This window comes from Lepisosteus oculatus, chromosome 27 (assembly GCF_040954835.1).
Source record: "Lepisosteus oculatus isolate fLepOcu1 chromosome 27, fLepOcu1.hap2, whole genome shotgun sequence".
NCBI lineage: Eukaryota > Metazoa > Chordata > Actinopteri > Semionotiformes > Lepisosteidae > Lepisosteus > Lepisosteus oculatus.
In genome coordinates this window covers 1,941,252-2,003,661 of record NC_090722.1, presented here as the reverse complement: position 1 = coordinate 2,003,661, position 62,410 = coordinate 1,941,252, and the positions used below count along the sequence as shown (strand labels likewise).

The 62,410-nt window shown below is 45.4% G+C and overlaps 2 protein-coding genes, 1 long non-coding RNA gene and 1 pseudogene across 11 annotated transcripts; 2 read left to right on the top strand and 2 right to left on the bottom strand.

Annotated features, from left to right (window-relative positions):
- Positions 1–7,107: 7,107 nt before the first annotated feature.
- On the bottom strand, positions 7,108–17,861 carry LOC138225319 (uncharacterized). Of its 7 annotated transcripts, none has more exons than XM_069185145.1 (20): positions 16,930–17,860; positions 16,420–16,517; positions 15,359–15,501; positions 14,876–15,010; positions 14,500–14,662; positions 14,177–14,275; positions 13,886–14,013; positions 13,436–13,582; positions 12,934–13,026; positions 12,521–12,643; positions 12,284–12,409; positions 11,802–11,924; positions 11,298–11,446; positions 11,023–11,143; positions 10,163–10,351; positions 9,777–9,926; positions 9,400–9,471; positions 8,980–9,076; positions 8,409–8,474; positions 7,108–7,329 (listed from the first exon to the last, which is right to left on the bottom strand). In XM_069185145.1, the coding sequence occupies exons 2-20, from the start codon at positions 16,508–16,510 to the stop codon at positions 7,247–7,249; spliced, it is 2,298 nt and encodes a 765-aa protein (XP_069041246.1). In that variant the 5' UTR covers positions 16,511–16,517; positions 16,930–17,860; the 3' UTR covers positions 7,108–7,246. The 7 variants fall into 7 exon arrangements, with proteins under 7 accessions (XP_069041246.1, XP_069041247.1, XP_069041248.1 ...); XM_069185146.1 differs by having other exon boundaries at positions 7,240–7,329; positions 8,912–9,076; positions 16,930–17,861; XM_069185147.1 differs by lacking the exon at positions 7,108–7,329 and adding an exon at positions 7,355–7,532 and having other exon boundaries at positions 8,912–9,076; positions 16,930–17,861.
- Positions 17,862–23,281: 5,420 nt separating this feature from the next.
- On the top strand, positions 23,282–27,282 carry LOC138225276 (maestro heat-like repeat-containing protein family member 1). Of its 3 annotated transcripts, XR_011183817.1 has the most exons (5): positions 23,282–23,806; positions 24,043–24,150; positions 25,826–25,945; positions 26,675–26,845; positions 27,077–27,281. XR_011183817.1 is itself a non-coding variant. In XM_069184932.1 (4 exons), the coding sequence occupies exons 1-4, from the start codon at positions 25,602–25,604 to the stop codon at positions 27,224–27,226; spliced, it is 414 nt and encodes a 137-aa protein (XP_069041033.1). In that variant the 5' UTR covers positions 25,496–25,601; the 3' UTR covers positions 27,227–27,282. The 3 variants fall into 3 exon arrangements, 2 of the variants coding, with proteins under 2 accessions (XP_069041033.1, XP_069041032.1); XM_069184932.1 differs by lacking the exons at positions 23,282–23,806; positions 24,043–24,150 and adding an exon at positions 25,496–25,622 and having other exon boundaries at positions 26,723–26,845; positions 27,077–27,282; XM_069184931.1 differs by lacking the exons at positions 23,282–23,806; positions 24,043–24,150 and adding an exon at positions 25,496–25,622 and having other exon boundaries at positions 27,077–27,280.
- Positions 27,283–27,958: 676 nt separating this feature from the next.
- On the bottom strand, positions 27,959–32,599 carry LOC138225406 (E3 SUMO-protein ligase KIAA1586-like; annotated as a pseudogene).
- A 26,189-nt stretch (positions 32,600–58,788) lies between these two features.
- LOC138225286 (uncharacterized) lies at positions 58,789–60,373 on the top strand. Its single transcript, XR_011183828.1, has 4 exons — positions 58,789–58,887; positions 59,256–59,501; positions 59,679–60,008; positions 60,096–60,373. It is a non-coding gene; the product is annotated as an uncharacterized lncRNA (long non-coding RNA).
- Positions 60,374–62,410: the final 2,037 nt, after the last annotated feature.

The following is a 62,410-nucleotide window of genomic DNA, read 5'->3' as shown; positions in this document are numbered from 1 at the left end:
CCCTTCAGGATTTTCAGTACATAAATTGGGCCCCTGAACAGTGCAGGACAATCACGTGAACCTGAGAATGTATCTGGTCACTCATCACAGTTTGGGCTGATTCCAGAAGAAAAAACTTTGTTGCAACTGACAGCAAATTTGAAATGAAGCATTACTAGTGGTACAGTTTTTGTATAGCATCTCCTTATTTAAATGTTACACTTAACTATGTATCCTAACAATATTTGCTTTATAATTTTTCCCACATTATCCCTCATCTCGTTATAGTCCTACCCGTCTGTGCTCAGCTTTCTGACCACTAGGTGGCACTGCTGCTTGGCTGACTGGCCTCTGGATTGACTTCTCTTGGATCTTCAAAAAAGCTTTGATATTTTTAATGAGAAACATGAAAAACAGACAATAATTAAAAATCCTCAAATTTGCTGCTGCCTTTTTAACAGTTTTCTTGTTAAGTCAAAATTTGCAACAGCCATAATCACACAACAACAACAAAGTTCTATGTTTTTAAATATATTGAGGAAAAGGGCCCCAGATCTCATGGCATGGCACCAGATTGCTTGTGCTATAGAAGCAATTTTGTTCAGCCACAATTATTCCAAACGCCAGTGCTGATGGTTAATGTGAACATTGTCGCTGAACAACCAGAGAGTGCTAATTCAGGGTCTGGGGTATATTCTTCCCAAATACCTTTGACTACCACTGAAATATTTCTACCTAAAGTTTATATAACTTGGGGCACAGCCTTCAGAAGATCTGCACCTGTCACATAAAGGAGAAACAGATATATCTTCAATTTAATTTGAGATTTTAGTCAAATTAGTTTTAAAATAATGCAGTCGACCTACGATCTTCTATTGCAATATCTGGTGTCTAACATTATTAGAGCACCAGTGGATATTGTTCTAATCCTCGTTAGTTCCTGACATCAGGTGTCCTTCATGTGATTAACAGACAGCTCTGTGTGCCTATAAAAGCAGGAAACAAACTCTGATATTAGTTGTCTAGAGATGTGAGGTCATTGCACAAGATTGTAAAACAGATCAACTCTTGTAAATTGAACATAGAACTGCTCAAATTTTCAAATTGAGACCATCTTGCTTAACAATGTGTCTGACCTGTAAATAAAAACGCATGTTTGTGAGAGGTCAACACTGTGGGATATTCTGCCTGAACCTCAGCAGTGAGTTAGTGAAGTCTCTGTTGATCCCATGTGAGAGCTGGTCCACAGTTCTGCTGGACTGATGTCAGGAGAAAAGGTCTTGTCTCATCCCAGCAGCTCCCCAAATAAGCTCACAAATATAGACTTGACTGTGGCTTTGAACTGCATATAGAACTAATGGTGGCTTACAATGAGCTGAACAGCTGTACAAGTCACTGACCAAGTTACTGAAAGGAAATATCTTCAGTAAATAATACTACAATATTTATGTTTTAATAAATATTTTGCTTTCTTGTTCCATGTTAACAGACAACAATATGTGAAAATGTTACTGCAACGGAAAAAAAATGCAGATCAAAGGGAATTTCAAGCTTTTCAAGAACAATGGACAGCGCTTTGTGAAGAGTGGCAAATCTCTGTGTCCTTTGTGAGAACACTCTTACTGAAAGAGTGCAATGTTAAAAGCTTTTGCATGTGTAAAGTATAGACAGTGTCTCTGTATGTTGACTTTTTCTTTTGCAATACTTTAAATTGGATTATTATATGGTATTGTAGCCTATAAAATAACTTGTCCTACAGTATATATATCCAACAATGTATGTACAAGACTCTTGTAAAACACATTGTGCGAAAGAATTAATTGATATTGATACTCTCCATGGTTACACAAACAAAAGGTGGTGTCAGAGGTTATATCAGTCTGAATGGAAAGAGCCTCTCTGGAGTATGTATCAGTAAGACACTGAGTTCAAGCAGCAGCCAGGTAAGACTACAGCAGATGTGTATCATTCAGCAGCTGAGCATAAAGCATGTTAGATGAGTGACACCTGCAGGAAAAGGAAACCTGTTTGCAAGAGGGAGTTCTTTTCCTTCCACCAAGAAGGCGCCCTGGAAGACATACTATTCTGTACAGTTGTTGAACACATTCCATTCTGAAGCACAGATGAGCTGTGTATTGGGCAAAGTGTAGTTTAGTTTCTGCCATAAACCCTCAGATGGAGGAGGTGGATAGAAATGCCCAAGCTACAACACCCAGCTCTACTTGGGAGCCTCGTTGACTAACTCCTGAGTAACAGGGCTCTATGCAGCTGATGTTTGAAAAAAATGCTCCTTTGCTACTTGTTATGATCCCCGCTTCCCTGTTGCGTAGACCACGCTGAATTAGGCAACCTACCGGATCACTAATTCACCACCACACCACCATCTCATTATACACTGAAGCACAGTCTTCCCTGACCTCCTCGCTCGGAGTCCATGTGAGCTTTATTATTGCTTTTCGCTTGTTCTCGTTTACACCTCTTCGGCTTGGAACTGCTTGTCCCTGTTGGACCTGCGGTCTCTGGATTGCGGAAAGTACACTCCTCGGTTTCAGACTCCTGGCTTTCTGCTTTGAACGACGGCTCCTGGATCCCGGCTTTGATTTAGGATTTCTGGTGTAGTTTTTTTCGAATTGCGGAAAAGATCGGTTGCAAGATTCTTTTTCAGCTCCCGCGTTTATATTTTGTAATCTAAAATATATTGTAGGGCCCTCGCCCGGTGGTGAGGAGGAAGCACACCTAGGCACTCAGGGTACCGCGAAGCAGGCTGAGAGTTGTAGCCGGGGGGAGTCTGAGGGTCAGCACAATGACCAGCAGCTGACCCTGCTGATGTAAATAGTGTTATAGTAGCTTTAGTGTCCTGTGTAGCTTTATAAGTCTATAGCCTGTAGTTAACGAGTTACCACCCTAAACTGTGTACGTTTTCCGTCGGTCTCCTCATGTGTGCATATATTTTGTGTGGTTTCGATAGCAGAATAAAGCAGTCGCTTTCTCTTCAGTCAAACTTCCTCCTACTGTAAATACTGTAAAAAGGCGCAGTCCTTTGGATGAGACGTAAAGTGAGATCCTGACACTCTGTGGTCATTCTAAATCCCAGGGCATTTCTTGAAAAGAGTAGAGGTGTTACCCCAGTGTCCTGACCAAATTTCCCCCTGGCCCTTACCAATCATGGTCTTCTAATAATTCCCATCTTAGAACTGGCTTTATCACTCTGCTCTCCTCCCAACTGAGACCTGGTATGTGAGGAGTGTACTGGTGCATCATCTAGGTGGGGCTGCACACTGGTGGTTGTGTAGGGGATCCCCATTACTTGTAAAGCACTTTGAGTGAAGTGTCCAGAAATATATTTTTTTATTTATAAGTGTAAGCAAATAGGCTAGGATTTGAATACTGAGATTGACTCGGCATCCTGAATATAGGGTGAGAGACTGTTCCATAAGATAGGGGTCCTGTAACCAAAGGCTTTACAGCCAACTGTTATTTTATTAATTCATAGAATATGAAGATGACCTGCATTCTGTGAACTAAGCAGGCGACTTGGGTGGTATACATTAATAAGTGCCATTAGAAAGACAGGTGTCTGACCTCTGAGAGCCTTGTAAGTACTGTGTAGAAGGATTTTGAAGTCCGCCCTGTACCTGACAGGAAGCCAATGAAGAGAGCTAAGTATGGGGGTTATATGGTTGTACTTTCAGCTCCTAGTAACGATTCTAGCTCCTGCATTCTGAATTCGCTGTAAGGTGTTGAAAGTGCGATATGTGCTCCCTGATAGTAGGGCATTGCAGTAGTCTAACCTGCTGTTACAAGAGCATGTATGAATTTCTCTCTGTCTTGAGTGGAGAGGAACTGCCTTAGTTTTGTGATATTTCTTAACTATAGTAAGCATGTTTTAGATACTGTTTTAACATGAGAGTTAAATGAGAGCCTTGTGTCTAATATGACGCCTAGGTTACGTGCAGAGTCTTTGAGGCAAATTTTTAAATCCTCTGAGTTAAGTTCTGAAGTTATAGTAGTCCTGTCAGTATTGTTGCCTCCAAACAATAGAACGTCAGTTGAGTAACACGTTTTCACACATCCTAATCTTTACTTCATTAATGCAATTAACTAAAGTGATAAGAGAAGAGTTGTCATTTGGTGTAAACAAAATGTATATTTGAGTGTCACCAGAATATGAATGAAAGTTAATATTATGTTTTCATGTTTTCCTTCTCTCGCGGCAGCATGTAAAGAGAGAACAATATTGATCTAACAACCGCTACCTTAAATTGATCAGGTACAATGCCTGATGCAAGGGATGTGTTCATCATACTAATTATAGGTCCTGCCAGTACTTCGAGGGAATCTTTGACTAGCTGAGTGGGGATGGGATCTACCGGGGGGTCTGTACACTAAAAGAATGTATGTAGATGATTCGGGAGCTATTTTAAGGAGCATTGCTTCAAATGTGTGAAAGTCATTAATAGTTTTTAATTCAATTCTCAGAGACTCACTGAAGATGGCTGCTAGGCCACCTCCATGCCCTGAACAAAGAGCTTTCTGTAAAAAACCATTAGGTGAGACTTCAACTAAAGGAATAGTGTCAGTGGGTCGAAACCAGGTTTCTGTTAGTAGGCAGAGGTCAGAGTTGGTGTCAAGAACCATATCATTAACCAGAACTGATTTGTTGCCTAGTGAGCAAACATTTAACAGTGAGCATTTTATGGTAGTTTCATGTTTTAACTGATTTAGGTTTACCTTCCTTTAGGTTTAATTTCCAGTGGAATGGAAATTAAATTGTCAACACAGTAGCCCCTAAAGAAACGTCTGAATTCTAATCTAGGTCTAGTGATAGTTGCAATACTCTGTCTATTCACACTCATAGCTGGTTTTGGATAGTAATGTGATTGATGGGATGCCGTGTGGTAGAGAACCTGGGTCGGTACAGGAGGTGAACTAGAGCTGGGAGTACAGACAGCACGCGATTTAAGATCACATGGCTGAGGCCTGGTTGGTGCTCTTAGTAGTCAAGCAAGCAGCTTCTCTGTTATATTTTGGGATAGAATTAATGATCCCCTCTGGTTAAGGTGGAGACCGTCCCATTTATAAAAGCCATTCCCAAAAAATGTCCCAATTATTAATAAAGGTTATTCTATTGTATGCAACCAGCGATTTAGGGAGTATAGCCTACTATAGGGTATGTCCCCTCTGTATAGGATTGGTAAGGCACCAGACACAACTAAATTCCGAAATGTTTCTTTGTGCTCTTTTGCACATTTATATCATTTGTTCCAGCGTGAACAACCAAGGTGGAAGATTCATTACTGGAAAATGTGTCTAGTTTCGCCTCAATGTCAGAAACTCAGGCCCCAGGAAGGCATTTTACAGAGACCACTGCTTTGTGATGGTTAGGATTTCTAACATTCCTGATTATCAAGTCGCCAATTATGAGCACCTTTTCTGCATCAACAGACGCACTGCCTAAAGCAGAGAACCTATTGTTGAGTCTGACTGGTGACTGGTGTGCAGGGGGTCTAGTCCTTGAGCTCTTAGACCCCTGTCTGCGACCCAGGGCTCACGTGTGGTTGCTGCTGGTGCCGGCGCTGACCTGGAGACAGCTGGGCCAGGAGGGACTGCAGCCACTTCTGAAATGACTGAGTGTTCTGACTGAGCTGAATCTATCCATCCCTCAACCTGGTTAATATCTAATAGTGTGCTAATGCACCCCTCCAAAACGGAATTCTGTCCTACAACTCTACTATAACTAAACGTTTCTGGCATTTAAAATTATCAACACAGTGAAGACGTGAGCTGGACATGCCTTCACGCTCGTGACAAGTCAACGTATTGCTCACAGGCCAGCAGCAACACTCACTAGGTACCACAGAACTCTCTTTTACCAACTTCTTGTACTGGAATACAATCCACCTCTGCTAACTGGCAGAATGGGGAAATGAAAGACGCAAGGAAGTCCTGCACTTCATGAACAGAAGCGACAATTCATTTCTCCTGAGATCTGCACTCTGTACATAGTCTTCTAGTGAATACACAACACCCATAAGTTAAGAGGCTTGAACTCCTTCCTGCTCAGAGTCATGTTCACACAGTAATAACTCGATCTGCCCAGGAGACACAACACTAGAACAATCCGATCTGTGTGACCGAGCCTCAGCACGTCCCTGCCTAGTCCAGTACACAGCTATGACTCTTGAATCCGCAGTGGAAAAAGAAGCTCAGAAGGTGAGATTTTTTCTTCGCTTCGTACTTGAGCTCTTTAAGTCAGTAAAATTGGAACGCGCTCCTGACTGCCGAATGTTACGTCACAATCCTGCTGCCACTACGTGACACATGCGCATAATCAGTGATTACAATCATTAATATTATTAATTGATTGAAAGTTATTATACAACTTAGTATTCTTCCTGCTCTCCCCACAAGCAAATGGTTCTCTTATTTCCAGTGTCAGTTGGAAAGTGTGTGAAGACACAGAGCAGCGCTTCTTCTTTATGACATGACCTCAGACATGCGTCTCCCCACGATCACTTCAGACTGCAGCTTCCTCCCACTTTCCACAGACCTGCTGCTTTGTCTTTCACGCTACACCATCACCGTGGCTTTTCCTGATCATAAAAATCTCCAACCAAACCAAACCAAGACAATTCATGTTCATTTGCTGCACCGATTGTATGAAAGAATGATCTAGATTTGCAACAGACAGATCTGTCTGCTATACAGTGCATTATAATGTTCCTACTTGATTCCCTCACACAGAGACCTCGTGCTCTCAACAATCTGTAAAAGCAAATCGCACTTTCAGAGCAGCTCGACTCCCAGCACACTGCAGCAGGGCGGCGGTGTGAGAAATCCCTGTGGGCCAGGAGAGCCAGAGACCTGCCGCTGTGCCACAGGAGGTCAGCGGACTGATGGGTGGACAGACTCGTCGGTTTGGGCTGAAGCTGAATCACCTGAGCTCTCCTGCGCCCCTCTGTCTCTCTCCTGCACTTCACTGCTCTGTATTCTGTACTTCTGTGTGAAACAGCTTGTTTCCAGCTTCTCCTGTCTGAACACTTGCAGACTGAAGACAGAAAAGCGCTTCATACACTTCAGTGTTGGTTCAGCACCATTCATACATTCTGGAATGAAAACCAGCTTCTGTACACGTTGTGTAATTTATTTAAACACAAAGTTGTGTGTGGAGGAGAGAGAGAGGTGTGCTGTCTGGTCCAGAATGAGCTGGGGCGCCCAGGTGTCTCTGCAGTGGCTGGGGAGGGGCGCCCCGACTCCAGAGTGCTGCTCAGGGCCGGGTGAAGAGCCCCATGGCTTCAGCAGCCCTCTCCCGCACCTGCGGCTCTGGGTCCTTCAGCAGGACCCTCAGATCTGCGGGAGGAAAGAGACGAGGCTGTTACTCGGGGTCCTGCAGCCCTGCTCAGCTCCTGACACACAGCTGCAGTGCTGATCCAGCTCTTGCCCAGCAGGTGTGAGTTAGGAGACACTGTGCAGAGCAGCAGGTCTGGACCTCATGCAGTGGGGTTAAAGAAGGAGTGTGAGATCCTTTCTGTGTGACATCTGTGTTCTCTTCACTGTCAGAAGGAACAGTAGTCAAAAATGTCAAACTATGAAGCTGGAAGAAACGGCCACACTGTAATTCACAGACCGCACAAGTCTCTAAAAAGAATAAAATAAAGCAGAGCTACTACAGATGTGCAATTCCACAAAAACCTGCTAAACAGGCCAACTATACATTTTTCATCTCCATGCTCTGAACTTCTCAAAACTTTGTACACTGGGTATCTATGGTGTGAGAGGCTACAGCCAGAATTTCTGGTTAAACAGACTCTAAAATACTAAATACTAACCCACTGAAGCTAAGCAGGTGTGAGCCTGGCCAGTAACTGGATGGGAGACCTCCTGGGAAAAACTAAGGTTGCTGCTGGAAGAGGTGTTAGTGGGGCCAGCAGGGGGCGCTCACCCTGAGGTCCATGTAGGTCCTAATGCCCCAGTATAGTGACGGGGACACTATACTGTAAACAGGTGCCGTCCTTAAGATGAGACGTCAAACCGAGGTCCTGACTCTCTGTGGTCATAAAAAAAACCAGGGTGTTTCTCGAAAAGAGTAGGGGTGTAACCCCAGCGCCCTGGCCAAATTTCCCATTGGCCCTTACCAATCGTGGCCTCCTAATAATCCCCATCTATGAATTGGCTTTATCACCCTGCTCTCCTCCCCACTGATAGCTGATGTGTGGTGAGCGTTCTGGCGCACTATGGCTGCCGTCGCATCATCCAGGTGGGGCTGCACATTGGTGGTGGTGGAGGGGATCCCCATTACCTGTAAAGCGCTTTCAGTGGAGTGTCCAGAAAAGTGCTATATAAGTGTAAGCAATTATTATTATTAATTATTATATACTGTACAAGAACAACTGGTCAACATACTGGACACAAAACACAAGCATCGTTACCTCGCTGAGCTCTTCTCAGAGCGAAACAAGAGCAGAGTCTCCTCTGCAGCTGCTGCACTTGGAGGCCTGAAACACAGAGGGGTTGAACAGCAGAGCTCCTGCACACACAGCACCACACAGGATACTGCACCAGCGCACACTGCCAACACTCTGAATGGAGAGCAGCTCATGGAAATGTGTTTCCTGGTGACATTGGTAAGTCTGATTAACCTGCCTCATTACTGACAGAAAAATGCATTTCAAACACTAGACAGAAAAAGGCTGAAAGTGGTGCCCAGTGTCCTGCTGCCGAAATGAGACTACTGTAGCTAGACATACTAGAGCCTTCTTACTAGAGGCCTTTTACTAGTGTGACATATCAGAGCCTGAGTCCTTTGAGAAAACCCCAGTGATCAAACACCTTCAGACTCAAACCTGTTTCAAGGGAAACCTACAGAGTAGCGTTTTAATGCTTGAATTCCCATCCCGGCAATACCCTCATCACTAACCACAGCACAACTCACTTTTACCAGTGGAGCATCATCTCTACACTGAGCCTCAATCACTCTTCTCATTGTCACTGAGCTCTTACCAATGAAGATGGCAGCACTTTCCCGAACCCAGGCCCTTCTGCTCTGTGCACCCTGGAGTGCAAGCCTCTGGGCCAGGCTGAACTGCCCACTCGTTATCTGGACACAGGGAATATTGCAGGGCAGTGTGAGACAGCACACTACTACTGTACAGGAGCCCCCATGTGAGAGACAGCCCTCCATTACACATAAACACCTCTAATCCATCTAATGAGAGTGTATGAACTCATCAGCACTACTGTGATTATAATCTGGATATAAACTGCTACTCACTGTAATTAGTGCTCAGTGTAAGCCTGGTTTAGCACAAATATATTTCCTAAATCTGACACAAGTCTTTGTGTGTTTGTGTCCCAAAAGCAGGGTGTGCTCCCCTCTCTCACCAGCAGCCCAGAAGCCAGCCCCAGGAGAACCTCACTCACCAGGATCCTGCACATCTCCTTCATGGACAGCACACATTCCAGGGTGAAGTGCTGTAGGACTGTCCAGCAGGCCTGGGGAAATCCACATTGTCAAAACCAGTTTATCTTGAAACAGAGCCCAAATTAAACAGAAACTACACAAATGTCACAAAATAGAAGCCAGCCCTGAAACCCTTTGACACATCCTTGATAGTAACCCTCTGAATGTTTAGATTTACAGGCTACAAGTTCGTACTGACTGTAGGGTTTTTTTTCTTCGCCAATTGCAAAGCTGGTCAAACACTGGATAGGTGACAAGTATCAATATCAAAGAAGGACGTGAGAAGACCCATAGTCCCACAGGCTCAGCCCAGCCAGCGGCAGCTCTGTGTCTTTACCTGGATGACCTCTGGGCTGGGGTCAGTCAGGTTCAGCAGCACGCTGACCAGGGAGCTGTGGACCTCTTTGTTGAGCCGGGCTTTCTCAGAGCCCAGCCTGACCAGCTGCCCCAGCAGAACCACTGTGACTCTGCGGACCTCCGGGCTCTCCTGTAACACAGACACAGGACAAGAGGGAAACTTTACACACAGACACGCACAAACTGTCACCACTTATTTTCTCCTCTCAGGGCTGGAGTCTGACCCCACTGTAGCTCAGTAGCTCAAAGAACAAACACTGTAATCATGGATATCCAATTGATTACAATTACAAACGTTATATTTAAATTTAATAGACAAAAACAAATGACACAATATTTGAATAAAGAACATCTTAAAAAACTTACACTTTCCAAGCAGGGCCTGGCTCTACAGTACACAAAGGGCACCAGTGCTTTGGCTTGACTCTTGTCCGCGATGGACAGGACAGTGATCAAGCCCAGTAGAGCCCGCAGAACAACTGGCTCAGCTGGGGTCTCCTGCTCTGTCAGGGCTGAGCTCTGAGCTGCCAGCTGCTCCTCTGTGTGTCTGTGGATCTGAAGACAGGAGGACACCAGTCGGCCTTCATTCCCAGTACTGCTGGGACAAGGGTTACACTGAGGGAGGGTCATGCTGGTCGCTGCTGGTCAGCAGAAGGGACAGCTAAAATTGACGTGCTAGCCAGCCACATCTGAAGATAATTGTCCACCACGCCTGCCTCAGGAGGTTCAAGCTACACAAGCCCTTGGTCTGGCAGCGCTCAGGAACTCGGCCAAAAGTCTCAAGCTTCTCCCTGTCTTCCGACTTTGCTCCTCGGATACTGGCCCCTAGCTTCACCCTGCCTTTGTTGTCTAGATCACCCTCTTGTGCTTGTGTGCTGTGTCTGTCTGTTTACAGACTGTGCTTATTACCATCAGCTCTGAGTTTGGAGTTTGCTGTGTGCTGAGCCTCTGTGTTCACCCAGCTTTGATCTGGCCTGTTCTGGACGTGGCTTTGGGCTGCTGGTCTGCACCACGCTTTTCTGTGCTCACCAGCCTGTCCCTGTGCTGCAAACAGGGAGCTGTTTGTTCACACAGCCGCTTGCCTGTTTGCTGGTGTCTCTCTGCCTGCTCTTGGGCAGCGACATATTACAGGGAGACAGTACCTCCGTGCTGTAGCTGTCAGCTGTCTGACTATCTGTCCTCTGCTCAGTTAGAAACACCAGCAGATTGGCTCTATAGTCACTTACATCCAGTTCTGGATCATCCACCTTCATCTCCCTCATCAGGCCGAGATGATCAGCCAGGTCCTTCACGGTCTCCGAGACCACCTGGCTGGTACTGAGGACCTGCCACACCTCCGAGAGTGAGCTGTAAAATACATCCCCAGCTGTCAGTGCAGGGCTCTGCATTCAAACTCATTCTCAGAGCTAAAATACACAAACACTGACGCCACAACACAGTGCTGTTGTTGTGATGCTTTTATCATTGCAAAGAGCTTCTCACTGTTAGAATTGTGCTCTACCTCTCAGAGGGAGAAATGAGGGTCACTAGGGACTGGATGGTCTGTCTGAGGTCCTGTGCAGCCAGATATAATATCCCCTCCCTCAAACTCTCTTCCAAGCTGTCATCCAGAGTATAACTACTGCCGAAGAATTGCAGCAGGTCAAGAGCCTACAGGGAACAAGAACAGCAGGTCAATCTCAGACAGATCACATGAGCTCTGTTACACTGACTGTTGAAGTTGTCCACTACTGCCCCTTTGTTGCAGTTCTCAGTGCTGTCTTCAGAGACAGGACACAGGATCATGTCACTAGGTGTGAACAAAGGAGTCATTTTTCTGAATACTTCTGGAGCAGTGTTTCCAAAAAGCTAAAAACACAACTGTATTGATCAATAGCAAAACAGTTTCCCGTCCAATCACTTCTCAAAAACTATCTGTTCTCCGATTCACAGTGACAGGATACAGCTTGTCCAGAGCATCCGTGTGGGAAAACAGCAGACAGGCGACTGCGTCAGACACACTGACCATCATTGTCGCCAGGAGCTCGGCCTTGGCAGGGAAGCTGGGAGCTCCGGAGGGACTGGCGCTGCGCACTGCCTGTGCCATCATGCCCACACTGCGGCACAGGCTCAGTCTGACATTGGGCTCCTGCAGGGGGACACACAGCAGCTCACTCACTGACAGCCCAGACGCCACCTCACCTCCACCAGCCCTGGACTCTGATGGACACTCACAGCCTGGACAGCCTTGGACACTGTATCCCTGTGTCCTCCTCCCCAGAACAATCCAATCAGGTTGAAGTATAATTAACAATGTCTACCCAGACACTGCAGGAAAGTAGCAGAACAAATAAGGAAGAACTTTTGCCTGAGAGTTGATACGAATACCTCCCTGCGTTAGAGAAGCACATTAAAGAATGTATCAGTGGTTGAATACACTCTTCAGACAGGAGCTGTGAGGTTCACTCTGTCAGGTCTCTTGTTCTTAAAGGAGGACATGTTGCCTACCTTCGTGGTGACATGGTGTCTCAGTCTCTCCATAAAGTCAGTGTCCATTCTCTGCAGTAGATCCTCTGCAGGTGCTTTAAGTGCAACGTGCCCATAGCACAGAATCAGGGCACAGGTGAAATCACTCTGCAGTAACAAGCATGACAATCCAGATCAAGGTGCTGAAACTTGTAGGTAGAAGCTGACATTAAGAGCAGCTTCTGTTTGTCTGTCAGGACTCTGATGCAGTACACCTACCCTAGAGCCCTGCTCATTGCAGGGGAAGGCTGGGTCAGTCAGCTGGGTCTCCAGTCTCTTCAGCACAGACAGCACCACATCCAGGTGCACACTGGCACACAGCCCCATCAGCACTGCCAGATCCTGGGACACCAGACAGGCATCAGAGCACTCTTACAACACCCACAAGGGCATCATGCACACTCTCTCATGGACTGCTGTTCTAATGCCATGATAAAATGAGCCGAGTCATCAATATCTTTCAACTGAATGAATAATGGCTTCAGCAGTCAGATACACGGCACTTCTGTGTTGCCATGAGCTGTGGAGAGGGGTAGATCACAGCACTGAGCTGCTGTCATTGATGAGGCTCCTGAGGGCTTCACTACTGTAACGTCTCTCTGTGCAGGTGAGCGGGCTGCTGTCCCCATTACCTGGGCGTGGACCATGGTCAGCAGCTGCTCCAGCTGGGATTCCAGCACTGGTCTGGCCTTCGGCACTGCTGCCCCCACAAGCACACTCAGACTCTGAAAGAAGAGCACGTTGGAGTCAATCTGGAGAGGCACTGCTGCTTCATCAAGAGGCCTCACTCTCTCAGTGTATGCAATAACACATTAGCATTAGGATTTTGGTAGTTTGATCACACACAAAAATCTGACAGAGCAGGATAACGCCTCCCCTGGACTCTACCCCTGGCAGATCCATCTTGTTCACACCCTTCCACAATCACATGGGGCACCACAGACCATAATCCTCTTCTGCACTGGGCCTCACCAGCACATCACTGGAGCTTGTGGACAAAGGGACACTGGGAAAGTGCTACTAGTGATTGTTTCGATCTACAATTTAAGGAATCAAAATCCATTTTCTAAAAGAAACGGACCTCGCAATCCACAACCTGTACACCTAAAGGCCCATTGTCGGTCACAGCCCTACCTTGTTGATTCTGGAGTAGCTGATGTCCAGCTCAGCTGCATACAGTGGCTGGAAGGCCTGTAAAACTGCTGGCAGCTCACTCTGAAACTTCTCCTCAGGGAGCAGGCAGCACATAGCTGCCAGGGCCAAGACAATGGCCTCCGTCACCTTCAGACAAAACACAAACACCATCATCCTCAAGGAAAGGATACAGTCACAGGAAAGCAAACTTGTCTAAAACCGCAGACAGTTAGAACAGCTTTAAGCAATGAATAAAACCTGCTTCATAAGTACACCCTATTCAACTTTGCTTACTGTGATCTGAACCCTAGACCCTGATACCCTTCCCTAATACCTGCATGGACACATCTTTTCTTGGCATTCAAGTCCATTCTTTCCTCCAGAACATCTGAGAATTCAGGATGATTAATAAGATGTCAAATAACCTACACTGGATTAAAGATCCCATACCTTTGGCTCAGAAGATGGCAGCCATCTGTGCACTACATCAAAACTTATGATGACCTGGCTTGAACAGTCCTGAACACACTGCCCGGGACCCTGGAATTTTGCCCAGCTCTCATACAGGCCTTCCAATGCTGACAACACAAGAGAGGAACAGCCTGCTACACTCCTCAGCTACATCAAAGCAGTCCTGTAGCTCAGTGGGAAGCGGTCTGAACAGGCCTTATCAGTGGATTGCCAGTGGAACCAAGCATTGATAACAACTGTCCCCCTAAATGAGACAGCTTGCACACTTACCAAAAGCCATCATTGCCTTCATTTTATTAGTCACAGCAAGGGGAAGAACAGGCACCAGCAGGTCCAGCAGTCTCACTATATCCCTTGCTATGTCACGACCTTCAAAGAAAACACATTTCACACTGGGTAGGGACCAAGGCTCATGATAACACTAGAGAGTCAGAAGCGGCATGAGTAACAAACACTGAGCCTTCATAATAAGCTCATGTATCAGGGCTTGAATGGACAGATACGAGCAGTATCATGAAGTTTGAAATACAACACAGTAAAAAATCTGGAATATATCTGTGCAGATCACACCCCATTAGCAGCACAGAACTTACTGCAGTTGCGGGAGATATCTCCTACAGCATTCAGCAGCGTGTGGTGAGGGAGCACTCCGGGCTGGAAGAAGGACAGTACCATATCCATGGTACTGTCGTAGTGGTCTCTCACCACACAAATGACTATGTTGCTGGCTGGCTGTTGCCAGTCAGGCAGCCATTTCTGAAACAACAGTAAAAAGAGATCAGAGCGACTTGGGAGTCGATAGTATTGGAGTTGAAGCTGCAGCTTGGATCAAGCCAATGAGCACACAAGTTAACATACAACGATTTGTTACCATTAGATGTAACAATGTGTGCTACAGGCAAGGAAACAGACCACAGCACTGCAGCAAGACAACAGTTCGATAGATTGAAATTAAAGGGATTTACATACCGGTGACATCGTCATCTCATTCAAGGCCATCGAGACGGTGCTCTTGGCCAAGGACTCATCCAGATGCTGCGCAGATGTTTTGCGCAGCAGCTTCTCCACTGCCTGGAGGACAGCAGAGCGATGGGCAGTTGTCACCTAGAGCAGGGAAGAACCAAAGCCAGGGGTGAGACTGCTGCTCTCATCACAGCACCAAGAGTGTCTGTTCAAAGGCTTCTCCTTCAGGGCCAGTCAGCCTGGCCAACGGGCACTGAGGGTGAAACAGCAGAACCACCCCAGCTCACCACACGAGGGAGTGGAAACACACAGAGAAACCCCAGCCTTCCACTCAAGCACATCTGTCAAGATGACAACACGTTAGGGCTTACATTCTGACTTATAGTTGTAAGAAAAAGCAGAGACAGTATCTTGGAGCACACTGGGCTCCTGATTAGTGCGTTTGCAACGACTATGTCAGGAGGTGTGTAGGGAGCTCCTTCATGTTACCTGGGGGCTCTCGAGGAATCCCAGGATAACTGGCAGTGTCCCCTTGGTGTTCCTCTGCAGGAGGGAGAGCAGCTCTTCTATCAGGAGCTTCCCAGATTCCTCATCAGAGCTGCTCATTCCCTCCAGAACAGCCAGGACCTCATCTACAGCAGACAAACAGACAGGGGAAACACTGGTGTCGCCGCAGCACAGACTTCTAGGGAGAAAACTCTTAAACTGACCTGTTGTCTGAGGGACCTAAAACCCTGCTGACACATGTCTGAGAATTATAGAGATCAAAATGATTTTTGATGCACAGCCCGTAAAAGCTGGGACTCTTTCACCCCAGAGAGGAATACAGATCTGCTCTAAGGGCAGGAGGCTTCAGAGTGCAGGGTTTTGTTTTCGTGGTCCTGAATAACAGCTGCAGCCACTGACACTTCTGAACCCTGAAGAGCCCACAAACAGAGCTGCTCTGTGGGTCACATCAGTCCTGTTAGCAGCTGCTCCTCCGCAAACAGAGGATCTCAGTGTTGAAGAAGAATCAGGCAGCAGCTCTGCTCCCAGGTGGAGAACCTCCTTCTGCTGCTCTAAGGGGATTAGAGCCTCTAATTCAGCGTCTCTCACACCCAGTCAAAAGGACTTGGACAGATCTTCATCAATATACATTTGCTTTTCCCAAAGTTACAATTAAATGTAAATGAAAGAATAATTGCAGTACATCACTCAGACACAGCTCATTTCATAACCACTGTGAGTTACTCATTTTCAACACTTTCAATGGTTTCATACCTTACATGGATGTTAGTCTTCTTAAAAATACTCTCATACTAAATTATTTTATATCTTATTATTTTAGCTTATATCTTGTTTATTTTTGCTCAAATCATTATTAGTTGAAAAGATGAGGAGACTGCTGTTGCTTTCCCTGCCTCGAGCTGAGGAGACCTGCAGGGTGACATCGAAGAGCCCCTCAGGTCAGTCAGCCCAGGGATGGAGTCCCAGTGGAAAGGGAAGCCAGGAGTCAGTGTGTGGGGGGACTGGCTTCAGGGGGCACTGGTCTAGATCCAGCTGTGTCATACCTGGCCCGGGGCACTGGCAGCCTGTGCGCTGCACACAGGAGGAGAGCCACTTCACCCTGCTGGGCTCACAGCTGCACTCCTTCGGGCTCATCTTGGACCTGTCAGTCAGCCAGTAGAACAGCACAGTGAAGCAGGGAGCTGGGTGGCTCTTTTCACACACTGGGAGTCAAGGTACTGCTGACAGGACAACAGCAGACCCACTAGACACCACAGAACTCTCTCTAACCAGCTGGTCCTACTGGAATACAACCCAACAGGCTGAAGGGCAGACACAGGATATTGAGAACACAAGCAAATTCTTCACATCAGTGAAAGCAGAGACAGGAACAGAAGCAGCAATGAATTCCTGTTCAGATCTGCACTCTGGGCTTTAATAAAACTCCAGCAGGTTAAGAGCTTTTAACCCCCTCTCACTGAACACCGTGTTAACACAATAACCGCTCGATCTGCCCAGGAGAAACAGGTCAAGAACAATCGGATCCGCGATACGGAGCCTCGGCAGGTCCCTACCTCGTCCGTAAACCACCAGGATCTTCAGTGAAAAGACAGAGAATATTGACAAGCCGTGTCGAGCTGAAGTGTTTTCTTCGCTACGAGCATCAGCGCTGAGCGACTCAGCAGCACCGGAGCGCTTTCCCGGACCGCAATTGTTGCGTCACAATCCCGATGTGTCGACGTCACGCTCACGTTTAATAAGTCATTATAATCACTATATTTAATTATAAAATTACAATTTTATATGCTTTCTGATTTTTCCCAACTCTACCAACAGAAGCACTAATTGTCTGATTTCCAAAGTGTCAGCCGGAAAGTTTCAGAAAACACGGAGCGGAGCGTCTTGCTCACGATATGACGTCAGACACCCCTTCCTCCCTCCATCCAGACTCGCCTCTCCCTCCTCTCTCACACGACTCGCTCATCAGGGCTTCTACTGTCACTCCAGTCTCCTGCCAGACCTCTCCCAGACACAGCCTGCTCATTAGTCCTCCTGTGACCCAGACTCGCCCTGCAGATCTGCTCTCCGGCTCCTCCTCATGGTCACTCCGCTCGCTCACGCACAGACCTTGTGCTCTAACCAGTCCGCAGCGACACATCTGGTCTTGAAGCAGCTCGTCTTGCAGCGCCCTGCAGCAGCGCCACGGTGTGTGAAGCCCTGCGGCCGGGAGCAGCAGAGACCCGTCGCTGGGCCGCAGGAGGTCCGAGACTGACGGTCCTGCAGACCCGCTGGTTCTCATAGCGGCGGAGCGGGGCTGCAGGTCTGCCCTCGGCTCTTCTCCGCAGTGACAGGAGGCAGAGAGAGCCGCGCCTCAGGAGCCCCACACGCCTCCACAGGGATCAGCCGCAGGGAGACGATCGCTCCTCCGACACACAGCCGCTCACAAATAACGGCTGCGCTCCTCTCGCGCCCTCAGCGGAGCGGGCAGCCGCGAGCCGGAGCCGGAGGAGGCGGAGACGCCGAGCGCGCGGCCCTGCGACTCAGCCAATCAGAAGCCGTGATAAGCAGGGGGCGGGGCCTGAATGAAGAACATGAATACAGTAGGAATATGTTAGATTATTAATATAATAATAAAACAGATGGATATGAAAATAGTTGTCAGATACACCATGAGCTGGAGCCATTTCTGTGTGAAACAGCTTGTTTCCTGTCTTCATGACAACTTGTCCACGACATTCTGGATGAAATGAAAAAGAACTGAAGTTGAAACGGTTTTTTCCTCATTTGACTGAAACCCAAATGGCTGGAGGTTTAACAGCAGGATATGCAACATGTGTTTCTTCCAAGTGGTCATTTTCCTTCTGCTTCTAAAACCAACTGAACTCTGAGAATTTTTGTTTTCAGTACATTCATTTCACCAGAAGAGTAGTATCAAAAAGCAGCTGCACATAAAATAAGCACTTCTGTCAGAACTCGTCAGTTTCATCTACTGCTGAACAGGTAAAGTAAGCTTTCCTGCAGGCAGTCACTTTCAAGATTCAAGATGTTTTATTGGCCATATACAACAAGTGTGTTGGAATGCCTACTCGTTCAGCTGTACCCAGTAACAGTGGAGGAAAAAGAAATAACAAACAGACATGGACAATACATTTAGACAATAGACATTATAACACACCCAAGACAGGACATAGTGCAAACAGTGCAGTACCTTAAAGTGCAGGTGCTAATTTGAGCTGTTTATGATGCGGACTGCCCTGGGGAAAAAAATGTTTTTGAATCTATTGGTCAGTGTTCTGACACTGCGATACCTCCTACCAGAACCCAGGGGTGAAACCAGATCGTGGCCAGTTTAGGTCCCAGTTTCTGTGAGACACCCCCAGACTGTCCTGATTTGAGTATCCTGTGGGACGGGTGGTGACTCGAGTTTGGCAGCAGAGCAGCTGTGTGCTGGGCTGATTCCTTACCTTGGCCTCGGTCTGGCTCAGAGCCCTCAAGCCCAGAACAGACACACTGACGGTCACACGCAGCTGGAGATCCGCAAACACTATCAGACCGATATCCAGTCCCTGCAAAAGCATCTGGAGACAAAGCGAAGGAGACCGTGAGTGAAGCTGAGGCCAGCCTCACACTGTGAGCTGCAGGTGAGGCTCTCCAGGCCTGCTTCTGGTGGGCCCTGCTGTAGCTCAGCCCCAGTTCTGCTCCTGGATACCCAGGGCGTCGGTGAGGTTTCCAGGGGTCTTCGAAGCAGCAACTCCTGAAGAGCTGGAAGAAGCTGTAAAACTGGTCCAATTAAGCCAATATTGAGCTAATTGAGGTCACTGAAAGTCCAGCTGGACTGAAATCCTGCAGACACACAGGAGTGGGGACCCTGGTCACAGGCTTTCATTCCTGCTGAGCTCTTAGTGTATCGATGGAGCCGTTTGCTGAGCTGATCAGCTGAGACTCCAAGTTAGCTCTTCGATCGAACATCTACAGCCCTTTAAGCACCTGAAAAGGGGAGTAAAACACCAAACGGAAGAACAAAGACAGACAGAGAGAAGCAGCGAAAGGGAGGTGGATTTTGTCCTGATCGGTTTTGGGGACCAGATTCTGGCTGAGAAACTTGATCGTTTGTTATATCAATGTTGTAAGAGAGCTTGCAGTTCCGTTATTTTAGGAAACTCTGATTATGGAAACATCTGTCCATTTTCACTTTATCCAAATTAGGGTCACAGGGAGCTTGAACCTGTCCCAGCAAGCAAGACGCTTGTCAGGATACACCCTGGACAGGACACTAGTCCACTGCAGGGCAGACTCACACAAACACAAACACAGACACGCACACTGGTGGTAGATTTCAGGAGGAACAAGGTCAAACCTACTCCTGTCTACATCCATGGGAGTGGCGTGGAGATGGTGGACTCGTACAAGTACCTGGGATGATAGACTGGAATGGTCTAAAAACATCCAGGCCCTCTATAAGAAGGGCCAGAGCCGACTTTACTTCTTGAGGAGGCTCAGGTCCTTCAATGTACCATTTTTTGTGCAATATATGCCAGGTACCCGTGCAATACATTTATATTAATATCTATATTTACATCTATAATTATATTCATATATGTGTTCATATATGTTTTATATGATTTGTCTGGGTCCTGTTCTGTTCTAGTTTGTTCTTTGTGTGTCCGCACTGTGAGTAACTCTTTTAGTGCACCTTCACTGTACTGATTGTATTGTACGTATTGTATTATTATTATTGTATCATTCGTTACACTGTGGCTGTGTAAAGCTGCTGTTGCACTGCAATTTCCCTCATGGGATCAATAAAGTATCTATCAATCACACGCTCAAACACACTCACAAACACACACACTCAAACACACTCACAGACACACACAAACACAGACACGGACACACACACACTCAAACACACACTCACAGACACACACACGCTCAAACACATAATCACAGACACACACACTCTCACACACACTCACAGACACACAGAGACACGCACACACTCAAACATGTCACAGAGAATGACCCTACCTGTACATTTTAGGACTGTGGGGGGGTGGGGGGTGGGAATGGACCACCTTGAGGAAACCCACACAAACACTGGGAGAACATGCAAACTCCACACAGACCACAGCTCCAGAGTTGAACCCAGGGCCCCAGCACTGTGAGGCAACAAAGCTGTATTTAATTTAAAATCATTTCAGCATTTTGAACAGTAAAGGTGAATATACATCCACACCCACGCACACAGTACTCACTTGTATCTCTATCCAGGGAGCTGTGCTGCAGACAGTATTTACAGTCTTTCCTCACAGCTAACGAGACATGAGACACATTAATGTTTAGTGCACATGCCAGAAACAGATTAATGTCAATGATGAGCTCTTGAAACATCAATCTGAGCTATCTGGGATCAGATTTAGTGACAATCCAATGTGTTTTATACAACCAAACTGACCTAATCATTGAATTAACAGCTCAAATTCCAGGGCTGTTTGACACGGGTCCGAGAGAGGAAACACTCTGGTGGAGAAGCTGTCCTCACCTCCAGATATAATGAACATCCTCAGCTGAGACATCAAGCTGAGACACTGGCTGTGTGGGTGTGGAAACTCTCACTGGCACTGATTGCAAGGGTGGGCGCGTTCCCCTTGGTGCCCCTGTTTGGCTGCTGTGTGTCTCTCAGGCTGGTCTCCAGTCCCTGGTGGCAGCACTGGGCCCCACCCTTCCTGTGAAGCGCTTGCTGAAAATGTGAGGCAGCTGAAAAGAGCTCTTCCCATTCACACGATTCTTATCATTTGTGCACCAATAACACACAGAGGGACAGGAGCTGTGCTGCACCAGATTCTTCCAGGAGGAAAACACTCAGCCAAGGTATTGTACCGGTCAGAGGGACTGAACTGCTCGCCCTGCTAGTTCCGTCATTCTCACCAGGATCTACTCCTGGGGACTGCTCACCCACACGCTGCCTGACACTCTTCCACTGGGGCTGGGGGTCCTAACAATGTCAATGTAGTTTACAGGCATGTTCTTGCAGGTGAGAACCCCTCCATCACCTCATGCATCAGGTCACCTGTGTCTTAAGCAAGACATCCCAGTGATTCTCTCAACGTTAGCATGCCAGTCCAGATTTAAGAGACGAGTGCCTGAGGTTCAATCTGGAGCTGATACAGGACTGTGCCAGGATTTACTGATCTGAGTAGATCTCACAGATCTCGATTTACCGATCTGGCCTCACTTGTGAGTTTCGGCTCAGTGCTGTAGGGGTTCAGGCAAAGACCTTCAAGCTTGTGGTGGTGGAACGTCTGTTCCAGTGTGGGCTGACCATGAAAGACCTGCTTTGATATGACTGGAGACATAAGACTTCAAATCAGCTTTCTAGATGAAGTGAAAAACAACTGAGCCGCCTTGCAGTGAATGGAACCTTTCTGAGCTGCTGTACATATCAGAAAGCACTCTGGATCCTTCTGGATTCTCTCAGAGGTTGACAGCTCAGGGGCTTCATTTTGTGTTGAACACTGTTGAAGAAAAGTTTAGAAATTGTAGAAGAAATGTCTTCACACAGGTTAGGTGTGGTCAAGCAGAGTCCTTTATTCATGTGCATGGGGAGAATATAACCATGCAGATCTGAGAGCAGCCTCTCACACAGATCTGTGAGTAACCTCTCCACCGAGATGATAAATGCTATGAGTTTTATTCAGCAGATTCACACAGGAAAGCGCATTCTAAGTTTCCATATTAGGAGTTGTTTTATCTCTTCAAACACTCACATTCTTCTTAAGCAGCAATTTTACCTTGTATACAGACAAAAGGAAGTATATTGTAACGCTTACGGCTGACAAGCACTGTGTGTAAGAGCCGGCGTACCAGAGCGGGTGACGTCACCGCCCTTCCCTGTGATAGCAGGACCACAGCTACTGGGCTGTGGAGAGATCTCTCTCTAGCTCACGGGGCTAGGTCACTGCAGAGAGACGCGGAAGTCCCGGGTTCGAGCCTTTACAATATAAATAAAAGGTGTAAATGAGCTAGACATTCTGCTATTGTAGCATTAATATCAAAAAGTCAAATAATATGCTTGCAATTGTTCTTTCATACTGTTGCTGGGTAAAAGGCATTTTTCAAAGCCAACTAGTCACTATCTTTTAAACTTTAGAAAAGGTAAATGCTAAAATTCTTCCTCAATGCAGAGTTAGCCTTCTCCACAGCCTTCTCATAATGACCTGATTCTATACCTGATTTCAAATCACAGTGATTGATTGCACACGGGGTAATAAACTGCCTACCATTTATTTTAATTATGGTGCTCGTTTTCCAATAAAACCAAAAAAATAATCAATGAACAAAACATCTGATTCAGCATAATCATGTCCGATTTAATAAAGTTTATGAAGTGTTAACATCAATAGAGATGAGGCAAGAATATTTCAAATAGGATCCTGAACAGTGCTCCCAGGAGAAACAAATACAATTCAAATCTCCCTGAATGGGACAAGCCTTTCACTACAAACATGAATTGCCGGCGTGTTAAAAATGGAAAGGAAGATACAGGAGTCTCTCAAGAAACTGTCCCAGTACATGGAAATGTTATTGTTGGAGTGTGGAACAAGCTGCCCAACAGTGGCGTCTTTCAGGAAACAGCTGGACATGACTCACCAGTCAGGACAGGAGTGAGTTCTTTACACAAAGTATTGTAGGAGTGTGGAACAAGCTACCCAGCCATGTTACTGAAACCTCTTTTAAGGAAAGGAAGGATGCTGAACTGAGGTGTATCTGACAAGCATTTTCACTGGCGCCTGTGTTATCACTGTGTGAATAATTAATCTCAAATATTCCTACTGTACTATTGTTTATCATTCAGGCCCCGCCCCCTGCTGATCGCGGCTTCTGATTGGCTGAGTCGCAGCTCCGCGCGCTCGGCGTCTCCGCCTCCTCCGGCTCGCGGCTGCCCGCTCCGCTGAGGGCGCGAGAGGAGCGCAGCCGTTATTTGTGAGCGGCTGTGTGTCGGAGGAGCGATCGTCTCCCTGCGGCTGATCCCTGTGGAGGCGTGTGGGGCTCCTGAGGCGCGGCTCTCTCTGCCTCCTGTCACTGCGGAGAAGAGCCGAGGGCAGACCTGCAGCCCCGCTCCGCGACGGGTCTCTGCTGCTCCCGGCCGCAGGTATTTCCAGCAGCAGTGTGTCAGTCTCACACACTGACAGCGAAGCTCTCAAGAGAGGTTTTGCCTTCAGACTCAGCGAGTCCGGGTTGCAGCGGCGATGGGCTTCAGTTCCCGCAAAGCACTCTGGGAGAGTTTGCTCCGGCCCGCAGCAGTGACGTCACGGAGGAAGGAGCGTTCCGGCGTGTCTGCTCCTGAGAGGGTGTGCTGGCTCTCCTGAAGCGTGTGGAGTGGGGATTGATAACACACACAGTGAGAAGGAGGGGGCACAGTCAGGGAAAGTGATCTTCTTCCTCTATTAGGTAATGTCATGTCATTCAAATGCAGTGACAGCTGTCTTGTGCTTCCTCTCTTGGGTTGCTGTGGATTCAAGAGAATAATCTCTCTTCTCTTGTTGAGGTGGTCCTGTCATGCTGTAGTGTGAGAGAATCGTTGTCAGTCCTCATAGCTGTGCAGTAATTTCAGCTGCCCAGTGTGGTGTGTGGGTGTGTTTGCTCATTCTGCTGTGGACCTGATTGCCTCCCCTGTGTGTCTGCAGCTGCTCTCCAACACACTGAGCGCAGTGGTGGATGAGGTGTGAGCCTGTAGGCTCACTCAGGACACAGTCAGAGTGCTCTGCCCTCTCAGCTCCACCTCTGAGGAGAAGGTGAGTCTCACAGAAGGCTGAGCTACATGAGAAGCTGGGACTTTTACTCTCTAAAAGTCTTATTCCTCACCTAGTGTTGTGACGTAGTGGCATAGCAGGTGTGTCTGTAATTTGCTGTGTATTAGATGTTGTAAGGTGTGTGTCTGTTCAGGCTAGGTTCATACGTGTGTGCTGTTGTGTTGATGTGAGCTGTGAGCAGTGTTTGATTGTGCAGTAGAGGGGAGAGCCCCTTCAGGGTTCTGCGCTCTGTGCTCTGCTTCAGTGTGTCGTCTCCACAGCTAGGGATGCTCCCATCAGGCTGTTGAGGGCTGATTCCCTGTCATTAGAATCGGAGGCTTTTTTCTGTTAAAATCATTACAATAAGCCCTGTACACGCCTCATGTCCCATGGCTAAGTGTTACCCTGGTTATTTTTTCCAATAATAAAATAAACAAGACCACAGGAATAAATTGTTTATTTTTTATTAACACAGTGAAATGTAGTGGGCTTATTGTTCAATTATCATAAAATAATTTAACTTGACTAAAATAAGTAAAACAATGACTTAAAATAAAGACTTTTTACTCATCAAACGTGCACACAAAACCTTTATAAATATTACATACTGTATACATTTGGCACATATATAGCAATAACAAAAAAACAGCTAAAACAACATTAAAGGCTTGTCTTAACCACAACCCATAATTCTAATAAAATAAATAAAATGTTCAATAAGATGTTTAACAAGCAGATTGCAAACGACTACAACCAAAAGGAAACAAGTCAGAATAATTTGGCTCTTTAGCTACTGAGCCTCTTGTTTACTAATCATCGAGGGCAGATTCTTGTTTATGAAGAGGAGCAGCTGTGCGTGTGTTGAAGGCAATACAGTATGTTCCTCTTCTCATGCAAAATGTGAGCTGCTGTACTGAATAGACGCTCGCTGTCCACACTCATACAAGGAGCGCCAAGGCAGACCTGAGCTGCTTCAGCCAAGGCAGGGAAACGGCTTGGATTGCTCTTCCAGAAAGCCATTGGCTCTGCGCTTCTTGGGATGAGTTGCTGACTGAGGTGGAGATTAATCTCTGATGCTGTTGAGTCATTCCTGTCCCGACCATCGGTTTTATCTTCATTCAGAATCTCCTCACATGTCGCCTGCAGAGATCCTGCCCGTAGTTCTTTCGGCTGTCTTGCAGTGCCTGCTGTAAGGCTCCAGTGTTTTAAGTGTTGCCGTTATTGATGGCTGAGCGAGAGTCGGTTTGCGAGTCGCTGCAGCTCTTGCACTTGCTAATTGTTCACACTCTGCGTATTCTTTTTGGTGTTGAGTTCTCAAATCTCTGATGAGGTTCATGGTGTTGAACGTTTTAGCTGGTGATCCCCCACGAGTGACTTCTTTTGCACATGTATTGCAAACTGCAAATTTTTCGTCTTTTGTAGAAGTGTGGAAAAACTGCCAGACCGGCGAGGACATGTTGCTACTGTATGTTCAGGTAATGTCGGAAATGTAGTCATTGCAAAATTGTTTCAGTTTAGAAAACACCAATCGAGTCATTTGGAGTGAAAATTGGCTGATATCTATCGGCGGCCGATCGATTGGAGCATCCCTGTCCACGGCTAACATGTCCTCTCAGTGCAGCTGTACAGAGCAGCCTCCTGAGCTCAGTGCTCACTGTCCTCTTCTCCGGTGTCACAGGCCTTCCTGTACCAGTGTGTCGGTGCGGCTGCCCAGCACCTCTCTCAGCAGGAGACTGTGAAACAAGCGCTTCAGGACAGTGTGAAAGAAGCAGGGTTTGAGAATCCTGTGCAGAGAGAGGTGAGGTGATCTGTTCCCACTCCTCACACAGACTCAGGACTTCTACTGCTGTTGACGACAGCCATGAAAACTGTAATCTCAGCGATTCCTTTCTACACGACAGATGGACAGACGGTGAGCAAGTATGAGGACAGATGGCCAGATTTTCAAAGCACTTTTCCCTAGAGAAGCATTTTCCACCTTCTTCAGAAAGTCACTGACTGTAGAGATATGTCATCCTAGAAACGGACAACATATGAATGGAAAGTAAACGTTAAACCAGTGTTCTAACTGCTTTATCCAGTGCAGGTCATGTACTGCCTGAGCCTATCCCAGCAAGCAACAGCACAAGGCGGGGTACACCCCGGGCGGGACGCTAGTCCTTCACAGGGCACACAGACACTCACACCAGGCTATTGTTACCACAGGCCAGTTAACCTACCAGTATGTCGCTGGACTGTGGGAGTAAACTGGAGCACCTGGAGGAAACCCAGGGAGAACACGCAAACTCCACACAGCAATCAACCCAGGACTTGAGCTAAACTAGTTTTACTGGTCATTTGACCACAAGAGAGGAAGGAAATTTAAAGATCACAGTTAAGGTTTTGTGTTTAAATTTGTTATTAAGAACAGAAGAGCTCATAGTGTGAGCCTCACAACTGCTTTCTGCAGACTTGACTAACCTGCTGGTACATTCTGTAAGGTGTGTGCAACCAGGATTTATTTCAGTGAGTTTTACACTCCTTGCAGGGCCTGCCTGGGCTGTCAGTGAGTGAGCTGCTGTGTGTCCCCCTGCAGGAGCCCAGTGTCAGACTGAGCCTGTGCCGCAGTGTGGGCATGATGGCACAGGCAGTGCGCAGCGCCAGTCCCTCCGGAGCTCCCAGCTTCCCTGCCAAGGCCGAGCTCCTGGCGACAATGATGGTCAGTGTGTCTGACGCAGCCGCCTGTCTGCTGTTTTCCCACACGGATGCTCTGACAGTCCTTACTGTCAGTAGAAATCAGAGGGGAGAGAGGTGCCCTCGCTCTCTTCCTCGCTGCAGCTGCACACAGTCTCTGGACTCTCAGCTGTGCCTGTAGATGAGCACAGGCCCTGCCCTGGTGTCTTTTGATGGAGGGAAGTGGGGTTTACATTTCTCTCCCATCTCTTCACAGGCGTTTGTTAAAAAGCAGCCCAGTGATGCCCTGAGCCGAGCTGTCTGTCTGCAGGCCCTGCGCGCCTGTTCCACACTGAGCTACTGTTTCCTGATGAAACTGCCTTCACTGCTTCCATTTCTTCACAATTACATTTTTAAGTGTGCTTGAGGCAGATGGGCATTATGTTTGATGCAATAAGATAGATAGATTAGACTTTATTGATCCTGAATGGAAAATGATGTGTTACAGCAGACCAAGAGAAGCAAAACAAAAACAGACATTAGGTGGACGAGAAATTAGTTATAAATAAATATAAAAAAAATAAATAAAAATAAATACATAGGTGTGTGCAAAATATGATTATAGTCACTGTAAAAACAATAAAATATGTGCAAAATGTGCATAGGTATATACAGATTGAGTGTCCAAAAAGTACAATGGAGCAACATGCTGTCCATAGACGAGCAAATGAAGGGCTAACAGTCCTAGCCTAGGGCAGCGTTATACACCCTGACAGCCGCCGAGAGGAAAGACCTGCGGAAATGTTCCCTTGAACACCGTAGCTGGAGCAGTCTGTTGCTAAAAGTGCTCTGCTGCCCAGTAACAGTCCCATGAAGCGGATGAGAGGCGTTGTTCATGATGGCTGTGAGCTTGGTCAGCATTCTCCTCTCAGCCACCAGCTCCAGGGTGACATCCCCAACACAGAGCCAGCCTTCTTGATGAGTTTATTGAGCCTATTTGCATCTCTTGTCATGATGCTGCTACCCCACCATACAACAGCGTAGAAGATGGCCGCTGCCACCACTGATTCATAAAAAACGTGTAACAGTGTTCCACACACACCAAAGGACCTGAGAGTCAGCTCTGGCCTTTCTTGTACAGGGCGTCAGTGTTACCAGACTACTCCAGCTTATTATCCAGGTGTACCCCTAAGTACTTGTAGGACTGCACCCCTTCTATGGCCTCACCCTGGATGGAAACAGGGTTCAGCAGAGACTTATTCCTCGAAAGTCCAGGACCATTTCTTTGGTCTTGCTGGTGTTTAGCTGGAGATGGTTAAGATGACACCACTCCACAAAGTTGGTAATCAAGCTCCTATATTCCTCCTCCCTACCCTCTCTAATACACCCCACAATTGCAGAGTCATCTGAAAACTTCTGCAGATGACATGCCTCAGAGTTGTACCTGAAGTCAGAGGTGTAAAAGGTGAACAGGAATGGAGCAAGGACAGTCCCTTGTGGAGCCCCAGTACTGCTAACAATCTGTTCGGACACACAGCTCTGTAGCCGTACATACTGTGGCCTGCAGGTCAGATAGTCTATAATCCAGGACACCAGGGGAGTGTCCACCTAAGACGCCCTTAGCTTGTCTCTCAGTAAAGGTGGATGGATGGTGTTAAAGGCACTGGAGAAGTCAGAGAACATAACTCTCACAAAGCTCCCCGTCTTCTCCACTTCAATAAGTGCCATTTCCTAACATCAATATGTGGTGCATCAACTGCAGTATTCCTAAGTCTAAAACAATACATTCAAAATATATGATGTGATGTATTTTCAGACCTTTATAATGGCTTCTATAGGACAGGCCTGTGGTCATGCTTTTTCTAAAAGAGCTATAGTGACAGGTTGTATAGTTCCATCTGTTTACATCATGATGAGTCTTGAGGAAGAGCTGCTAACAGTGTCCTGTTGTTCCTTGTCCCACTGTAGCTGCAGCCCAGAGCTCCCTGCAGTGCAGAGCACCTGACTCGTGTGCTTGTGAAAGATGTGCTGCCACTGCCTCTGCAGGATCCCAGAGGCCCTGAGCTCCAGGTAGGACTGCTAGACTCAGCCGCTGGTGTTGGGTACAGGCGGCAGACGGTGTCTTAAGAATAGCTGCTCTTGCATTGTGGAACCTGTGAAAATTCACAATGGCTGTACATCCTTTGGCAGAGCACAATCCCTGACACGTGTGCTGTATCCTTTTCTTAAAAATGACTGATTTCCAAGGTTTGGAAAAGGAGACATTAATTTGGACAACATATGGAAATCTTAGTATCAGAATAATACTGACCCAGTGAAGTTCACTGCACACAAATGTATTTTTTGTTAAACAGAAATACACTGGTGCTGATCTCCTCTGTGTTTCCGAAATCATCCTCCTGAAAAACGCCGGGTTGTTACTCATGTTGGTCTGAGACAGCAGTTGGCTGGGTGTCAGAAAGTGGCTCAGCCAGTCAAGCTGAAATCTACCTGTGTCAAGATAACAGAAGGAGACAGAGTTCATTTCCAATTTGTGATTTCAGTTACATTGCAGTTCATCTGTATGTAATATTTAAATGATTGATTAAAGATTTGCCATTTGTGCCTGATCACACACACGTGAACACAGTCCCTGCAGCTCACCTTCACAAACAGAGTGTGATGAGACTGTCAGCAGGGGAGAGCTCTCATGATGGTGTAATAATTCCATCCAGTCCTCAGTGTTGTCTGTTGGGTTGAGCTAATATGGACGTGATTTGGACTCATGAACAATAAGTCTTCACAACAGACTTGTCTTTTAAATTCGACAGTTCATTGCAGAGCATCAATGTCGATAAGCAGGGAAGCATAAAAACAGAATTACAGAACCAAACTAAGCTTGACAGTGACACATTGATGACAGAAAGGGTGCAAACGATATTTATAGTTACAGTCAAACCTCAATCCTGCTGGGCAAGCTGATCAGAATTCTCCAGATAAGGTTTATAAAAATGTTGGAAAAAATAATACTACCTAACAGAAAAATATTATAATTAACCAGATATTTTTTTTTTGCTAGAAATAATTTGAGTAATCTAGTTTCTGGGAAAATATATTTATCCACAGCTAAAAAATATGAGTAAATTAGAAAAATGTTAACAATGTAAAATACAGACTAGCTATTGCTGTATTCTAGCTTTAGTCATCAGTTCAATATATCTGAGGAACAAAAGCAGCACAAACACTACTTTCTGTGGCACAAATCACATTGTTAATACAGCTCATCATACTGGAACTCAGCGTTAAAAGAAATTCACACTCTGTTCACAGGTAGGGCTGTGATTCCTTGTGACTGGAGCGTTTTTTTACTGTGTAGGCTACTCGGAGTGCTTGTAATAAGGAAAGTGGTGTCTGAAGTGTGTGAATCGTTACTTTCAGTAACTGGCACCTCCTCAAACAGAAATGACTTAGACAAAAGCTGTCCTATATTCAATTTCAATTCAATTTAATTTATTTTTATATAGCGCCTTTCACAACAAGGTTGCCCCAAGGCACTTAACAAAGCTGTGTGACAACACATGACGTTACTGCAGGGTGCGAATGATATCTTGGCATCAGGGGGAGCTCACCCCTGGTTTGGGGGGGGACGCATCACGTGTGAAAGGCCAGTCAGCTAGCGCATACAAAGTGAGCACTGGATTATATAGTTATAGTTTAACAGGAGTTACTCTTACCTTACAATAGAAGTGTCCACAGAGGTCTGGGCTCAGCTGTCTGTGGTGTCCGTCCTGTTGCCCATGAAGTGGACGAGCGGTGGCCTGCTTTACTCCAAGATGATACAAGAGGCAGGGATCGAATCTCTCCAAAGGAGGTCCATTCAGATCAACAAAAAGAAGAGAGGAGAGGCGTCGTTTTCTCTTAGTGTCACTCAGGGCAGAGAACCCCCGCTTGCAGTCGGCTGAGGTGGTGAGGCACGTCCGGCCTGCTGTGGAGTTTTCCCAGCGTCTGTCCTGATGCTTTGCCTTGTAATTTCCAGTTGCGGAATTCCTCCACTGCCTCTCTGATGGGTTCGCCCAGTGCTTTAGCAAGCGCGCCAACTTCACCGTAAAGAATTAAGACATCATGATCCTGTGGACAGAAGCCCTTATCCAGCGGTTTCAGCATCTGAACTAATTCAGAATCAGAGTCGCTTTGTAAGGCTACTGATCACAGACTGATAGAACTGGAGCCGGTTTATTTTTCCTGTGCTCTCTGAGATGTCAACATCTTTAAACACGCCCAGTGATGAGCGCTGCTCGGCCTTCACTGCGGATTGACCGCCGGTGTCTTTCCTGGCTGTCAAGATATCGAAGGTCTGTTAAATGTGGCAACTGGAGTCCACCAGAGATGTGTCTGTGTTTTGGAGTTTCAGGGAGAGGCCCAGCAGCTCACGGAGAGTGTCTTTCATAGATGCCAAATCAGCAACAGATGAGGAGTTAGTGAGGTGTTTGTGTAGTCCCTTGTGTTTCTGTCTCTCAGTGGCACTGCGTGATGCATCCTCCCTTGCTTGCTGTTTTAAAATGGTGTGCTAATGCAGGGAAATATTTCCATACTGCTTTTACAGTATTAAAACTGCTTGCCACCCATCTAATATTCAAAATCTGGCCAGTTTTCATAATCTGCACATTTATATCGAGTATCCGAGCGTTCTTAGTCGATTGGTGATAAAGTGAATATAGTTTTGCGATAAAGAATTCGAAATGGTTACATCCAGCCACTTCTTTGAGAGCGTCTTGTACTGCCAGTTCATGGCGATGTGCCAGACAGTGTATGGACTGCACTTTAGGAAAGTCACGCTTTAGTCTAGCAGTCAGTCCAGAGGATTTACCATTGAGCACTGCAGCCCCGTCAGTGGCTATGCTGATGAGATATTTCTTCAAGAACTCATCATCCAAACCCACGTTACTAAGGCTCCCTCTCAGGCAACTGTAGATTGATTCCGTGTCTGTGCCATCCGTCAGCTCTGTGATGTCTAAAAATACATTGTCCACATCCCCTTTCCCACTCTCACCGCATCTCATGTATACGATGAGGTGAGCACGCCCGTGCACTGTGCTTTCATCAATAGTGAGGCTGTTTTGTGACTTAAGTTCTTTTATACTCGACACAAGCTTGTTCTGCATTTGCTTTGCAATATGACATATAATTTCAGCACAGGAATGGTCTGACTTATGTACAGGGCCTACTTTGGCACCATTAAGCTCGGGTTACATTATTGAAGGAGTGAACTTTTTATAAGTTAATCTTTCCTTGGACACCATATAGGCAGATCTGAATGAAACTGCGGTTTCTTGAATTAAATTTGCTTTAATTTCAAGTACCTTGTTTGGGAGAATTTCTTTTTGCTTCGTCTCTTCAATATCAACGGCCCTTTTATGTGATAAGCTACAGTATCACCGTGTTTATATATTTTTTTCCACAGCTGGTTCTGCAAAGGCCTACTTACATCTCCATGAATCCACTCCTCAGATAAATGCATGCCAAGTGCTTTTTCTGACAGCAGGAGACTCTTTGCATCTCTGCATGCTGTGCATCCCAAGTTTCTTTTCTAAACGAAAAGCCATGGGTTGCGTTTTTTCCACTCTGTCCACTGCTGACTGGTCCAGTTAGCCGGGAGATTGGTGGCGACTGGGGTCACAGAGGGATCAGCCTCTTCCTCTGGGGAGCTGGCACTGTTGGTGGACGTATTCGGAGGGGCAGGCCAGGCAGGCAAGTCAGCAGCTAAACTGTCTGACGAGCAACCGCTAGCAGCAACAGTCAGATCACGCAGTTTGGGTTTTTTTGTGAACCCAAGATTAGCCCGTCAAGTTCCCTGTTTTCTCTTGGGCGTTATCGACGTTTTTCAGTTTTCATCGTTTTAGCTTGTCCATTTGTCACGTGTAAAGGAACGTTGCCTACTTTTGTAACAGCACCACCATGACTTGATCGGTATTGTATTAAATTACTTAGAAATTTCTATGGCAGCAACACGCTCAGAACAGAAACGCAAATGTAGTCTATGCCGGAAAAAAGTGACCCATACTGTATAAATAGGACATTTTTTAATTGACAGTTTCCGTATTTTAGAGACCCCCAAAATTTGGCAAATGGTCTCTTCAGGGAAGCTCGTGCCTTATTCAGGTAAGCTAAGCTCCCCCTAGCTCCCCCGTAATTCGTGTTACAGTACAGAAAGAGAAGAGGCCAAAACACAACAGAGGAGAGGAACCCAAAACCCCTCAGTAAGGAGAAGAAAAACCTCTGGGGGTCCAAGGTCAACTGGCTGCCCAACCCCTCTGGGCATGCTAACATTATACAATTAAAAAAAAGTACTAAGTGTGGAGTATTAAACCTTCCATCATGTCCTTCTGTGTGACAGTACTCCATGCAGATCCATGTAGACCAGCAAATCCTCCCTAAACGATAGCTATATTCGCGATGTCCCCCTTAGATCCATGGCAGTGATGCAGCATCCGACTCAGATGGTCCCCAGCCTGGGCGCCGTCCGGACATGTGGGGAGGAGAATAGGATAGTCTGGTCAGAACAGATGTATCTACCTGGTGGGCCAACACAGAGACACACAATGGCATGTACAGCAGCACCAGCAGCCATAGCTCCAGCGGGCTATGATGTAAGGTGTGAGTAGGCTGGGCTGAAGTCATAGGTTTTCAGTCGGGATTTAAGTCCTGAGATTGACTCGGCATCCCGTACGTAGGCTGGCAGACTGTTCCATAAACTAGGGGCCCTGTAGCTGAAGGCTTTACCGCCAGCTGTTATTTTATTAATATGTGGATTTAGAAGAAGACCTGCGTTCTGTGATCTAAATGGGCGACTTGGATTGTATACATTAATCAGCTCCATTAATCAGACAGGCACCTGACCTCTGAGAGCCTTATAAGTAAAAGAATTTTGAGGTCTGCCCTGTACCTGACAGGAAGCCAATGGAGAGAGCTAAGTATAGGTGTTGTCGTACTTTCTACTCCTAGTAACAAATACACAAAACCGCGTTTTGAATTCGCAGTAAGGTGTTGAAAGTGCGATAGGTGCTCCCTGATAGTAGGGCTTTATAGTAATGTAATCTGCTGTATACAAATGCATGTATTAGTTTCTCTGTGTCTTGAGTGTAGAGAAAATGCCTTAGTTTTGCAATGTTTCTTAACTGTAGGAAGCATACCTTCGATACTGTATTGACATGAGAGTTAAATGAGAGTCTCGTGTCTAAGATGACGCCTAGATTACATGCCGAATCTTTGAAGCAAACTTTTAAACCCTCAGAGTTGAGTGCTGAGGTTATAGCAGTCGTATCTGCACTGTTGGCTCCAAACAACATAAGCTCAGTTTTATCAGAGTTGAGTGACAAAAGGTTTTCACATATTCAAGTCTTTAATTCATTTACGCAATTAGCTAAAGTGACAATCGACGAGTTGGGTGATTAGTTACCGAACTCTTAGTAACCATTAGTCTAGTTACAATGACTCACCTAATCCAAACGTGGATTTGTGACAGATCAGTGAAATATTGTAAGAAGCTGGAGATGAGCGGTTTGCTCTGTGTTTCCATTGGTTTCTGTGAGGACTTGGTCGAGGCATGACTGTGCACAGTATCTAAAGAGGGGGCGGGGCCATGGGGAGGTCAGTCCTGCTGGGATTCACTTTCGGGATTTATATTGCACTCAAGCCAGAGGGCTAAATCTCTCCGTGTGGAATTGAGTTGATACATTTCAGTCATGTTCTTACTATTATTTTAATAATTGAATTATCAGCTGAAAGGATCATCTGTCAGATGGGCCGATTTGTGGAACACTGAGTAGAATAAAAAATGTATAGTTTCAAAAATGTAAATGCAACGTTTCATCTAGTTGTCAGTGTGCCTTTATGTGAGATTTAAATGATCTGTTACAGATGTAGACATTCAGAATCCGCAAGAAAACCCTGTAACGTGGGACTGGGGCTGCAGGTTGCCACGGCACGTGATTCGCTGGGCAGAGATGATCGACAGGTGGCACTTGTGGTGCATTAGATGTTAGTGAAACGATTGCTTCATTCAATCTCTCTGCTGTGCATGTTTAAATCCTCTTAATCTGGAATATTAATATGGAATTTTACAACTAAAGGGAAATTTTGGTAGCTGAGTATAAAAATGACAGGAACATAACGTCTCTGAACATCATATCATTATAAACGATATTAATTTAAGAATATAAATATATTATACATACTGTATATGGCTGGTAATGGTTGCTTAAATAAAAAGTACACAACAGTATTCCACTTTCTTCATAAACATTTTATGCATCAAAGTCTTTAATACGGTCACTTACGGTGGATATTCTGGAAAGGTTTTGACGTGCTCGTTCTGGCTATATTAAGTTTATATACTTTGTAAAAGCTATAATGTTTTAACCTTTTCTATGCATGCTTGCTGTTATTATTGCAGTAAAAAATGTGTACCTTTTAGAATCAGTTTAATAGGGAATGTAATATGGAATCGCGTAACTAAAGAAATTAATAACGATATTAATTTAAAGATCTAAATATGATATATAAATCAGGTAGTATTACCGTAGTCCAGTTTTAAAAAAATAAAACAATAAATATTATGGACACTATATTAACATTTTAAATTATTTTTTTGTATATCACAGTGTATTCAGTGTTAAATGATATTAATAATAAAATAAAAAAATGAATGAGCAAATGTGAATACTGTCAACAGTGGGAGTACAAACCTGTTCAACTGGTTTAATTAAGTTCAATTCAAAATACTTTATTCATCCCAGTAGGGCAGTTTAACACAAGACTTTACAACAAGCCTTAAAACGAAATCATATACATACCTTGTAATTATAATCGGGAATAACAAAGTGGTATTAAAAAGGCCCCTGAAACTATAATAATATATCTGATCATTATTAACAATCTTAATTTATTAATAATAAATGATAATTTCAAATTTCTTTTATTTTTTTCAGTTTTCAGAGTTTTTTCCGTTTTTCATTACCTCTGCTTTCTAATTAAAATGCCTGTTTATAAGACAAATTTCTGATGTCGGTAACACAGAACCTTCAAAGCACAGGCATTTTAAAGATCGCGATTTTCACAACTTTTATTTAAACAATATCTAGTACCAGGTTGCTTTTTTAGAAACCTTAGTGTGAATTAAGTGGATCCCAGGTGTAAACGAGTTCAACACGTGAGAATGCATTATGCTACATTTTTATGCATCAGTCTAAGTGTTCTTAAGTGTCTTAAAAACATAAAAAATGTAACATCACACTGTATGGCACAATGGGCAACTGATTCTTTTAACGTTTTGAAGAAAATCCAAAATAAGAAACAAGAACATGTCCCTTCCTAAATCAGACATTGCATGACTTTAAAAGCTATAAAAACGATAGTTAAAACAACTTTTTATGTGCGATAAACAGGTGATTTTTCTTCCTCATGATTAGCTTAGAATCTTAAGTGTTTTTGTACTTTTTAATTAAACTTTTAAAACACTTTAATTTTGTAAACATAACAATGTGTTTTCTATAGAAAGAATCACATTGTCCTCTCTTCTTGTGGTGTGAAGCAGGTCAGCAGGTCTGTAAGTAACAGCTTGATGAATGAACCGGGAGACCCGGAAAGCAGGGCTGTTTCGTGCCAGCCAGCGCATTACCACCTTGCAGCGGGGGAGGGAAGCGGGCTGTACTTCCACTCTCCATCAGTACACCTTCCCGATTGTCACTGACGCAGCTTTAGCCAAGTCATTACTGGTTTTAAGAGAAGAATGTGATTTTTGTGCATAAGTTTCGTGTTGCATTGGCAGTCTTATTTTAATTTACAGCGCTCACAAAGATTCTAAGCTGATCACGAGGAAGAAAAATCAGCTGCTTTTCATGCATAAGTGGTGTTTAACTATCTAAAAATGTTTTATAGCTTTTAAAGCCATGCAATAAAGTTAGGCAGGGGCATGTCATTGTTTCTTATTTTTAATTTTCTTTAAAAAAATATAAAAATCACCTCCCCACTTTCACCTTGCTGTTAATATAGTGGGGATGTAGCATGTTTGGGGACTTGTTTTGTGGAGCTGATATTTTTTCCTTGGTTCACGCGTGCTGCTCTTGGGCTTGTTTTAGTTTGTGGTGGTCCTTTGTATTACAGATATTACGGTACTGCAGTCTGTAATACTGACATACAGAAGACATGATGGATGGATTAATACCCTCATTTATTTATTTCCTTTTTGAATTGTATAATGTTAGCATGCCCAGAGGGGTTGGGCAGCCAGTTGACCTTGGACCCCCAGAGGTTTTTCTTTTCCTAACTAAGGAGTTTTGGGTTCCTCTCCTCCGTTGTCTTCCGGTCTTCTGTTCTGTATTTACAACATGCATGGTTACTTGCATTGTTAAGCACCTTGGGGCAACCTTGTTGTGAAAGGCACTATATAAAATAAATTGAATTGAATTGAATATTACGGGTGATTGTAGAGTCCATTGTGGCTTTCAGTTTAGAGGATGATACTCTGCGCCCGACTTTGGAGCAGTTTGAGAAGTGTCGCAAAGCAGATGTTTTATCGATAGTGGGTTTTAGTCTCTCGGTTTACTGCGGACGTATCAGACTTTAAACTGAGGAAGAGATACAGCCCCACACCCCAGACAGGCAAAGGTAATAAAGGTGATAAAAATCCATTCAAAGGGGTGCAGTGTGTTAACTCAAACTCTGCTAACAGAACCGCTTGTTTTTTCACTCTTTCGAAATATTGGACGGTACGCCTCAGGGACTCATTCATTCATTATTCTTTATTGCCACACAACAGTAGTTGGTGGAATTGGCTTTCGGTACAGCAAAGAACACAGATGAGACATACAAACAACATATACAGTACAAATTCAAATAGGACAGAAGACAAACATTGTCACATATGTAAACAACTTTCCATGTAACAGCATCATTATACAACTAAATGTCAGAGTTCAACGTGAATTCACAGTTCGTCTGGCAGTGGGATAGAAGCTGAGGTTGAAACGGGCAGTCCTTGAGAGGAAGGATTTGAAATGTTTTCCAGAGGGGAGAAGCTGAAAGAGATTTTGAGCTGGATGAGAGGGGACTGAAACAGTGGTGGGCAGTATAACCCGTATAGTCGGTATACCGGTAGAAACATGTGTCCGATATGGATTTGGCTAAACCGTTTATACCGGTAGAGAATGGATTTTGATGTTTACACAGATTGGGCCACCAGCACCGTCATAGTTTACAATTCTGCCATATTTTAGCTCCAATTCTCTAATTCTGAAAATGTTCATCTTGCTGATATTTGGAAATCGGATAGGTTCAGAATGATTGATCTTCGGTGGTTCAGACGTCCGGTTTATGACGCGTCTGAGGTCATGGGGGCCAATATAAACACACGGGCGTCCTCTTCCCTTTCCCTGAAAACAAACACCTGTTCGCCGGGCCGGTCTGCGAACACTAACAAACGGAAAACGCGGAGAAATGCAGAAAGGCAGCGCTAGCGAGCCGGCCACAAGATACGGAATTGTTGAGAAGGAGGGCGCTTCATCGGTCGTTTGGAAATGGCGCGGATTTAAAAAGTCAGACCGCGAGCAGAAACCGGTTTTCTGCCAATTCTGTCGGCGGCAATTTTAGCCAGAGGCGGTAGTACAAGCGCCCTCTTCCATCCGCTCAAGACGGAACAGGGGTGCGAGTCCAGCAGCTCTCGTGTCGGGGTGAAAAGACATTGCTGCCCGAGTCATTCACCACGCGGGCTTCCATGTGGACACGAAGCAGCCGTTTGAATACTGGAGGGGTTATTACTTTAATGCCTGAAGAGTTTTTATCTTATTTTTTTACTTTATTTTGTTTTAAGAAGTATTACAAATTTAAGTCGATAAGAATTTTACTTGAAGTATTACATATTTACTTATTTAATTCATGTTCATAAGTTTATTGTATTGTTTCAGTTCTGCAAAATAAAAATGTGCTTAAACTGTTCGACATGCACTTCAGTTCAGTGTGAAATTTCAAAACTACTAAAGGAACAACACGGTAGCTAACCAACAGTTAATAATAGCCTAATAGCTAACTCCAGGCAATAAAAAAGTTGTACTCCTTTTAAAGCATGTTCTATTGAAATTATGAGAAAACAATCTATATCGTGATATATATCGTTACTGTGCAAAATTAAAATCTTGCTGGGCAAACGATTTTTTTAAGTTTTAAAAAAAGAAATTGAAAATATTGTAGCGTTTACAGGTTCTTTTCAGAACAAAGGACCAGTGGAGACGTGATTAACAAAGCAAGCGCTGCTTTATTCATTAACAACCGCACAAAACCAAACACAGAATATACACGCACATGAGGAGACTGACGGAACACGTACACGTCTTTAGGGTGGTAATTACTTAACAACACGCTATACTCTTATAAGACTACACAAGACACTAGAACTACTATGACATTATTTGCACAGGTAGGATCCCTCAGACTCTCCCCGGCTACAATTCCTAGCCTGCCCAGCGGTACTATGAGCGCCTAGGGGCGCTTCCTCCTCACCACCAGGCGAGGGCGTTACACTGCCCCCACCTGAAGCGTCTGGCGTCTCGCCGACGTCGAACACCCCCCTCAGGCTGTACTCGTACTCGGCTAACTGCTGTGGAACCCTGCGTGAGCAACCGCTGCGCCGCGGTGACGGCTGGCGACCCACAGACGCCCTACTATCGGCCGGCCCGGCCCCGGCTGCTCCTCTAGAGGCTCCCCACACGGCTCCTCCTCCCGGGCCCGGTAGGGGGCCAGGCGGTCTCGGTGCAGGACCACCACTCTCCCCCGTGTTCGCAACCGGACACGCTAGCAGACCTCGCCCACCACCCCGAGTACCTCAGCGGGCCCCTCCCACGACGGCGCCAGCTTAGGGCTGAGGCCTTTGTGGCGGCGCGGGCTGTACCCCCAAACCTAGTCCCCGGGCTGGAAGGCAGGCCCCCTGCAGTGCAGGTCGTAGTGCCGCTTCTGCCGGACTCCCGCCTGATTCAGGTGGGTCTGTGCAAAGCTGTGCACCCGCCGCATCCGCTGCCGTAGGTCCCACTCGCAGTCCGGTCCAGCCGGCAGTTCCGAACCGTTTCCGGGCGGCAGGCCGAAGACCAAGTCCACCGGGGTTCGCATTTCCCGGCCCAGCATGAGCGAGGCCAGGGTGCACCCCGTGGATTCCTGGACCGCGGTCCTATCTGCCCAGAGCGCAAGGGGGAGGTGGCGGTCCCAGTCCCGTTGGTGCCGGGACACCAGGGTGGCCAGCTGGGTGGCGAGCGTCCGATTAAACCGCTCCACCAACACGTCGCTCTGGGGATGCAGCGGTGTGGTCCGCGTCTTAGTGATCCCCAGGCGCTGGCACACTCTGGCGAAGACCTGGGACTCGAAGTTACGCCCCTGGTCACTGTGTAACTCCTCCGGCACCCCCAGCCTGGCAAACATCCCCTCCAGCAGTGCATTGGCCACCGTGGGGGCACTCTGGTCCGGGAGGGCGTAGACCTCCGGCCACTTCGTAAAATAGTCCATAGCCACCAAGACGTAGCGGTTCCCGGACTTGGTGCGTGGAAACGGGCCTAAAACGTCCACCCCCACCCGCTCCATAGGAGCCCCCACCTGGTGTTGTTGGAGGGGGGCCCGAGAGCGCTCAGGGGGGCCCTTCTGCGCCACACACACCGCACACGTTCGGCAATACCACTCCACATCCCAGTGGCAAAGACCCCAATAAAAATGGCCCCGGAGACGCTGCAGGGTTTTTTTACCGCCGAAGTGCCCCATGCCTGGCTGGCCGTGCACCGCTCGGAGCACTGCCCCGCGGAGCGACCGTGGCACCGCCAGCTGCCACCGTACCTCGCCACTGGAGGGTACCCGCCACCCCCAGCGCAGCACCCCGTCCTTTACCTCCAAGGCCTCCCACAGGGCGCAGAGGGCCTTGACGGACTTTGGGTGCGGGGCGAGCTCCTCTCGCGTAGGCCGCACTCCTGCTGCCCTCCAGCGGAGCACCGGCCCCACGTCAGGATCAGCTGCCTGACGCTGCGCCAACTCTGACAGGCCCACCCCCAGCGGCCCCTCCCGGGCCGTGGCCGCGGTGCTCGCCTCTGCCATGGTGCAGACAGCCTCCTCACGCTGCTCCCGCCAGGCGCAGTGGTGGCAGTCCGCGGACGGTGCGCGACAGTGAAGTCGTACTCCTGCAGGATCTCTATCCATCGTGCCATCTGCCCCTCCGGCTCCTTAAAGTGGAGCAGCCAGGTGAGGGACGCATGGTCGGTCCTCAGCCGGTACCGGGTCCCAAACAGGTACGGCCTGAAGTGGTGGACCGCCGCCATCACCGCCAGCAGCTCGCGACGGGTCACGCAGTAGTTCCGTTCAGCCCTAGTCAAAGCCCGACTATAGTAGGCCACTACGCGCTCCCCATCTGGCGCCAACACCGCACCCACCCCCGAGTTACTTGCGTCGGTATCGAGAACATACGGCAACCACGGGTCGAGGTAGGCCAGCACGGGCGCCCCCACCAGAGCTTCACGCAACCGGCCGAAGGCCGTCTCACAGCCCGAGTCCCAGTCAAAACGGCGGCCCTTGTCGGTGAGGCGGTGCAGCGGGGCAGCGATGCTGGAAAAGTCCCGGACGAACCTCCAGTAGTACGAGGCCAACCCCAGAGAGCTGCGCTTGGCGTGAACCATGCGTCCCGGTGGGATGCGGATGGGCCGAGCGTCGCCGGTGTTGATTTCGTGTTGGACCAGGGCAGTGCATGTGCAGTCCTCATCTCTCGCCGCAAAGCGATCCTCGTTCTGGGCGAGTAGCTCCTGGAGCCGCTGCCGCTGGTCCTGATCGAGGCCCTTGCAGCTCCGCTGGTAGAGGTCCTCAACGGTGCGCCTCGCTTCCACGCAACACTCAGCCCCCCCCGCCGCCGCCTTGTCTGGCCCCCCGGCTGACTCGGGACGCTTCCTCCTCATCACCAGGCGAGGGCGTTACAATATGATACAGTGAAGTGTCCCAGCTTGGAACATTGCATGACTTTAAACGCTATAAAAAACGGGATTAGATCATTAAGAAACGGGTGATCAGCTTATAATGTTTGTGTACATTGTACGTTTTTTACTTTATAATTAACCCTTTAAAATACTTGAATTTCATGAATGGAGTTTATAGCGAAAGTTCGGGAGGGGTGACAACAACCACGCTCAATTGTACTCAGCTGTCGGTAATAAGCAATCGCTCCCGTCATCCTTCCTCCACCAGACGCTATAAATCCCAGCATGATTTCCTCCTCTCCCTCGCATGCGACTCTCGCACCCCAGCTCCACCCCAACGGCTGCCCCTTGGGCACCCTGCATCCTGTGGGCAGGAGGTCGGCCCTCAGCCCAGCGGGTTAAGGCAATATCCGCTCCGTAATAGTTCATCACGCTTTGATCTCGGGTGTTGTCGCTCCCAGTGAAACACAACACGCGTTTCGTGCAGAAACAATCTCCTTCTCTTCTCTTCCTGTGGTGTGAAACAGATCAGCGGGTCCGTGTTCCCCAGTCACTGCGTCTGTCACAGAGGGGGCGGAGCCTAGCAGCACAGACTGAGCGCTAATGGCACCGATCGCGTCTGCATTTATAACTTAGTGTTTAAAATTAATCAAACAATGTTAGTCATTTCTTTTTACTTCAAGTCCTTTGGTTTTTTAACAAATTAGACTGATCATTTGATAACATTGTTAAAGCAGGATCTTATTGTACTTCCTAATTATATTACACATGGAAAATAATGTTTTTAATCATCTTTAATGATTTATACATTTTGAAAAGGTTTCACCTATACAAAACAATGTACATATAAATTACACATTTAATAATTATTATGCATAATAAAAGGTATGAATTCAAATATAGTCATGAATATTAAAATAACGTTGGAGTCAATTGTTGCACTTTTTTCCACATCTTGTAAAAAGTGATAATTTACAAGACTTTGGTCAAATGTGCATTTGATCTGACAAACTAAAATCAAAATATCACAAAATGAAAGTAAACAAGTAAATTATAAAAAATAAAATGTAGAACTATTTAAATAAAATATATCAAAGTTCTAAAATAATGAGAAATAAAATGTAAAATATACTGAGAAAAGTTCCTTTTCCCATCGGCCCTGAGATGAAGCCCATCAGCAGCAAAGACCTGAGCAACGGGCTGCTGGTTCTGCAGAAGCACTCTGTTGCTCCTGAGGAGCTGCACATGGTCCATGTGAGAGGGGAGCTGTGGAAGAGCCCGGGCAGCTTCTTTCACAGCTCCAGCAGCAAAGAGGCATCGCAGAGCCTTGGCAAAACTGAGCAAATTGCCATATGAACCTTACAAGGAGATGCTCTCCTTCCTGCCACAGTCAGTGCTTTCCTAGCTCTAAGGATGTCATAGGAGGAGTCCCCCTGGGCTCTGTTATTGGTCCCCGTGTTAATGATCAGTAATATATCCTCGTTCAGGGCCTGGAGGTGGTACAGGTGCTGGTGGGCACTGCGTGTTGTGCCAGGGTGCAGCCACACCTGTTCTGCTGGCATCAGTGTTTCCAGGCCTCACAACATAGAGTCTCTGAGGACATACACTTTCTTTGGACCTGATGGGGAAAAAGGCATTATCACAGGCATTGCACGGCTACATCATAAGATAAATCTTAACAGGATATAAACTGTACTTGAATAACATACATATCCAACAAATAACAATGAACAACAGTGTAAAAATTATAACTCACAAGTAACTATAGACAATGTTGGAAACCAGCTATCACAAGGCAAGGAGGTTATTTACATCAGCCATTATATATAGAGCAGTAATTTCATATTGCTGGCTCCAGGGATCAACTTTTCACCAGCCTCCCTGGCGCATCAGCATCAGCTACAAGATGTTTTCCTTTTCGTCTTCCTCAAAATTATCTGCATCTGACACACAGTGTAACATTAGCAACTGCCCGGAACTTAAGAAATCTAAGCAACAACCCTCACCTCATTATCCATGTGATCATCTAACAATGGATAATCAATTAAAGCCTAAAACGTGATCACCCTCCTCTACACAATCCACAACAAGCAAGTCTCCTGTTCTATTTACACGGACTGCCCTGCCTGGCCACCAGCATTCACTCCCATCTTCACTGCTCACAAATGTGCTCCATTTTCTTGCCTACAAAGTCCTCTGCACTAACAGGAAGCAATTCTAAATAACTATTCATATAATCTTTCCACAAAGCAAACCACCACATTTTTCTAAATCCATCATATTTATTTAAAAACATACTCCTGGCCATCTAGGCTCATTTCAACGACTGTGCCCTTGTATCACACCTTCCTATCTTTCTCTTCAAAAGCATGTCTAACTCTGTTTCCTAACAAGTGTTCTGGTTTAATTAACATAAGAATTCTTACTCTTTCCATACAAACCGTTTTTCTACCTAGATCCCCAGCCTTAAAATGCTGCTTAAAAGCCTCCTTTAAAAACTCTACCTTTTCTTCAACAGTATGTCCTGATGGTGCCAAACATTAATCTTTGTCTTCTCTAGATGTACCTGGGATTTCCTCTGGCCTGCTGAAAACACTTTTTTAGTTATCAATCAGCTGTTCTAGACTAAGCCTTTTCCCCTCCTTTGAAAAATTGAAAACTCCATTTTCATGTTTCATTCCTCACACAAATATCCTAAACCTCAACTGTGCTGTAACTGCAGGAAGCTTCTTGTTCTCATCTAAATGCCTCAGCTGCTCATCTATTTCTTCCTCGCTGTTCCAAAGTCCCCCATACTTTCCTGTCTCTACCGCTACTTCCTTTGTCCTTATATCTCGTTTCTTTTTCTATCTTTTTTTCCTTCTTCTCTCTAAGTGTCTGCAACCTGGCATCTCTTATCCTATCCATCCTCTCCCAAAACACAGCCCTCTGCTCTTTAACTGATACTCAAGCTTGAGATAAAACTTCTGCCTTCTTTTCAGAATCCAGTTTTTCAAGCCACTGCCAAGACCTGTTCTCCTTAAACATGATCAAACCCTCAACAGCTATTGCAGTTGCTCTGACCAGTATTTTAAGTAAATTGTCAAAGATTCCCAAGTCCCTCTCATAGCTTACATGTGTCTTGGTGCTGATTCAAACATTTTATACAGTACATCTCCTCTGAAACCTTATCATACAGTACCTGCCATATTCCAAATGATCTGCTACCATCCTACAACACACCTTTACAAAACTAGGAAGGATCAATTCCTCTGCCTGCCTAGTCATGTCCTATAATTCAGGGCTCCTCTATTCTGTGAGCTTCTGCAGAACAGGTCCGGAATTTGCCTCCATGTTGGTAAACAAGTGTACCTCACCTGACTAACGTACTGCTATCAGCCTGCCATTCCTTCAGCTTACACACTAGCTCCCTGTATCTCGCATTCATTTCTAAAACGTGCTCCAAGAGCTCTCCACAACTGCTCTGTCACAACCTTACAAATAATTCCCAGTGCTCTGCATCCTGCAACTGAGCTACACTCAAAACCTTAAACAGTGCTTCTATTAATTTGTTTTCATCACCTACAGTATATCATGCATGAATTCCAGCAATTCAGCTTGCAAAAAATAAACTCTAGCTGCATTGTGGAACATTGCATTAATTCAGTTTCCTTTAAAGGGAATCAGAGGGACATGATCAGATTTTCCCTGGCTCAACAAAAAAGATCTAAACTGTACAGATTTGCCACTTTTCTCACACCCTCATTCATGGATGGCTTTGCACACTGATCTAATCAATCTAACTGTACCACTCTCTCCAACCCTTCTAGGCATCCAGTCTAAACTAACACTGCCCACCTTTTCGCCACCAACAATCATCCCAGACAGAAAGTGTAACATTTGCCTCATGTGCCAAGGCATCAATTAAATGCAATTCAGAGAACAACACATTGATAAGTCTGATCCTAGCCTTGTCTGTCTCACTGAGGTCATCAAATCCATATACAATTTCAGGCAAGATATCAGTTCTGTACCGTGCCAGGATTTCATTAATGTTTTTTTCTGTACTTGCCCTGTCGCCAATTAGATTTGTAATTTTGTAGACAATTTCCTTCTCAGAAAGCGTTGCATCCGAATCCCTGCTTCCACTGTTAACAACATCTTGCACCACCTCTCTGCTCTCTGAGTCCCAAATGCATCCTGCTACCCTCCTGGAAAGAAGTCCCTGCAGTTCCATATTTATGGCCATATTAAATGGTCCCATCTGTGGCAAGGCTTCAATTACTTTCTTGCAACAGTTTTTCTTTTAGATGTTTTAGAAACTTGTCTCTCTTCTCACACAAGATATTTACAAAAACTTTCCCCTGGCAATCTGTCGACCTGAATACCTACCAATTTATCCAAAACTATTCTGACTATCTTAGAAGCCTTTCGTGCACGAATGCCCATGTTTGCTACTAAATCCATATAAGCCTCTCTTACAGCATCACTATACTTTCCTTTTTCACACGTGCTAATATTGTGACTCACTCTCCTGTCTGTCTCTGTTTTCAAGCCTTCATATTCTCCCTGCCAGAACTGCATCTGCTCATCCAGGTCCCTCTCCCCATGTGCTAAATCTGCTTCAGAATCACATTTCCTTTTGTAATACGCAACCTTCTGTGATTCCTTTTTTTGTACTGTATATCTAATCTTTTGCAACTGTTCCTGCAATTCATCAGTACTCTTCTCTAGTTGTGCCTTTTCCTTCTCTAACTCACTTTTCTGCAGTTCATTCAGAATGACTGCCTGCTCACATTCCACAACATTTTGCTCAAGTGTCGGAAGCTTACTATCCCTGCGTCTAAGCCTTTTATAAACATTCCTAACACTTCCATGTCCTAACTTTTCATTTGCCTTGTGTAATTTTGAGAGCTTGAATTTCAGCTTCAGCCTTATAAAGCAGAAGTCCTCTGTTTTTTTCCTTCTCTACCTAGCTCTTTCATCATCTAGTTTCCTGCATTCCTCCAGTAATCTATGTACATTTTTAAACTGTGCTCCTAATAATAATAATAAACTTTATTTATAGAGCACCTTTCATACAGAGAGCATCTCAAAGTGCTTTACAAACCAAGCGTACAAATAAAATCTTAAATTAAGAGATATACTTTTAGTTGTAAAGGAAAACACAGTAATACAGTAAAGCAACATCAATGTCAATTTATGTTTGAAAAAGAAATAGAAATTAGGAAGGTCGTAATAGAATAAGAACAATAAAAGATAAATAAAAAAGAAAGATAAATAGAAAGAACAGAGAACCATTTTAACTAAAAGCTAAATTAAAAAGATGTTTTCAAATGTTTTTTAAAACAATGTACCGAGCTTGACTACCAGATAAAAAGTGGTAGTGAGTTTAATAATTTAGAAACATAAAAACAAAAAGCAGCCTCTCCACTCTTTCTGTATTTCACATGTGGTATCTGCAGAAGGCCAGTATTTGCAGATCTCAGGTCACGTATAGGAACATATAATGACAGACATTCAGTAAGGTACATAGGTGCTAGGCCGTTTAGAGCTTTAAAAGCAAGTAAAAGAACTTTAAAATCTATCCTAGAAAATACAGGTGACCAGTGAGGATCTTTCAAAACAGGAGTGATATGTGTTCTCTTTCTTGTTTTTGTTAGGATCCGTGCTGCTGCATTTTGAACAAGTTGTAAGGAATGTATTGTTTTCTTGGGAAGCCCACTAAACAGAGCATTACAATATTCGATTCTACTGGTAACAAATGCATGGACAGATTTAACACTTGAATTTATCCTGCAAGAGTTCTTTCTGAATTTTAGTACCCAATATCAATATTTCAGTCTTGTCTTGATTAACTGTAGAAAAGTTTGGGACATCTACTGATATATATCTAACACACAGCCGATTAGTCTGTTGAAGGAGTTTTGATCTTCAGATGGAACAGAGATATACAGTTTTATATCATCGGCATAGCTATTAAATTGATCCCACAGTTCCTAATTACATTACCTAAAGGTAACATATATAATGAAAAGAGCAGAGGTCCTAAAATGGAACCCTGCGGAACTCCACAAGAAATGTCAAAATGTTTTGATGATTGATTTCCCAAAGCAACAAAAAATGATCTATTCTTCAAATAAGATTTAAGCCATTCTAAAACCAACCCTGAAAGACCTACCCAGTTTTCAAGTCGGTTGATCAGAATCTTGTGATCAACTGTATCGAAAGCTGTACTGAGATCAAGTAAAACCAAATTATGTTTATCTTCACTCAGTCTCAGGTCATTCACAACATGGACCAATGCCGTCTCTGTACTATGGTTAGAACGAAAACCTGACTGAAGTTACTCAAAAAAATGTTAGAGACCAGATATTCTTTTAATTGAATAAAAACAATTTGAAATAGGTCTAAAATTGCTAATAACATAATAACTCCAGCTGACAGCAATTTACAATAGTAAAAACATTATCTTACACACAATCAAAAACCTTCTTAAAAAGAGTTGTAGGAACAGGGTCAAGATCACATGTGGAAGATGTCTGTAACAGTTTTAAGTGTCTGAAGATTAATAACAGAGAACAGATGTCATAACAGATGTAGGTGGCTGATCAGGACAATCGATGAGACTCGTCGTTGTTGTCTGAGCTATATTCTGTCTAATCAATAATTTTATCTTGGAAATGAATTGCAAACATCTTCACATTTTATAGAAGATACATCATAAGAAAAAATACGAGAAAAAGTAAGGTTTATTAAACTGTCTATAGTGGGGAAAAAAGTACTTTAGTGTTATCTTTGTGTTTGTTAATTACATTAGAGAAGTACAACTGTCTTGCCCTTTTTATGGAAGTATTGTAGGTGGAAATCTGTTCTCTCAGAAAGTCATAATGAACCTGCAGTTTAGGTTTTCTCAGTAAGCACTCTGATTTGCGACAATTTCTCTTAAGCTGAAGTACCATATCTCCTCATTCATCCAATGAGTGTTATGAGTGAGTGTGATATTCTTAAGTTTCCTTAAGTTTCAGAGCATGAACCAGATCGTTGCAAGAAGGGGGTGACACTGTGCATGAAACGTTATGTAAAATGATTTAAACTTCTCAGCTGTTGTTTAATTGATGTGGCGTTTCTTAACATAAGATTCAGATACATTCTTCCTGACTTAATTCAATTCAATTAACTTGAAAGAATACACAAAGATGGTCACATATCAGTACATCAGATATAAGTAATAGACATTTAATTTTAATTATAAAAGTAAGATTTACTGTGTGTTAGATACATGGCACATTAAGGATTCACTGTGCCACGTGGCAGTTTAGCAGAGTAATGCTGTCCTGCACCTGAACATCTGCAAATATGAAACGGTGTTGGGCAATACCTTTCGATCTGCTGCAGTGCTCTTTGTGGCAGCCGGAGCATTCCGAGTGACTGGACCTGCAAGAGCTGATTATTAAAGGTGACGTCTTGGCAAGGTGACGGAAGCCTGTCAAAGGTTCTTCATGCGCCGCCCAGCTTTCCGATAGAATTTCAAAGGGGAACTGCAGTCCCAGTTTCTCAGACCGGTTAGTAAATCTCTGTAGCAAATTGAATTGGTTAACGGCATAGAAAACATTGACAAATATCGAATTAACCACAAAATCATGAACGTTTTGAAAGTTCTGTAAGTCGCCATATTGTCACAAACCCCTGTTCTCTCCACGGGGAGAGCGAGAGTTCGTATGAATTGCGCCATGAAGCGGCCCTTCCTGCTCACTAGTCACTAAAATGATACATGTGCTGTGAGGTACGAGTGAATACGTACAGGTTGTGCTGCAGACATTTGACCACAGAAAGTTTCCAGTGTGATCTGCATTCAGAATTAACAAGTCAGTTCAATTTATCAGCTAGACTGTCTTAATAGACTCCAGCTTACATCTGACTTTTATTGTGGTTTAAAATACACTCATCAATGCTGATAGTTTCTAAGCTCTAAATATAAAAATGTGTTACAGTTCCCCTTTAAAGGAATACCAGAGATCGATGGTATAATGTTTACTTTCCATTCATATGTTGTCAGTTTCTAGAATAACATATCTCAGCTTTCAGTGACTTTCTGAAGAAGGTAGAACATGCTTCTCTTGGGAAAAGTACATACTCCATGTATGAGGTCAGATGGGAAGATTTTCAAAGATACTCCTTGTCTATCCATCAGTTGTGTAGAAAGAAAACGCTCAGAGAATTACAGTTTTCATGGCTGTAGAAGCAGTAGAAGCCCTGAGTCTGTGTGAGGAGTGGGAACAGATCACCTCACCTCTCTCTCTGCAGGATTCTCAAAATGAACTTCCTGTAGACTGTCCTGAAGCGCATCTCTCACAGTCTCCTTTTGAGAGATGTTCTGGGCAGCTGCACTGACACACTGGTACAGGAAGGGCTGTGACACCGGAGAAGAGGACAGTGAGCACTGAGCTCAGGAGCCTGCTCTGTACAGCTGCACTGAGAGGACATGTTAGCTCTGGAGACAACACACTGAAGTAGAGCGCAGAACGCACATTTCACACTGAATGGGCTCTCTCCTCTACTGGACAATCAAACACTGCTCATGGAAACACAGCTCACAGCTCACATGAATGAATCTAGCCTGAACAGCCACACACCTTACAACATCTAATACACAGCAAATTACAGACAAACCTGCTATGTCACTACGTCACAACACTAGGTGAGGAATAAGACATTTAGTGAGTAAAAGTCCCAGATTCTCATGTAGCTCAGCCTTTTGTCAGACTCACCTTCTCCTCAGAGGTGGAGCTGAGAGGGTAGAGCACTCTGACTGTGTCCTGAGTGAGCCTACAGGCCCACACCTCATCCGCCACTGTGCTCAGTGTGTTAGAGAGGAGCTGCAGACACACAGGGGAGGCAATCATTAGTCCCAGAACCAAGGAGCAAATTTGCTCTGGACTGGACTGTGACACTCCATCTGATCCCCAATACTAACCAAGCTCATAACTCCTCCAGGTGAGGAACTTCAGCAGGTACGACCAAAGCAGCACCACTTTCTAAAGTGAAAGAGGATGAAAGGATACAGGAAGAGATAATAGACAGGCTTGACAACAGTCTGCCTGAGCATCGAGCTGGAAGAGGTTTCCAGTCTCAGGTGGCAGAGACTGTAGACAGAGGCACTTACTTCAGTCACACTCTCATCGGCACACCAGCAGGCCAGCACAGCCTCAAAGCTCTGCCTCACAGTGCTGCTGCTCTCACTCTGCTCGGCCTGAACACACAGAAACACACACATTATCCCACTGGGTGTGGAGCAGGGACGTGCTCATCCTGTGCAAGAAGAGGTAAAGCCAAACACTTGGGATGGACTGACAGTTCTCAGGGCGCTGCTCAACAGGAAGTCCAAGGTTTTATTTCATGTTCATTCAGGAACATTACTGACAAAGAACCGTAAACTGCAGTTCCATACCTGGGTGGTGTCATCTGCAAGGGCACAGTTCTTTACTATGTACTCCAGAGCTATGAATGTGCCCCCCAGCCCCGGGTAGCCCTTCTGCCCCATTTCAATCAGGACCTGCGACTCCAGATACTTCACCTGAGGACAGGAATAACAGCACATCCAGTTTGCAGAGGACCAGTCTGCACACGCTGAGACACACAAACACCCTCACACCTTCCACACACCTCAGGAGTACTTCACACATTCCCAGGCGCAGCAGAATACAGAGCACAGACACATGGCAGCACAGTGAGGCCAGATCACTGCAGCTCTGACTGTACCTGATTGCTGGGGTTGTGAAGGGATGCCACAAAGCTCATCAGGACATACTCCTTCAGGGCCTCCTTGACACAGACTGAAAAAACACACAACCCTGTGAGTGCAGCCTTGGTCCAAGCAGCTTGACCAGATGCAGCAGATGAAGAGGACGAAGTAGAGACTAGGAATCGGGTGTGTGATTGTACACAAATGGCAAATCTTTAATTAATCATTTAAATATTAAATACTCTGCCAATGTTTTCCAAATTAATGTCTCCTTTTCAAAACCTTGGAAATGAGTCATTTTTAAGAAAAGGGTACAGCACATGTGTCAGGGATTGTGCTCTGCAAAAGAATGTACAGCCATTGTGAATTTTCACAGGTTCCACAATGCAAGAGCAGGTATTCTTAAGACACCGTCTGCTGCCTGTACCAAACACTAGCGGCTGCGTCTAGCAGTCCTACCTGGAGCTCAGGGCCCCTGGGATCCTGCAGAGGCAGTAGCAGTACATCCTCCACAAGCACACGAGTCAGGTGCTCTGCACTGCAGGGAGCTCTGGGCTGCAGCTACAGTGGGACAAGGAACAACAGGACACTCTTAGCAGCTCTTCCTCAAGACTCAGCATGATGTAAACAGAGATGGAACTCTGACAAAAACTCAGTGTTACATCCTGCCAGTATATCAGTTTTAGAAAAATGAGTATAAGTTACATATGGCAATAAAGTTCAATTTGAGTTGTATTTGTTTCTCCTGGGAGCACTGTTCAGGATCCTATTTGAAATCCTCTTGCCTCATCTCTAATCATGTTGACACTTTATAAACTTTATTATATTGGACTTGATTATGCTGAATCAGATGTTTTGTTAATTGTTTTTTTTTTCAGTTTTATTGTAAAACAAGCACCATCATTAAAATAAATGATATGCAGTTTATGACCCCATGTGAAATCAATAGCTGTGATTTTAAATCTGGTATAGAATCAGGTCATTATGAGAAGGCTGTGGAGAAGACTAACTCCACATTCAACACAAAATGAATCCCCTGAGCTGTCAACCTCTGAGAGAATCCAGAATGAGCCAGAGTGCTTTCTGATATGTACAGCAGCTTAGAAAGGTTCCATTCACTGCAGGGCGGCTCAGTTGTTTTTCACTTCATCTAGAAAGCTGATTTGAAGTCTTATGTCTCCAATCATATCAAAGCAGGTCTTTCGTGGGCAGCCCACACTGGAACAGATGTTCCACCACCACAAGCTTGAAGGTCTTTGCCTGAACCCCTGCAGCACTGAACCGAAACTCACAAGTGAGTTAATGGAGATCCAAGACAGACTGTGAATCCCATGACTGTGGCACAGTCCTGTATGAGCTCCAGATTGAACCCCACATGCTCATCTCTTTACATCTGGACTGGCAGATCAACGTTGAGAGAATCAGTGGGATGTCTTGCTTAAGACAGGGGTGACCTTCTACCTTAAACAGGGTAACAAGCAGCTACAACAACGCATCTAAGAAGATGGCGCTGTGTTAGTGGCAGCCTGCTACAGCAGCTCTGTGTCTTTTTGTTGTCTTTTTGTTTCTTTCAGTTAGTTAATGGTAGTGTGTTAGTGTTTTTTCTTCATACCCTTGCCGGCAACTAGATTTGTGATCACAACATGATGGATGCTAGGAAAGCGGAGATACTTTTTCTTGTTTTTTCTGATACTCGGACCTCTGTTTCTATCGGGTTGCAATGCCGATAGCTACAAAGGCATTGTCTACACGCGGAACCAGCTGATAGCGCTAACGCGTCCGGCTCTACTCACTGGAGAGAAGCCATCAGTTCCAGAGTAGCTGAGGAGGAGAAGCCGAGGCTGTAGGGCTGGTGTGACGCGAAAGGCAAAGAGAAGGAGATTTAAACCCTATCTTCCTTCGATCATTATGGGAAATGCGAGGTCCTTAGTGAACAAGATGGACGAACTGGTGAGGAGCCAGAGGGAGTATAGAGAATACAGTATCATGTGTTTCACCGAGACTTGGCTCAAATGTTACCATCGGCGGCTTTCAGCCGGTGCGGGCGGACAGAAACGCCGTGAGCGGTAAGAGGAAAGGAGGGGGCTCGCTCTGCTTGTCAACAACAGATGGTGTAATCCTGGACATATTCATGTAAAGGAGCGCTTCTGTAACCCGGACATTGAACTGGTTGCCATAGGACTGCATCCATACTATCTGCCGCGGGAGTTTACATGCACCATCTTTGTTGTTGTTTACATTCCACCCACGGCGAACGCAGAGGCAGCGTGTGACATCATACACACAGTCACAGCCAGGCTACAAACAAAGCACCCTAGCGCTTTTATAGCTATTTCAGGGGACTTAAACCACGTCTCTATTTCCATCACTTTGCCTACTTTCCCACAGTTTGTTAAGTGCCCGACCAGAGAACAGAAAACACTGGACTTATTTTATGCCAACGCTAAGGATGCATATAGTTCCACAGCCCTTCCCCCCCTTGGCAGATCAGATCACAACCTTGTCTTGCTTACACCACTATACACGCCTATTGTCCAGCGCCAACCTCGGGCATTAGGACTGTGAGGAGATGGTCTCAGGAGGCTATGGAGGATCTATGTGGTGGTCTGGAGGCTACCAACTGGGATGTGCTGTGCGACCCACATGGGGACGACATAGACAACATGGTGGACTGTGTCACTGACTACATTAACTTCTGCGTACACAACACCATCCCCACCAAAGACGTACACTGCTTTTCCAATAACAAACCCTGGATCACCAGCGACCTGAAGGCTCTTCTGAATGATAAGAAGAGAGCCTTTAGGAGGGGGGATAAGGAAGAGGTGTACAGAGGGAGCTAAAGCAGAAGTTTAGAGAGAACAAGGACGCCTACAGGAGGAAGGTAGAGGACAAGCTGTAGGGTGAGGGACGTATGGAGGAGCATGTGAGAGATCGCTGGCTTCAAACAGGCTGGGGGTGCAACGGAGGGGAACCTGGAGATGCCCAACGAGTTGAACCAGTTTTTAACAGGTTTGATTTAGGGTCCTTTGTGGCTCAACACACATCCCCTCACAGAGGGAGCTGAAGAGGCTTCACCACGGTAGGGCCACAGGTCCAGATGACGTCTGTCCCAGAGTTTTGAGGGCTTGTGCGGATCAGCTGAGTGGAGTGCTCCAGCGACTGTTCAACCTGAGACTGCGCTTGGAGAGAGTCCCTGTGCTCTGGAAGACATCATGCCTGGTCCCGGTACCAAAGAAAGGGTGCCCCTCTGTCCTCAATGACTACAGACCAGTAGAGCTGACTTCTCATGTCATGAAGGCACTGGAGAGGCTGGTCTTATCCCACCTGAGATCTCTAGTTAGTTTATCACTGGACACCCTACAGTTCGCCTACCAGCCCAGTTTTGGTGTGGAGGTTGCAATCATCTACATGCTGCTAAGGGCCTACTCACACCTGGACAAGGCTGGCAGCACTGTAAGGATTATGTTTTTTGACTTCTCCAGTGCCTTCAATACTATCCAGCCCTTACTTCTAAGGAGGAAGCTGGAGGAGATACAAGTCAGTGCCTCCATGATCTTGTGGATCACTGACTATCTGACAGGCAGACCACAGTCTGTGAGACTTCAGAACTGTGTGTCTGAACAGGTAGTAAGTAACACAGGGGCTCCTCAGAGACAGTTCTTTCTCCGTTCCGCTTCACCCTCTATACTTTGGACTTTAAATACAACTCAGAGTCATGCCACCTGCAGAAGTTCTCAGATGTGCTGCAATTGTGCAATTGTGGGGTAGGCATCCTCTCATGAGACACCAATAAATGTAGGGGTTTTGTGCATTTACTGGGACAATTATTAATTGTAGCATTAAGTCACAAAATGATTCTTTGATGGCTATTATAAGACCGACCCAGAGGGATACTCAGCAACGCACACACGGATACTAATACACCACAATACATTTATTAATACATAAAATGTGCATATAAACATAACAGATCTTATTGTGAGGGTTAGCAGAATACAAAAGGTATATATTCAGTCATGAAGAGTTACAAACCAAGAGGGACATACGTTCAGTATATCATTCATTTAGACCGTTTCGTAAATGAACTTGGATTACAACTTCTACACTAGATACTCAAAAGCAAGTACATCACTCATAGGAATTAAATTGATATAATCTCAGGTTGAGGTAACAATTGAATTCTCGAGCTGTAATGCAGAATGTTGAATACTCATCCAATCTGTGTGGATTCAGAACTCCCGCGGACACAAACAGCTTCAGGCTTGTTGCTGTGTCCAATCGGCGTTCTCTGGCTCGGTGCCAGGCAGTGCTGGTTCAGCGAGAGAAAAGTGGGAGAGATTTCTGCTGCAGTGTTGTGCTGATGTTCTCTGAAGACCGGCTAGTTAGTGTTGGCTGAAACTAGCAGAGTTTGTTCTCAGGAGAAAAGTGACTGTGGGTCCAAGCAGGTCACACTTTTTAGACAGGAAGAAGACCGGTTCGTTCCTGATGTAGCGCAAGTCCTGAATCCACAGATTCAGCTGTCCACAGTTCTGACCGTAGTTCACTTGTTGAAGTGAAGTTCTGACTCTCGGACACACTGGCCGTTACATGGTGGTCCGAGCTGAGTCTGAGGATGTCCAGGAGGACCTGAGTCTGAGAATGTCCGGGAGGCGCCCCAAAGAAGCCCTGTGCTGCCTATTTTACCTGGAGGAACTACGGTCGTTCGTTGGTTGAAAGTTCTGTGGGCATTCGAGACCCACGTGGGGTTAACCTGCCCTACCAGTTCCTGGTTGGCTGAGGATGGGTAACAATGCACTCTGACCTTAGGGTTGTAAACATCTTTGAATAAGACTCTCCCAGACAGTAAGGCGCAAGAGATGGCCATTTATTAGGGTTGCTGGAGAATCTCAGCTTTGGGAGTTGTTCCTTATCAGGACACTCTATCGACTAGAAAAACACCTTAAATGTGAACCAACTGGAATGGCCTCTCTGTATCCAGCACCACTGAGATGAAGGAGAGAGGGACTGGCAAGGGAGCAGCAAACTTAATTCCTGTATTTTAATAAGCCTTGCCGCTACAGTGGGATGTATCAAGAATGGGCAGGAGCAAGAGTGCAGAGGAAGAGGTCAGCAGCTTTGTGGAGTGGTGTGGGGAGAACCACCTGCAATTGAATGTAACAAAGATAAAGGAACTGGTGGTAGATTTCAAGAGGAAAAGCGTCAAACATACTCCTGTCTATATCCATGGGAGTGGCGTGGAGATGGTGGACTCGTACAAGTACCTGGGAGTGCACATTGACGATGGAATGGTCTAAGAACATCGAGGCCATCTACAAGAAGGGTCAGAGCCGACTTTACTTCTTGAGGAGGCTCAGGTCCTTCAATGTATGTAGTAAGATGCTACATATGTTCTATCAGTTGGTGGAGAGTGCCATTTTCTACGCAGTGGTATGCTGGGACCCTGGGATTAGAGCAGTGTATTCTAACAGGCTGAACAAGCTCATCAGGAGAGCAAGCTCTGTCATTGGGTCTGGCCTGGACCCCCTGGAGGTAGTGGCCAAGAGGAGAATGGTGTCCAAACTAGAGGCCATCATGGACAACGTCTCCCATCCCCTCTATGACATGCTTGTGAGATTGAAGAGCACGTTCAGCAATAGACTGATCGAACCACGGTGCGACAGGGAGCGCTACAGGAGGTCATTCTTGCCTTCTGCCATAAGACTGTACAACGCATCCACTGTGTGTCTGGGCAGAGGCAACATTGACAGGGACCTGTTTCTGGACTGAACAGTAAACTGATACAGCTGTTCTTTTTCTTTTTCCCGTTTAAAACCGTTTTTGGGCAATATATGCCAGGGACCTGTGCAATACATTTATATTCATATTTATATTGTGCAATTTGTGTACTGTTCTGTTCTTTGTGTGTTCTGGACTGTGAGTAACTCTTCGTAGTGCACTTCTCACTGTACTGATTGTACTGTATGTATAGTATTATTATTATTGTATCATTCGTTACACTGTTGCTGTGTTGTCTGTGTTAAGCTGCAATTTTTTAATCATTGACATAACTTTTTACATACATGTAAACTATTTTGAAAAGCCAGGATGCCTTTCTAAATTGGCAGCAAACTGGTCCCTGTCTTGGAATTTTATCAAAGACGAGCCAGGAGAGGTGTTCTCATTCACTCAGTAAGGCATTTATTCATATTGCGCAATAGGGAAAAACAGCAACCACCAGTCTGTGCAGCAAGTGAGATCTGATTTTCAAAGTAAAATAGGAAAAGGTCCCTTATTTTACACACTTAGCTGATGCAACACCTCAACTTGTTTACTTCATTATGGTAGGTTGGTAAAACAAAGACAGGCGAGACAGTCATTTTCCAGTCCTTATAGGTCTTAGCCTTAGGACAAAGAAGACAGCTACGTGCAGTTACCCATCGCCTTTTTGCTGGGACAGAGATCAACATATTCTTAGAACATCCCATGGCCTTGACTCGCTGGGTACAATCACACTTTGTTTTAAGAATCCAGCTGCTTTTACAACACAGCTCTGCCCGTAAACTGACATATTTAGGATAAAACACTTTTTTTCAGTAACTTTCCATTACATCCCATAGAGAAAATCCGCATGGAAGACATGCAAGCTCCACACAGCAGGAAATTCGGTTGGACATCAACCCAGGAATTGTGAGGCTGCAGTCCTTAATCCACACCACTGTGCTGTTCAAATGGTCACTCGTGAATTAAGTGCTTTAAGAGCTACACTATCATTAATTCCCCATTCTGAATGCAGGAACTTGTGCTTTCATAGATTTGAATTATCACTAATCCTCTCCCACATGACATTAACTGAGAAAACAAGACTGGACTTGGAATATTTCAGTCTAGGGCCCAGATATTTTCCTCTAATTGCTCAGAAAAATGTAATCTTTAATCTGGGAGATCAAATCTGAAATGAAAAAAAATATCTCATGACAAAGAGCAAGAGTAACCAAACATTCAGCTTTGCAATGAAACTATTTGTCTCGTTATCTAATTTAGACCATCCCTGACCTGCACTACTGGAGGATGTCACTGCTGGTATTAGTACTAATCCAGCTCATGACTATCTGAAGCACTGGGCTTCAATTTCAGTTCTTGTCGCCATGATTCCTAAACCCTGAGGATAAGGTCTATGGAAAGAAAATAATGAATGATGTCTTCTGTAATTGATACTTGAGTGATTCAATCAGCAGCTCATTATGGTTCACAATTTAACACCTGGTTAGACAGGTGTGTGTAGGAGCTGAAGCCCAGCAGTCTTGAGTATATAAAGGCCACTGTGGGGGTTTATACCATTCATGAGGTTTGTGTGATCACTCATCAACATGGAAGGGAGAGGCTGTGTGTTGTGTTTGCTTGTAGGATTCTTTCTAGGTAAGGTTTGGGTTTCTTACTTTGACTAAAATGAGCATCCTAAAGGCAGATGGGAGGATGAACTGCATGCTGCTAGTATTTAAGGATGTCAGTATAGGTATTTGATCTTGAGTATAGATGCTGCCTGAGTGTTAAATTCATGACATGGATGTTTGTGTGCTCTTGAAGTTCTGCAAACCTTTGGTTCTGTGTATGGAGCTCTGTTCACTTGACGTTGTTGCTGATTCATTAATGCCCTATTGGCTTGTTTCTTCTGTCCTCGTATATTGACTTAGGATCATGAGCATCCGACACGGAGGGACTATGTTGCCCTCAGCTCAGGCTGCTTTTAAGTGATCATTGACCCAGTGGTGTCCTCTCCTTCCCAGTATCTGTGGCTGAAGCCCTGCAGTGTCGGGCTGTGCCTGGCAGTCTGAAGCAGGTAGATGCTGGTGCTGGAAGGGTGTGTGGAGTCGACAATGCAGACAACCTGGTCAGCTACCAGGGCAACAGCTGGGTCTCTCTGGCCATGAAGGGGAAACATGTGAGTGTGGGGCCAGCAGGGCTCTGGAGTGTGAGTCTCGCCAGCCTTGTGTTCAAGTGGCTTCGGGGGAGGTGGATCCAAGTACAGCCAGGTGAGGCTGCAGCTGATCTATATGGGTTAGAAATGATGGCTTTCAAGTTTATCCATGGTTAGTGGCTGCTTTCAGCCAGAACATCTTTAATTCCTAAAGTGTTCATGACTTCATACTGAGGAATGAGCACTGCACTGCCCCCTGCTGAGAACAGCTGTTTCTTGCTCTCCTCTGCAGGCTCCCTCATCCAGATTGATGCTGGTGGAGACAAGTTTGTGGTTGGTGTCAATGCTGCCAATTCCATCTTCTGCCTGTGCTGCAGTATGCTGGCCAGGGCAACATCCCCTGGATTCCTGTCGTGGGCTCCCTCAAGTACTATTCCTGTGGGCCTTTTGGCTGCTGGGGAGTGAACAGGTTGGACCAGATCTTTGTCAAGCTGGATGTGAGTGGGGATTCCTGCAGAGGCTCCGACAGGTGGTACCCCATTCAGGGCTCCCTGTCCCTGGTGGAGGTGGGCTCAGATGGCAGTGTGTATGGGGTGAACAGGAATGGAGTGGTCTTCAAGAGGTGAGCTGGGGGAGGGTTTAATGCACATGGTTGCATGAATGACTGTCCTAATTCTAGGCTGCTCTAACCCTGTGCCTCTTCCTGCAGGCTTGGTGTTGATGCCTGTAACCCCTTTGGCAGGAGCTGGTGGGCTCTAAGGGCAGCTGGTGTGGCCAGGCATGTGTCCTATGACCGAGGAATCCTCTGGGTTGTGTGCAAAGATGGCCGAGTCCAGAGGTGCCAGGTCTGAGCAGCCTGTGTGGTCTGGTCCTGAGTGGAAAGTGACAGGCATGACTGGGCTGCATGAAGGATTCAGAGTGGAATGAGGCATTAATGCCCGTCTTGGGTTTTCTCTGTGCTGCAATAAAAATGCCTGAAAAACCCTGTTCTTCTGTGGTGTCTAATTCTGTAGCTTCAAATTGGTTAATGATCTTAAAACCAGTCCTCCTGATTTAATGAGGAAGACTACCTGGCATGTCCCATTAGGCATTAATATCCAGACCTGAAAGCCCTCTACTCACATGGCCCTTTGCCTGAAATAAGATAATGAAACACCTAGTCTGATTCAACAGTGGCTTAGTCCCAGTTTTGTGCATGACTGGATTGGCTAAAGTGCCCCCATGTTTCTTGTGGAGCATCACTGATCGGTCTTTTCCAGTGCCCCTAAACAGGGATGTAAGTTGAGGCTGTGACTGGGGTCCTCAAGGCCTTCCACTCTCTTAACCCTAAACCACTCCAGTGTAATATTTGTTCCCATAATGTGTCAGTTCAAAGCACTTGGTCTTAACTTTCTATTACATCCCTGACCATGGTTACTGGGTGCCTTTTTTTTTTTTTTTACAAGAGAGTTAACCTTCATGGTTGAATACTCACCCGAGGTTTAACTCAGGTTTAGGTGTGATACTTCATTGCTGTAACTAGTTCAGTGGGATGTGGCTTGGTGAACTTGTATAATTGAAGATGCAGTTGCCATATGAATACCTACAACACATTACAAAAATAACCCCTATTAGTACTTTACCAAGTTGTGTGTGCATGTGTAATCAAGTGAAGCAGTATTGTGTACAGTCCACTCAACTGACTTTTTTTCAGGTGATTGTTTACATTTTTATTTCCTTACTTGTAATCAGTTTTTCCATTTATCTTTAATGTAGAATTAAACTTTTAAAGTAGGCTGAGTACGTGACAATTGCTGATACAATGTCATTGAGATATCTTTTTGTAAAAGATCATTACCAACTGCAACAATATGGATCCACACAGTACTTCTGACCACACTTTGTGCACAGAAGTGACTCCTGTTTCCAGACAGGAAGGTGAAGGTCATACAGTAGATTTGTTGTTGCCCTTCAGGATTTTCAATACATAAATTGGGCCCCTGAACAGTGCAGGACAATCACGTGAACCTGAGAATGTATCTGGTCACTCTTCACAGTTTGGGCTGATTCCAGAGCAAAAACTTTGTTGCAACAGACGGCGAACTTGAAATGAAGCATTACTAGTGGTACAGTTTTTGTATAGCATCTCCTTATTTAAATGTTACACTTAACTATGTATCCTAACAATATTTGCTTTATAATTTTTCCCACATTATCCCTCATGTCGTTATAATCCTACCCGTCTGTGCTCAGCTTTCTGACCACTAGGTGGCACTGCTGCTTGGCTGACTGGCCTCTGGATAGACTTCTCTGGGATCTTCAAAAAAGCTTTGATATTTTTAATGAGAAACATGAAAAACAGACAATAGATTAAAAATCCTCAAATTTGCTTCTGCCTTTTTACCAGTTTTCTTGTTAAGTCAAAATTTGCAACAGCCATAATCACACAACAACAACAACAAAGCTCTATGTTTTTAAATATATTGAGGAAAAGGGCCCCAGATCTCATGACATGGCTCCAGATTGCTTGTGCCATAGAAGCAATTTTGTTCAGCCACAATTATTCCAAACACCAGTGCTGATGGTTAATGTGAACATTGTCGCTGAACAACCAGAGAGTGCTAATTCAGGGTCTGGGGTATATTCTTCCCAAACACCTTTGAGTACCACTGAAATATTTCTACCCAAAGTTTATATAACTTGGGGCACAGCCTTCAGAAGATCTGCACCTGTCACATAAAGGAGAAACGGATATATCTTCAATTTAATTTGAGATTTTAGTCAAATTAGTTTTAAAATAATGCAGTCGACCTACGATCTTCTATTGCAATATCTGGTGTCTAACATTATTAGAGCACCAGTGGATATTGTTCTAATCCTCGTTAGTTCCTGACATCAGGTGTCCTTCATGTGATTAACAGACAGCTCTGTGTGCCTAGAAAAGCAGGAAACAAACTCTGATATTAGTTGTCTAGAGATGTGAGGTCATTGCACCAGATTGTAGAACAGATCAGCTCTTGTAAATTGAACATAGAACAGCTCAAA

Coding starts and splice junctions, on each gene's coding strand:
- LOC138225276 (XM_069184931.1), top strand. CDS start 25,602: ATGTTGCTACTGTATGTTCAG. Junction 25,946..26,674: donor AGAATCCTGTGCAGAGAGAG/GTGAGGTGATCT, acceptor CACTCCTTGCAG/GGCCTGCCTGGGCTGTCAGT. Junction 26,846..27,076: donor AGCTCCTGGCGACAATGATG/GTCAGTGTGTCT, acceptor ATCTCTTCACAG/GCGTTTGTTAAAAAGCAGCC.
- LOC138225319 (XM_069185144.1), bottom strand. CDS start 16,510: ATGAGCCCGAAGGAGTGCAGCTGTGAGCCCAGCAGGGTGAAGTGGCTC. Junction 11,447..11,801: donor AGCTCCTGGCGACAATGATG/GTCAGTGTGTCT, acceptor TGTTCCCTGTAG/GCTCTTGACCTGCTGCAATT. Junction 10,352..11,022: donor TGGATGATCCAGAACTGGAT/GTAAGTGACTAT, acceptor TCCTGTCTTCAG/ATCCACAGACACACAGAGGA.